At 44.4% G+C, this 71323-nt stretch overlaps 3 protein-coding genes and 2 pseudogenes across 3 annotated transcripts; 2 read left to right on the forward strand and 3 right to left on the reverse strand.

Moving 5' to 3' along the window:
• The first annotated feature begins 14649 nt into the window (after positions 1 to 14649).
• On the forward strand, positions 14650 to 19324 carry LOC117976080 (putative golgin subfamily A member 6-like protein 3). The gene is made up of 6 exons (XM_063601992.1): positions 14650 to 14832; positions 16933 to 17052; positions 17668 to 17727; positions 17912 to 17992; positions 18637 to 18724; positions 19107 to 19324. The coding sequence occupies exons 1-6, from the start codon at positions 14650 to 14652 to the stop codon at positions 19322 to 19324; spliced, it is 750 nt and encodes a 249-aa protein (XP_063458062.1).
• A 19-nt stretch (positions 19325 to 19343) lies between these two features.
• LOC134728399 (golgin subfamily A member 2-like) lies at positions 19344 to 22279 on the forward strand. Its single transcript, XM_063602027.1, has 6 exons — positions 19344 to 19460; positions 19722 to 19779; positions 21135 to 21209; positions 21628 to 21716; positions 21972 to 22160; positions 22250 to 22279. The coding sequence occupies exons 1-6, from the start codon at positions 19344 to 19346 to the stop codon at positions 22277 to 22279; spliced, it is 558 nt and encodes a 185-aa protein (XP_063458097.1).
• A 10260-nt stretch (positions 22280 to 32539) lies between these two features.
• LOC129395547 (putative ubiquitin-conjugating enzyme E2Q2-like protein) lies at positions 32540 to 42200 on the reverse strand (annotated as a pseudogene).
• An 8764-nt stretch (positions 42201 to 50964) lies between these two features.
• Positions 50965 to 57248, reverse strand: LOC129395704 (golgin subfamily A member 6-like protein 9). The gene is given in 9 exon segments (XM_055107099.1): positions 50965 to 51097; positions 51307 to 51421; positions 52450 to 52510; positions 52778 to 53354; positions 53721 to 53779; positions 54441 to 54521; positions 54707 to 54766; positions 55386 to 55505; positions 57165 to 57248. Coding segments are annotated over 9 exon segments (1290 nt in total).
• LOC134729846 (uncharacterized) lies at positions 56415 to 57115 on the reverse strand (annotated as a pseudogene).
• Positions 57249 to 71323: the final 14075 nt, after the last annotated feature.

Below are 71323 nucleotides of genomic sequence, written 5' to 3' on the forward strand. Positions count from 1 at the left end.
TATGTTCCTGGATGAGCAGATTTCATGTTATAAATATGTTAGTTATCACCATGTCTTCATATTAATTTGTAAATGTAATTTCTGCTGGGCACCATGGCTCATACCTGTAATCCCAAAAGTTTGGAAAGCTGAGGCAGGTAGATGACAATTAGCTGGGTGTCTGTGGCACACACTTGTAGTTCCAAATACTTATGAGGCTGAGGTGGGGGATCACTTGAGCCTGGGAGGCAGAGGTTGCAGTGAGCCAAGATCATGCCTCTGAACTCCAGCCTAGGTGACAGAGTGAGACCCTGTCTCAAAAAAAAAAAAAAAGCAGAAAAAAAGTGTGTATGTGTGTATATATGTATGTATATACATTTCACATTTTATATATATATTTATATATAAATTGTATATATACATTTCGTATTATATATATACTTATATATAAATTGTATATATACATTTTACTTTATATATAGTGTATATATATACATATACACAAATTTCAGTACAAATTCCAGCAGATTTATTTTTGACACTTGACAAAAACGACTCTAAAGTTAGTTTAGAAGAATAAATAATAAAAATTAATAAAGTATAGACTCTTTCAACCAGATATTAAATAAAATATTGTGAACTAGCCCTGCGCCAGACAGATAAAGGCAATGGAAGTTTAGAGCCAGAGTCATGCAAATGAGAATTTAGTGTAAGGAAAAGGTGGTATTTTAACTTAATACTGAAAAGAGAGATTATTCTGTAAATGGTTTTAGGATAACTATTTGAGGAAGTTTGAGTCTTAACTCCAATTTTTGTCAAAATAAGTTACAGTTGGTTTAAACACATCTATTCTTAAAATTTAGAACAGAAGGATATTGGTTTGAAGATATTTTAAGAGTTAAGGCTGAGGCTGGGCACAGTGGTTCATGCCTGTAATCCCAGCACTTTGCGAGGCCAAGGTGGGAGGATTGCTTGAGCCCAGGAGTTTGAGATCAGTCTGGGCAACATAGCAAGACTCTTTCTCTCTCTCTCTCTCTCAATATAGATATACATGTAAATATACATATACAAATAGAAAATAAAAGAGTTAAGCTTTATATGGAGAGCCATGAAGATAAGAGGTAAAAATTAAAGGCTTGATGGACACATGTTTACATCTCCAGTAAGGGGGTTGATGGAAAGAATGATAGACATAGCTCCATTACTGCTACCTCCTTTTAGGAAGTTGCATCTGAACATCTAAAGATATCAGTTTTATAATAGCAGAAATGAGTTATTTTTCAGTGTCTAAAACATCACATGACATACATACATACATGCATACATACATAAGTATGTTCATAAAGTTAAATGAAGTAGGATATAAAATTGGGCCTAGTGTTTAAAAAAGTAAATATATTTACATGAAGGAGAAAACAACTCACCTCCTACTCTTACAGCCTCTGCCAGTTTATCATAGCCTAGTTTCTTGGGAGAATAAGCTACATGTCTTCACCTTTTTTCACTGAGCTCATTATGATCTGGATTCTGCCTTCATCATTGCGCTAAAATTTATCTCCTAGTTGCCAAATCCAGTGGCTCCCCTCTTAGTCCCCAAATGGACCCCTCTGCAGTATTTTGATACTGTTGATTGTTCCTTTGTTGAAACATTCCTCCATTCTTAATGTCCACCAATAAAGAGTTGGTTAAATAAAAATTATAGTGTACAGTTTTATAATAGAATATTCTGTTGTTCTGTTGTGGACCAAAAAATGCGGCCAGTCTTTCCATAAGAGCATGTGCAAACTTCTAAGATATATTAGGTAAAAAAGTAAGGCATAAAATATTGTGTATAATCTGACCCCTTTAGCATACAGTGTAAAAACATCTATGTCTGTACTTGTTTATACTTACTTTTTCCTCCCCTGGTGGATACAGGAAACTGTGAATAGTACAACACAATTAAAAAAAAAACTGTGTGTCTTCTGCACCAGGACCTGTGATAATTGGGTATAAAAGACAAAAAAGGCATGTCCCTGTCCTCTGGGAAGGGACATGATAATCGAATGAGACTTCTATCGGATTCTTTTCTCCTGTTTTGATCTTATCACCCTGCTTTGGTCTCCTCCGATCTCTTCTTCCTTGTCCTACTTCTTTCTTCTCTTCTCATTCTGTGCTTTCTCTGAGTAATCTTTGGCTCCCATTACTTAAGTCATGGCCTGTGTTGCAGGGATTCCTAAATTTGTATTCATCTCCGGAGTTTCAAACCCATATAACTGTCTGTATATCATATATGTTAGGGAATCTCACTTGGAGTGACATGGGTGTTCAAAATGATGATATTTAAATTTTCATGTATCCACCTCCTAGCACTCTATCTAGTCACATATGCCTAAACCTGAGAACTGTCTTAGCGTTCTTTTATATACAACTGTTCTCTGACACCCCCAAACTAGTAAATTTCTAAGACCTGTCCTTCTGAATGTCTCTTAATATTTTCCCTGTGATCTCAGTTTCTTCCTCCCATCCCTCAAATGCTTTGTGTGTGTGGGGAGGGGGGGGGAAGAGAGTAAAATTTGGATTTTTGGTGGATCCTAATTTATGGTTCAACCTTCCTATTTCCACTTGCTTCATTGTTCACTTTGGAAAGGCTTATTCTTTGCTTCATTAACCCATTCTAATCCTTTGTCTTCTTTCTTTGTCCTTTGTAAACCTGCTTCTTTCTCTTCATCTCTTTTCTTGGTCAGAGACACCCAGAAAATTGTTCCTGACCAAGTGAAGTGAGTTGCGTTATTAGATCCCATTTGAGTCACCTTATACATTGAAAAACATTTTAAACAATGAAAACCACACTTGTGCACATAGTTTACCTTGCTTACTTCTTTAAAGTAAATATGCTTACAACACAATTTGGACTTAAACGTGGACATTTACAGTTATTCTTTGCAGTTTCCTAGTGAATTATTATTTTTTAGACAGACACTTAAGAGCCTACTAAATATTAAGTGTTTTACAGGTTTCATTTAATCTTTACTATTCTGGGAAAGTTTTCATTTCTTTGTTTTACAGATGAGTAGACTCAAACTCAGGGAATTAGATATGATATCCAAGGTCATCTAGATTTCCAGGCTCTGTCTGCTGGATCACATTTGCTTTTGTACTTTTAACTGACTATGACAGGAACATATAATTTTATAATCCATCTGTAAGAACACTGCCTGTGCGTGGTTTTCTTTTTCTTTTTCTTTTCTTTTTTTTTTTTTTTTTTGGTGGCCTCATTAATGTTCTATTGTTTGAAGTTTTAAGTTTCTAAGAAAACAAGATAGCAATGAGAAATTGGACAATGTCTGGAACTTCCTTCCTCTGCCTTTATTGTTGTCATTCTGCTAGGTATCAGTTATGTGATTATACCCCAAGCCATAGTAACTTTCTTAAGCTAGAAGCTCCTGAAAATATTTAGGTTTTTTTAAATCTGTAAGCTGCACTTGAGCAGTGACAAAATTTTTATTTCCTACTGGATTGATTACAGTAGTCATAACATTATTGATGTCTTCTAAGGGCTCTTTAACATAATGCTTATTTACTGAAATGTGTTTTGTAGCTTCATCAGCAATTGAAGTGGTTGATATGTGGACTCTGCAGATTATATAACCTTCCTAAGCACCTGGATGTTGGCATGCCAGATCAACCACTACCCATGGGTCAGGTAGAGTAAAAATTCTCTAGTGTTCAAGAGCTGAAATAAATAGTCTCAAACAAAAGTCAAACCAGGATGACTTTTTTAAATTATTCAATTTATTTAGAAGTTAGCTTTTCTGTTCCTGTTGAATTGTTTTGTTTGTCCTGTTTTAGATACTAAAAATAACCTTTTCATTCTTTGGAGCTGCTGGTATTTAGTATGACAGGCAAACAATTGCCCTTTTCCCTAACACCAGCTTTTTATTGTGAATATTCCTGGTGTCCATAAATGTTCTTGCTTCTTTCATTGTTTGTCTTTGCTCATTGAATTACCTTCACCTAGAAATGTCATCTCCTTAAGTCTGTCTATGCTTCTTAAGGACTCACCCAAATGTTATCTGCTGCAAGCAACAGAAATCTCCACTAGCTCACCACTACCCCTAACTTCTTCCTGGATTTACCTATTTAGGCATCAGCTATTGACTTTTTAGTATAATATATGAGAATTTATCTCTTATACTACCCACTTTGCCTTCCTCAGATATTATCTTTAGTGATATAAGTAATCACTAATTATCATTAGGACTTCGTGAAGCCAAGTTTTCTAGAATATTTAGGATAGGATATTTCTTTCTTTGGTGCTACTTTTTGTTTTGCAGTGTCTTCCTCATAATAGTAATTTTTAATTAAAAAAATTCTGTTGTAGCCCTTTCTGTGAGATCTCCTTCTCTTCCAAAGCCTTTGGCTCCTCTGTGCCCATTTTGGCAGGTTGTTCTTCAGGTTGGCTGTGCACATGTCATCTTCAGGTTTTTCTCATCTGCTCACCTAGAGTACATCCATTGTTTCTTGGATCCCATGTCATCTTTCTTGGTTTTTCTCTTTGTCATTTTACCTGACTGTGTCCTCAAGTAAAACCCTGAGAAAGCATAGAGTGATATATTTTCTGACCTCTAGCTTCTGAGAAAATATAATCCAGTGTTTGGGTTTTGGAGCCAGTATGAGATAGATTTGAATCTTAGTTCTACTACTTATTAGCTCTATGCCCTTGGGCTGATTCCATAATTACTCTATGCATCAATTTTCCATTTGCAAAATGGGGGAACTGGTAATAGTATTAGTACCTATGTTTCTAGGGATCTGTGAGGATTAAATGAGTTGGTACATGTAAACCATTTAGAACAGTGCCTGGTGCTTAGCCCATCCCCATCACTATACACTTTTGTCATAGTCTACCCTCACACTTGATTGATAGTTTGGTTGATTATGTATTTCTAGGTTGAGGATAATTTTACCTTAGAATTTCAAAGTCTGTGCTATCGTCTTCTAACCAGTCATGGTGGTGAAGCCTCATGTCATCCTGAGTTTCACTCATTTATGCATGACTTTCTCTCTGGAAGCTTTTAGGAGTTTGTCTTTTCCTTGGTGGCTGAAATGGCACAACATTGTACTTAGTGTGTGTCTTTTTTCATTCACTGTGCTGGGTATACCGAATGGATAGGCCTATGGATCGGCTCTTTCAAAGTTGTAATCTTGAATCTTGTCATATTTTTGTTAACTTTCTCTTTTCCACTTTATTTGTTCATTCTGAAGTGTCTGTTAATTGGATTTTAGTCCTCTTGTCCTGAGACTTGCATCTCACATTATTTCTAATTTTTTAAAAAATGTTAAGTTCTGGAATATTTTCCTTATATTTTGACTTTTAGGAAATTTTATTTGGACAGTCAACGTTAAGTTTTGTTTTGGTTATTGTTGCTTAACCAATTTTCCCAAAACTTAATGGAATAAAACTACACATTTGTCTACCTGTCACTACTGTATGGGTTAACTGAGGATAGCCGGACAGTTTTTCTGCTGGTATCGTTTGGCATCTCTCACTGTGCGGTTAGATGGTGTCAGGGACTGGTCATCTGGATGCTCAGCTGCAGTGGAATGTCTGAGATGGCTTCTTCACCCACAGGTCACCTGCTTTGGTGTTTCTTCATGTGGCCTTCCTCTCTGGCCTCATCATATGTCTTCTTTTTCCCCAAGAGTTAGTCAGTACTTATTTTGGCTACTAGAAGCACAGATGTGGAGCTTCCAGGTGTTCTTAAGGCTTAGACCTGGAACAGGTCCAGCGTCATTTCTACCAAATTCTGTAAGTTAAAGTGAATCTTGGGGCCAACCTAGATTCACTGTGGGATGGGACTGTCCAAGGACGTGATGCCGGGAGGTGTGGCTCACTGGGGACCAACTCCCAAGATGAACCCTGAGTTCTAAGAACTTTTTCTTTTCTGATTATTCCTTATTCATATCCTATTTTTGTTTTATTCATGTAATATATTCACAAGTGTCTTTATGAAGTGATTTGGGTACTCTTTTGTCTTCTCCCTAGCATCTCTTTGTTCTTTAATAAATTTTTTTCTTAGTTTATTTTGGTCTTATTTTTCTTTTTAAAACCTTTCCTTAAATATCTATTCTATGTTGCTTATCATTTGTAGTGTTTTTTTTTTTTTTGAGACAGAGTTTCGCACTTGTTACCCAGGATGGAGTGCAATGGTGTGATCTCGGCTCACCACAACCTCTGGGTTCAAGTGATACTCCTCCCTCAGCCTCCTGAGTAGCTGCGATTACAGGCATGTGCCACCATGCCCGGCTAATTTTTGTATTTTTAGTACAGACAGGGTTTCTCCATGTTAGTCAGGCTGGTTTTGAATTCCTGACCTCAGGTGATCTGCCCACCTTGGCCTCCTAAAGTGCTGGGATTAAAGGCATGAGCCACCATGCCCAGCCTGTATGTTTTTTTTTTAATTCCCTTTTTTGTTCATTCATATTTGAGAGAGGTACTAAAAGACTGGGAGTCTGGATGTGGTGGCTCACACCTACAATCTCAGTGCTTTGGGAGACTGACGTGGGAGGATCACTTGAGCCCAGGAGCTTAAGACTAGTTTGGGCAACATAGTGAGATCCCACCTTCACAAAAAATAAATTAAAAAAATAGCCAGGTGTGCTGACACCAACCCATAGTCCCAGCTACTTGGGAGGCTGAGGTAAGAGGATCACTTGAGCCCAGGATGTTGAGGCTGAAGTGGGCTGTGATCATCCTGCTGCTTCCTGCATTCCAGCCTGGGTGAAAGAGCAAGACCCTGTCTCAAAAACATAAATAAATAAATATATAAAAAAATAAATAAAAATAAAAAATTGGGAGTTCTTCATGGCCAAGACTTGCCAACTGATAGCTTTTAGGGGGAATGTCTGCTGATTCCTAATTGTCATCCTCTACCCCCCTATCTTATCTCCCAGTGCAATCATAAATGATGGCTGGAACTACTCCATTTCTCTGGAGGTGAAATCTACATTCTCTTCTCTGAGGTAGATATGTTTGCTTGGGTTCTGCTTAAGGAGATGGGGGAGAGCAGTGTATTTCAGGGCCTGGAAAATGTGTTCTCTATATAGGCTTTTGGTTGATCTCTGTTTTCAGTCTTGCCTATCAGTCCCACTCTCGGGGGTACCTGGTGTCGGAGTCTAGAACCTTTCCAGGTTGCTGTGGGACAAATTAACTTCCTTGTTATCGGTATCCCCCTGACCTCCACTTTGCTTTGCTTTGCTCCATTAATTAACCATTTTCCATTTACTGTCATTTTCTAATGGAGGTGAATTCTCTTCTGTGGGTAACCCCATTTCTTTTTTTTGTAATTATGTGTTTATATATCATTTATTCTTCACTGTATTTCTAGTGGAGCCTCAGGACAAAGAGCAGATGGTGGAAATATGTGTTCAGTGTTCAGTTTTTTTCTGTAAGACATCTGCAACTTGTGTTTTTCACTGAATATCACGTGGACTTAATGCATATAGAGCTACCTTGTTTTTCATGATTGTGCCTACAATTCTATGGAGAAATATAATTTGTGAATTACCTGATGAAATTTTCCTAATTTTGAATCATCCTTGCATTCCTATAATAAACACTGTTAGAATGGCTATGGTAATATTTTATTTTTGCATTTTTATTTCTATATTAAATAAGATTATAGTTTTGTTTGTTTCCTTTCAGTTTCGTATTTCATTTCAGTATCAACGGTGTGCAGGGCTAACTAGGGAAGCTTTACATCTTTTTTCTAAGACCTAGGATGTAGATCTAGTTTACACAGTAGTTTTCAACTGCAGGAATATTTTGCCTCCCATGGGACATTTGGAAATATCTGGAGACATTTCTGTGGTCACAACTGGTCACGGTCAGGAGGTCTTATTGGCATTCCGTGGGTAGAGGGGATGTTACTAAATGTCCCACAACACACCAGGAGAACCCTCACAAAGAATTGTCTGGCCCAAGGTATCAATATTGCTGAGGCTGACAAACCCTGGTTTAAATAAATGTCCAATTTGGAGGATGAGTCTTTGTCTTTTTCCTTTTTCTGTGTGTATTGGTCTCCAGATTTTCCATTTCTTCAGTTAGTTTTCGTAACTGTAGATTCCTAAAAGAAATGAACACTTCTCCCATACTTCTAAGGTGTTGTAAAGATGTGTAAAGTTTTCACTTTTTGCAACATATTCACATGTGGCTATATGCCCTTTTCTCTTCAAAGGTTTCTTTATCTCAATCAATTATCAGAGGTGTGACTGTTTTATTATCTTAGTCTTTTGAAAGAATCCTCCCTTAGTTTTATTTTTTAAATTTAGTGAGTTTGTTTGTCACATTTTCCTTATGTCTTAATGATTTCCCCTTTTTGTTTATTTTGCTTTTTCTAGTTTAGTGGATCAATGTAATTTAAATTGCCTTTTAAACAAACCTGTAATGGTATACATTTCCTTTGGGTGCTGTTTGACTTTAGTGCACAGGTTTTTTTTTATTTATTTTTTATTATACTTTAAGTTTTAGGGTACATATGCACAACGTGCAGGTTTGTTACATATGTATAGGTGTGTAATTTTGATGTGCTGCACCCATTAACTCTTCATTTAAAATTAGGTATATCTCCTAATGCTATCCCTCTCCACTCCTCCCACCCCACAACAGGCCCCAGTGTATGATGTTCCCCTTCCTGTGTCCATGTGTTCTCATTGTTCAATTCCCACCTATGAGTGAGAACATGTGGTGTTTGGTTTTTTGTCCTTGTGATAGTTTGCTGAGAATGATGCTTTCTAACTTCATCCATGTCCCTACAAAGGACATGAACTCATCATTTTTTATGGCTGCATAGTATTCCATGGTGTGTATGTGCCACATTTTCTTAATCCACTCTATCATTTTTGGACATTTGAGTTGGCTCCAAGTCTTTGCTATCATGAATAGCGCCGCAATAAACATACGTGTGCATGTGTCTTTATAGCAGCATGTTTTATAATCCTTTAGGTATATACCCAGTAATGGGATTGCTGGGTCAAATGGTATTTCTAGTTCTAGATCACTGAGGAATCACCACACTGACTTCCACAATGGTTGAACTAGTTTACAGCCCCATCAACAATGTAAAAGCATTCCTATTTCTCCAAATCCTCTCCAGCACCTGTTGTTTCCTGACTTTTTAATGATTGCCATTCTAACTGGTGTGAGATGGTATTTCATTGTGGTTTTGATTTGCATTTCTCTGATGGCCAGTGATGACGAGCATTTTTTCATGTGTCTTTTGGCTGTATAAATGTCTTGTTTTGAGAAGTGTCTGTTCAAATCCTTTGCCCACTTGTTGATGGGGTTGTTTGTTTGTTTCTTATAAATTTGTTTGAGTTCTTTGTAGATTCTGGATATTAGCCCTTTGTCAGATGAGTAGATTGCAAAAATTTTCTCCCATTCTGTAGGTTGCCTGTTCACTCTGATGGTATTTTGTTTTGCTGTGCAGAAGCTCTTTAGTTTAATTAGATCCCATTTGTCAATTTTGGCTTTTGTTACCATTGCTTTTGTTGTTTTAGACATGAAGCCCTTGCCCATGCCTATGCCCTGAATGGTATTGCCTAGGTTTTCTTCTAGGGTTTTTATGGTTTTAGGTCTAACATTTAAGTCTTTAATCCAACTTGAATTAATTTTTGTCTAAGGTATAAGGAAGGGATCCAGTTTCAGCTTTCTACATATGGCTAGCCAGTTTTCCCAGCACCATTTATTAAATAGGGAATCCTTTCCCCATTTATTGTTTTTGTCAAGTTTGTCAAAGATCAGATAGTTGTAGATGAGTGGCATTATTTCTGAGGGCTTCATTCTGTTCCATTGGTCTATATCTCTGTTTTGGTACCAGTACCATGCTGTTTTGGTTACTGTAGCCTTGTAGTATAGTTTGAAGTCCCATAGCGTGATGCCTCCAGCTTTGTTCTTTTGGCTTAGGATTGACTTGGCGATGTGGGCTCTTTTTTGGTTCTGTATGAACTTTAAAGTAGTTTTTTCCAATTCTGTGGAGAAAGTCATTGGTAGCTTTATGGGGATGGCATTGAATCTATAAATTACCTTGGGCAGTATGGCCATTTTCACGATATTGATTCTTCTTACCCATGAGCATGGAATGTTCTTCCATTTGTTTGTATCCTCTTTTACTTCATTGAGCAGTGGTTTGTAGTTCTCCTTGAAGAGGTCCTTCACATCCCTTGTAAGTTGGATTCCTAGGTATTTTATTCTCTTTGAAGCAATTGTGAATGGGAGTTCACTCATGATTTGGCTCTCTGTCTTTTATTGGTGTATAAGAATGCTTGTGTTTTTTGCACATTGGTTTTGTATCCGGAGACTTTGCTGAAGTTGCCTATCAGCTTAAGGAGATTTTGGGCTGAGATGATGGGATTTTATTTTATTTTATTTTATTTTATTTTATTATTATACTTTATGTTTAGGGTACATGTGCACAATGTGCAGGTTAGTTACATATGCATACATGTGCCATGCTGGTGTGCTGCACCCATTAACTCGTCATTTAGCATTAGGTATAGCTGCTAAAGCTATCCCTCCCCCGTAACCCCACCCCACAACAGTTCCCGGAGCATAATGTTACCCTTCCTGTGACCATGTGTTCTCATTGTTCAATTCGCACCCATAAGTGAGAATATGTGGTGTTTGGTTTTTAGTTTTTGTGATAGTTTACTGAGAATGATGACTTCCAATTTCATCCATGTCCCTACAAAGGACATGAACTCATCATTTCTTATGGCTGCATAGTATTCCATGGTGTATATGTGCCACATTTTCTTAATCCAGTCTATCATTGTTGGACATTTGGGTTGGTTCCAAGTCTTTGCTATTGTGAATAGTGCCGCAATAAACATACGTGTGCATGTGTCTTTATAGCAGCATGATTTATAGGCCTTTGAGTATATACCCAGTAATGGGATGGCTGGATCAAATGGTATTTCTAATTCTAGATCCCTGAGGAATCGCCACACTGACTTCCACAAGGGTTGAACTAGTTGACAGTCCCACCAACAGTGTAAAAGTGTTCCTATTTCTCCACATCCTCTCCAGCACCTGTTCTTTCCTGACTTTTTAATGATTGCCATTCTAACTGGTGTGAGATGGTATCTCATTGTGGTTTTGATTTCATGTCTCTGATGGCCAGTGATGATGAGCATTTTTTCATGTGTTTTTTGGCTGCATAAATGTCTTCTTTTGAGAAGTGTCTATTGATGTCCTTTGCCCACTTTTTGATGGGGTTGTTTGTTTTCTTCTTGTAAACTAGTTTGAATTCTTATACATACATTTTAATGGGCTTGAGCAAATATTATTGGACTGAATTCATAGAAGTAGAATTTCTGGAGGAAAATAATTTTTAGGGTTTTTAATAGAAATTTTCAAATCATTCTCCAGGAAAAGTGACTCAGGTTATACTCCCACCAACAAGGACAGAGCTCCAGGTTCCCCTTTCCATTTGTCATCTTTCCTGACTTTATACAGAACATCTCATTGTTTTCATGACATTTATTTGATTTCTTGTGCTTTTGAATCTTTGTATATGCCATTGGCCATTTTTATTCCTATGAGAAGTGCCAGTTTCTCCATTGCCCATTTCAGTTGAAAATCATTTTTTTTTTTCTCAGTAATTTTAAAGATTTCTTTATAGGCTAAGGATACAAGCCTTTTATCTGTCATTGAGGTGACAAAACTTTCACCCAGTAAGTAATTTGTCATTTCATTTTTTCTTCTTTCTTTTATTTTTCCTTTCCTTTCCCTTTCTTTCTCTTTTTCTTTTCCTTGTTTCTTTCTTCTTCTTCCTTCCTTACTTTCCTTTTCTTTCTTGCTTTCCATTCTTCCTTTCTTTTCTTTTCTCTCCATCCCTCTCTTTCTCTTTCTTTCTTTCCTCTTTCTTTCTTTTTCTTTCTTTCCCTCTCTTCCTTCCTTTCCTTTCTTTCTCTTTCTTTGTTCCCTCCCTCCTTCCTTCCTTTTTTTCTCTTTCTTTCACTAGCCAAGCTCCAATGTCACATTTCACTTAATTTTTATCCTGCCAAATTTGAAGCCTCTTAACTTAGTGATTTTAGTGTAAAACAGGAGCAGGAGAAAATGTAATTATCTAAGTCTCGCTCTGTCACCCAGGCTGGAGTGCAGTGCCATAATCATAGCTACTGCAGCCTCCAAATCTTGGCCTCAAGCAATTTCCCACCTCAGCCTTCCAGGTAGCTAGGACTACAGCTGTGTGCCACCACACCTAGCTAATGTTTAAAAATTTTTGTGGAGATGTGAATTTGCTATGCTGCCCAGGCTAGTCTTGAACTCCTGACTTCAAGTAATCCTCCCACCTCGGCTTGCCAAAGTGCTGGTATTGCAGGCGTGAGCTCCTACTCCTGGCCAAGAGTTTAGTTTTGTTTGGTAGTGGTGTTCTTGGTATCTTTCCATATTTGAGGCTTTGGGCTAGTGCTGAAGTATTACACTCACCATCCGAGGTCTACAGGACTTTTGGTTTATATTGAACTGATGGAACTGTTTAGTTCGGCATCTTTGCAGGTATACAGAATGTGCCTTCCAGGAATCTGCTTTATATCCATTGAAAGCAAGAAATAATACAGTAAAACTTTGCCTGGCTAGAGGCTTTGAAAGAATGGCATATTCTGGTTTAATTCTATTAACTTGGAAGTATGAAGGTTAAAAAAATTCAAAACATAAATTTCCTGTTGAATACAATTTGAAAATATGGCCAATGATTCCACTTTTCTTCTCTAGTAAGGTTGGACATTCGGATCTACTTGGTGTTTTATTATAGAACTGCTGGTGTGCTTGAGTCTTACATTGTGAAGATACTTTTTTAAAACTTGAGATGCAAGAGGATGAAAATGGTTTTGTAGGAGATCAGGCTGGATGAGAACGGACACTTGTAAACATACTTTTTAGACTAAATCTCTGATTGCCGCTTGTTTTCTTATGGAACTCATAAAAGTAAAACACATTGGATGGAGGGTGGGAGTAGGAAGGAAATTCTCATCTTTTAATTGCATGTCATTGTTTCATAACAAGGCAGAACATATGGCAACCCTGGCTTTGGACCTACAGAAGTAAACACATTTTACTAACTGCTGTATGCCAGAGGTTCTTGAACACCTGGAGGGATTACTGCAGCACAGATTGCTGAACCCTACTCCAGAGTTTCTGATTCACCAGGTCCAGGGTGGGGTCTGAGAATTTGCACTTACAAAAAGGTCTCAGGTGCTGCTGGTGCTGCTAGTCCATAGACTACATTTTGAGAACCACTCTTGTCTATTAAGTGTAAATTGTAGAACTCTAGAAAAAAGCTTAGTTTGGTCTGGGATAAGAAGCACACAGGTTTGGAGAAAATCATGAAAGATTCAACCCTTGATCACAGCCTAGTGTGGATTTCAAGTAACAAGCAATACACAGTGACATAACACAATTCTTGGTTTTCATGATTGCAAGTCATAGCCAGGTATCAAGTGAGAAATTCAGTTTCATTTGCAAGGCTTAGAGAGGCCAGGTCATTCTAGAAAAATGGGCCTTGTATTTGTTTTAAACCAGTAAAGAGCTTTAATTGCTTATTAAATTGAAAGCTTTGTGTTCTTACTTATTTTGTATTTTATTTTATTTTATTTCTTTTGAGATGGAGTCTTGCTCTGTCACCCAGGCTGGAGTGCAGTGGCATGAGCTTGGCTCGCTGCAACCTCCATTTCCTGGGTTCAAGTGATTCTCCTGCCTCAGCCTCCCAAATATCTGGGATTACAGGCACCCACCACCACGCCTGGCTAGCTTTTGTATTTTTAGTAGAGATAGGGTTTCTTTGTATTGGCCAGGCTGGTCTCGAACTGCTGATCTCAGGCAATCCACCCACCTCGGCCTCCCAAAGTGATGGCATTACAGGCATGAGCCACCCCACCTGGCCCAAAAACTTTGTGTTTTTAAAGATATTAGACATGTTTCTTGTTCTAAAAAAAATCTTAACAATAATGTAGGAGGATAAGACAAACATTTTTCCAAAAAAGAGAAATCACTGTGATTATTTTATCCTCCTGGAATGTTGGATACTATAGTCCGCTTCATTAATCATCAAGCATGCTATGGATTTTCCATTTTTATATGATCTACATCTCAAAAGGTAAAATGTACCAGGTCATGGCCCCCAACACAGCCACAGATCCCCTGTGATGACAAGACCGGTGCCAGAGTCCATACCACTCCTGAGGCATACCAGACTGGGCCCCCCAACCCCAGCACCTCTGGGCTCCCCCCACCAAAGTCTTCTCAGTCAGCCCCACCCCTTCAGCAAACTGCTCAGTCCTTGCCCTTGCCAATCACCACAGGGTGACTTTGGGAGGGTGACTCCTGGGGCTCCTTGCTCCATACTTGGCCCTCACCTTCTGCTGCCCCAAGCCCAACCTCCCTGGGCTCTTTGGGCTTGTGTCTCCCAGGACCTGGGTCCCCCAGCCCCAGGCCCTGCCCTCGCCAGTCATCCCTGGGTGACTTTGGGCTGGTGACTCCTGGGGCTCCCTACTGCAGACTCTGCCCTCCCCTCCTGCTGTCCCAAGCTCGACCTCCCTGGGCTTCTTGGGCTGGTGTCTCCGAGGACCTGGGTCAAAACCCTGTATTTCCCTCCCCCATCATGGAGCGGCAACTCTGGCATCGCACTGATGTCCCCTCCCCTGGGAGGAGTGGAATGCAGTGATGTCACAGTGCCCCTAGGAACTGTCATTACTGCTGCAAGACCGGCCTTTGATCTTACAACCCAGTCTCCTAAGTTTTCTCACCCCATTTCTGGTTCCTCTGGTTGCAGCACAAATTTCCAGCTGGAAGGGGAGTGGAGACTATGGGATGTATGAGCAAGAAGTTTCAGGCTGCCTTACTCCCTTAACAATGTCTAATTGACAGTGGGAAAAGCTTACACTTCCCCTGTGAACTCAAAATGTTGACAGTATCTCTGGGTGGCAATGGGAGAATGGGTTTGGTTTGGTTATCTCCCAGGCTTCTACTTTCCAGAGAGACTTTGACATTTTTTTCTGAGTTCTCCACAGTTCTGGGACCAGACTGTCCTTCAGTCAGTGGTCTCTGAGTGAGATTTGCCCATCTTCTGTGGAATAGATCTTGGGAAACTGAACTTGACAGCTTGAATCTTCTCATATCATCTCAACCTGGGGTACTTTGAGTGCAACAGGATAAATGTGGGACATCTTTCTGAAGCATCATTTTCCCTTGATTCTCTTGAGAAAAAATATTAATGTTCTTTTTTTTAAATTTTATTATTATTATACTTTAAGTTTTAGGGTACATGTGCGCAATGTGCAGGTTAGTTACATATGTATACATGTGCCATGCTGGTGTGCTGCACTCATTAAGTCGTCATTTAGCATTAGGTATATCTCCTAGTGCTATCCCTCCACCCTCCCCCCACCTCACAACAGTCCCCAGTGTGTGATGTTCCCCTTCCTGTGTCCATGTGTTCTCATCATTCAATTCCCACCTATGAGTGAGAATATACAGTGTTTGGTTTTTTGTTCTTGCAATAGTTTACTGAGAATAATGATTTCCAATTTCATCCATGTCCCTACAAAGGACATGAACTCATCATTTTTTATGGCTGCATAGTATTCCGTGGTGTATATGTGCCACATATTCTCAATCCAGTCTATCATTGTTGGACGTTGGGTTGGTTCTCAGTCTTTGCTATTGTGAATTGTGCTGAAGTAAACATACTTCTGCATGTGTCTTTATAGCAGCATGATTTATAATCCTTTGCATATATACCCAGTAATGGGATGGCTGGGTCAAATGGTATTTCTAGTTCTAGATCCCTGAGGAATCGCCACACTGACATCCACAATGGTTGAACTAGTTTACAGTCCCACCAACAGTGTAAAAGTGTTCTCATTTCTCCACATCCTCTCCAGCACCTGTTGTTTCCTGACTTTTTAATGATTGCCATTCTAACTGGTGTGAGATGGTATTTCATTGTGGTTTTGATTTGCATTTCTCTGATGGCCAGTGATGGTGAGCATTTTTTCATGTGTTTTTTGGCAGCATAAATGTCTTCTTTTGAGAAGTGTCTATTCATGTCCTTCACCCATTTTTTTGATGGGGTTGTTTTTTTCTTGTAAATTTGTTTGAGTTCATTGTAGACTCTGGATATTAGCCCTTTGTCAGATGAGTAGGTTGCAAAAATTTTCTCCCATTTTGTAGGTTGCCTGTTCACTCTGATGGTAGTTTCTTTTGCTGTGCTGAAGCTCTTTCATTTAATTAGATCCCATTTGTCAATTTTGGCTTTTGTTGCCATTGCTTTTGCCTCATTTGAGAGAGAAGTCTGATATACGCTTGGAAACCTATGTGTCTATCATCCCCAAGAACATTAATGTTTATTGAGAGTTTAATAAACATTAATGTCCTTAGGGATGATAGACACATAGGTTTCCAAGCATATACCAGACTTCGCTCTGAAATGAGGCTTGGGTTGTCCTCTTTCTGATAAATTCCCGGATTTAATAGAAAAGCTGCCTTCTGCCATGAGGACACATTGATATGAAAGTGTGAGAGGTACTGGTGCGCTTCTTCACGCTAGCAGGCCTGTGAGGATGTATGACTCTAAACCACATGGCCTACAGTTCCTGCCTGCTTCATGTTTACTTTTCTACCTCTGCCCCTGGTTTTGGTCCCTGGCAGCTGCTGATTCATGGCAAAACCCCAGAGCTTGGAGTCAGAGGACTGAGTTTAAGTTCCAGTATTGCCTTTTTCTTTCCTTCTTTTTTTTTCTATCCATGATATCAATCCCTCTCAGTCACTAAATGATTGTGACAACACCTTGTACAGTTGTTGGTGGCATTAAACCAGATGGTATATAAGAGTATTTTGTCAAAACTGTAAAGGAGGATGTGGCTATAGGGGCTGATTGTTCTCATGAGTGTTGCTGCTCTTCTTTCCCACAGTTAAAAGAATATTGGCAGAGGAAGAGCCCTGGCATTCCAGCAGGAGCTAACAGGAAAAAGAAATTCAATGGCAGTAGCCCTGACACAGCCACTTCTGGTGGTTACCACTCACCTGGGGATGTGAGTCTTGGCTGGCCAGGGTCCTGGGGACAGGGGACCTAAGGGGCAATAGAGGGTAATTTTTAAGATTGTAGGTGGACTATTTGGTACTGGTTAAGAATTCTGGGTTTGAATCCTGCCTCTCCGTCTGCTAAGGATTGATTAGGGATTGATTAGCACATGATTTAGGGCAAGTTGCTTGAGGTCTTTGGGTCTCTCTTTTAACATCTGCATAATAGAGGTGGTATTTTTCACTTCCATTTGTGAAGTTTAAATGAGATTTGTTATTGTTGCTTATATATGAATCCTTAGTACATGGCCTGCTGCAAACACCCAGGACACCCAGGAAATGGTCGTTGTTTGATTTTCCTCATTCCCAGTCTCAAGGGGAAGCCAGGTAATGAGAAGAGACACTTGCCATCAGGCTGTCCCTTTAGGAGTCACTGAAAGGGCCCCAGGGTGGGATGGTGGGGAGATAAGAACCATGAGAGAAGTTGGCACAAACGAGTTATGGGACAAAGGTCCAAGATAGGCAGAAAAGAAGCTTTTGCCAGTTGATGGGGAATAAAGGAAGTCAGAGGGCTTAGACAGTGAGGGGGGACAGAACATCTCCATGTGCACTCTCGTCCCTTGCAGTCAGCAACAGGTATCTACGGGGAGGGCCATGCATCATCTGCTACCCTGGAGGATCTGGAGGTAAGAGGCCCTGGGCTGAGGTGCAGTGACCCTGCAGGCCAGCCCTCCAACCTCCTCCCACAGCAGGGGCTTGTTGCCCCTCTGCCAGCTGAGACAACCCACACCCCCCACCAGCCCTAATGATTGTTCTCTCTACCCCTCCCCACAATCTTCCTCCAACTCCTCCTCTCTGCATGCACCTCAGAGCCAGTACCAAGAACTAGCAGTAGCCCTGGATTCAAGCTCTGCAATAATCAGTCAACTCAGTGAAAACATCAATTCACTGGTAAGAGTCCAGTGGGGTCCCTTGATTCCAGCCTGTGAATCCTGGACTCCAGTTTCCCCTTGGGGCCCTGAAGAAAGGGGCTAGGAGCTCCTGATGCCAAGGGCAAATGGGGAGCTGGGGCACCCAGGTCTCACCTGGAGGGACCCCAGAGCACAGAACATGCAGCATGGCTCTTATGCACTGCCCTTTTTGCTGACTCTCTCTTCTCCAGACACCCCTGCTCTAGTTGTTGCCACACATGCCCTGGGGTTGTCATCTCTCAGGGAAGCACTAGCCTGACTGGTTGTCAGAGGCCCGTATTTCTGCCCTGCCTCAGTCCCTAATTTGCTTTTTGGGTCTGGACAAGCCATCGCTCCTCCTTAGGCTCGTGTTTCTGGAGGAGGTAGAGAGTATCAAAAGTCACTGTTAGCTCTGAGATTTAAAGGCCCCTAGAATGGAAACCTCAGGGCCAAGGGCTCCTGTCTGTCCTTTGCTGTCTTATATCTCTGCTATGAAGAACTGTACGTGCTCAGTAAATGTTTGTTGAATGAATGCACCTTTCTCAATCACAAGGTGGCAGAAGGGGGGTGAGACTTTCTCAAACTCTGTCTCTAGAGGTTCAGCAGCCCCTCTCCTGGGCCCTTTCCCCTCTGTGCTTTGGGCAGGTTCACACATTGAAAGAGGGGAAGCAGCATGGGATACATTGGGTACAGAAGCTTGGGAGGAACTTTTTCAAACTCAAAAACCAGATGGGTAAGATGGGACTGGCATGACCTAGGAGCAGGATTGGCATCAGAGGGCTGTGAGGGTGACTTAGAATGCCCCAGGGAGGAGGGTGGATTGAAGGGCTTTGAGGCAGAGGGAAAGAGGTCTGTGCCAGGAGATGGCAAGTCTTGTCATCTCCATGAGCCTCAGTGTCCGCATCAGTAAAGAGGGAGGAGTGCCCATTGTCAGCCACCCACAGTGCTCTCTATCTGAAAGTGACTTGGAAGATTGGCTGCCATCCGGGTGTGAGGAGTCATTAGCAGTGAGGCCAAGTTTGGGAAGCCTGAGAGGAGGAGCTGTCCACCAAAGGGAGGATTTTTTTTTTTTTTTTGAGAATCCAGAGGCCCTTGTTGTCTGCTTCCTTTCTCAGCTGAACCCCTGGCCTCAGAGCCCCCAGCACGGCCCTCTGAGGTGGAGCAGCTACAAGATGAGACCAACCACCTAAAGAAGGAGCTGGAGAGTGTGGGAAGACAGCTCCAGGCCGAGGTGGAAAACAATCAGATGTTGAGTCTCCTGAACAGGAGACAGGAGGAGAGGCTGCAGGAACAGGAGAGGCTGCTGGACAAGGGGGAGGAGCTGCTGGAATAGGAGAGGCTTCAGGAGCAAGATGAGAGGCTGTGGCAGCAGGAGACTCTGCGGGAGCTGGAGAGGATGCTGGAGCTGGAGTGGGAAGCCCTCTACAAGCAGCGGGCCAAGCGCCACAGCAGCTTCGAGGAGCTGGTGTGTTGCCCCACCTGGGGAGGCTGCCCTCTTCCCTAGCCCTCAAGGCCTTTGTTTCCCCACCTGTAAAATGGGGCATTGTAGCCTTCACATGAAATGGTACTTCTAAAGGCACCTGTGAGCCAGAGCCCTGCTCTGATGGCTGTGGGAGAGGGGATGATTTTTCTAACCTGCCTCCACCCTTCCTGGTGCCATGGGAGGCAGACACCAAGTTCTGGGGTCTCCAGTTTTAGTGGGTGGCCACTGATTGCTTCTCTCTGTCCAGAATAATGAGAACAAGAGTGCACTGCAGTTGGAGCGGCAAGTAAAGGAGCTGAAGCTTCGTGAGCTGAAAGAGACGGTAACCTCTGACCCATCCAATAATGGCTGGGAGGCAGTCACCAGCCTCTGGGAAGGGGATGTGCCAGGCCAGAGGCAGCTGCAGCCTGAGGGCAGGTGACCCCAGCACCCTCCAGGGCAGTCCTATGACTGTTTCTGCTTCCGGCCCTGTGACGTTTAGAGGTGGGTAGCCCTGGGCTCCTCCCAGGTCTGGACATCATCATCCCAGCTAGAGGCATGGAGCCCTCCAATCACAGAGGAAGAGACAGTGGTATAAGAGGCTCCTTGGTGGGGTGTGGTGGCTCACGCCTGTAATCCCAGCACTTTGGGAGGCTGAGGTGGGACAATCACTTGAGGTCAGGAATTTGAGATCAGCGTGGCCAACATGGCAAAACCTCATCTCTACTAAAATTAAAAAATAATAATAATAATTAGTCGGGCCTGGTGGTGCATGCCTGTAATCCCAGCTACTCAGGAGGCTGAGACACAAGAATCACTTGAGCCCGGGAGGTGAAGGTTGCAGTGAGCTGAGATTTCACCACTGCATTCTAGCCTGAGACACAGAGTGACACTGTCTCAAAACAAAACAAAACAGAAAAACAAGACTCCTTAGATTGAAAGTGGATTGCGGCCTCGGTTCCACTGGTCATAATTCAACTACTTTGCATCTCTAAGTCTCTGTTTAACTTCAAAAGGAAGTTAGCCTTTTCCTTGTGGAGGTGCTGAGGATTAAATGAGATGATACCTGGAAACATTAGGTATGTGGCACACTTAGCAGATGGTGGTTGGCTCCCCCTGCTTTTCCACCAGTCTGTTGCCTACAGTTTAAATGCTGGGAAAAAGGACATGAGATTTGAGGCTGTGGAAGGAGGCATGGGGTTCTAGGCAAAGGAGGCAGTCTCGTAGGCCTGGAGCAAGGGGCCAGGGGACTGAGCAGGCCACAGAGCCCCACAGTGTCCTTGCTACCCTATTAATGGGCCAGGAATCTGGAAGCCAGCCACCACATGCCCTCATGCCCAGGGTCTTCCTGCACATGAAGCTGAAGAGCCAAGAGGCTCAGAGTCCATAGCAGCAGCAAGACCAGTACCTGTGTCACCTGCAGCAGTTCGTGGTCGCTTAGTAGCAGGTGGCTGCTTATCAGCAGCTGGCCTCTGAGAAGGAGGCGCTGCACAGGCAGTTACTGCTGCAGACCTGGCTCATGGACCAGCTGCAGCAGGAGGAAGCTCAGGGCAAAGCAGTGGCTAAGATGGCCCGCCAAAAGTTGCAGGAGACCCAGGGGAGGGAGTTGTTGAGGACAGGGCTCCAAGAAGGACAACCTGGCAACCTCTGTACCTTCTCACCCTCTTTCCTGGCCCCTTAGGAGAACCTGGAAGCTACGAGCCAGCAGAAACAGCAGCTAAAGCCCAGTTGAGCCTCATGGTTCTCCCTGGGGAAGGTATGGGAGACCACTCAGAGGAAGAGGAGAGAGCCCCAGGAGGAAAGGGGGACTGTTAGCAGCGTAGGATTGAGGAGTTGGAAGAGACCTTTAAGACAGCTGGTCATTAGCCAACCGGGTGTCCATACTAAGTTCGGTATCAGTATGGTGACCTCCTGGGAACGGGGCTATCGGGTTGCCTAAGGATGGGAGAACTGGCCCAGGTCAGAAAGGGAGCAGGTCAGAATTCCTGCACCAGTCGGTAGTGGGACTGTGCCTGGGCAATATAGCAAGATTTTGGTTCTTAAAAATAAAGAACAGCGCATTCCCTCTGGGGAGGGGCTGGCTCAAGGTTACACAGTGAGTGTGGGGGCAGAGGTGGGCCCACTGTACCTCCCTTGTTGGGTTGTCTGAAGACCCCTCTGGCCACCCCCCACAGGATATGGAGGAGGACATCTGGACAATGAGGAGCAGGCACCTCGGCCCATGCTGAACATCCCAGGGGACCCGGAGAGCCGGGAGGCCATGGTGAGCCTGACTTTCCCTGCCCCTACTTTGCCACCTTCCTCTGTAGTCCCTCCAAAACCCCCTTATGTTCTTGGTTTCCCTGCCTTCTGACTTCTGTGGGCTTTCTCTCCTTCAGGGAGCCAGTGGTCAGACACCATTTCACCTGTGACCAACAGGTGCACTCTGTGAGGCCCGAAAGGAAGGGGCTGTGCTCCATCTCCCTGCCCTGGTTGTTATGTGTATACCCCTACAAAAATACTCACCTCTTGTCTTCAGGTGGCATTTTTCAACTCCGCTGGAGCCAGTGCCCAGGAGGAGCAAAGCGTGTGCTGCCAGCCCCTGGCTCACCCAGTGGCCTCGTCCCAGAAAAAGCCAGAGGCAGCGGCCCCAGCCCCAGAGACTGGGGGTGAATCAGTGTGTGGGGACACCCACTGGGCCCTGCAGGAGGCCATGGAGAAGCTGCAGGTGAGTAGTCCTGGCATGGGCCAACAAGGGTGGGGTCGGGACAAGGCAGGTGACTCCTGACATATGACCCCATTATTTTGGCTCCACAGCAACTTTATGGAAGGAGAAGGTGGACCTGAAGGAGCCGGTGGAGAAACTAGAGCTTCAATTCGTCCACCTCTCAGGACAGACAGACACCATGAGTAAACGAGAGGCCAGGGCATGGCAGGGGGAGCTGCAGGGCCATCCGAGGGGCCCCAGCATCTGAGCCGTGTCCTCCTGCAGGAAAGTACATCAGCCAGGGGGCAGTGCCAAAGACGCAGCACTGGGAGAGGAGGACATCGTCAGGCTGGCCCAGGACCAGGAGGAGATGAAGGTAGGGTGTGCAACATCTCTGTGGGGGTGGGAGTGAATGTGGGTGCTGGCACCGGCATGGCAGCTAACACCCCTTCCTCCAGGTGAACCTGCTGGAGCTGCAGGGGCAGGTGTTGCAGCTTGTGGGCGACCACAACGAGCGGCATGGCAAATTCTGACCATTGTCCAGAACATTGCTGATAAGCCCGATCTAGGAGCCCCAATCGCCCAGGAGCTTGGGTGTGCTGACAAGCAGGGTGGTGAGTAGAGCCCTCAGGCGGGGTAGGCAGGCAGGAACCGGGGAGGCTCGCACTGTGCTCAGATTCCCACTCCCCTCCCTCTATCTGAAGATCTTTGTGAGGTGAGCCTCACTGATAGCATGGAGGCTGCACCAGGAGAGGACAGGGAGGGTGCTGTCACAGCACCCAGGCAGTCCACCCACAGTTCAGACCAATGCTCAACCTCCTCAGGGTTCCCTCCTCTCTGGTCACCATCTTCCAACCCACTGGCCCAGGGCCACCTCTTGCTTGGGGAGCCCCACCCAACAGCCACCAAAAGCCTGACAGAAGGAACACTGCTTGAACCAAAATGGTGAAGCTATAAGGGATGGCTGGCTGGAGTGAGTACCAGAGGCCCCTCTGGGCCATCTGAAAGCCCAGGGTCTTCTGAGGAACCCTGGGGAAGGCAGGAAGGGCAGGTAGCTTGATGCCATTGGCCATAGACTTCTAAGTCTAACAGGGGAGCCTCAACTGGTTGGTGGAGGGCTGAAGGTTGCATAGGTGAGGCTGGGCCCCTCCTGCTGGGAAAAGCAGAAGAGGAAGACTCCGTGGCAGGAAAGGGAAGTGAGCTCTTTAGGCGGAGCTCAGCTGGGCCAGCATGCACTGTGGTCCCCTTGGCTGAATAGCACAGGTGACCCCTAGAAGCAACAGGCCAAGGTGTGTGAGCCTGCTGACCAGCAGTAGTGCTTCAGCAGGGGCCAGGGACCCTGCCTTCAGTCGCATGCTAGCAGCTATCATGGTACCTGGGAAGGAGGGAAGGGGGCTGTGTGTCCTTCCATGGCCTATGAAGTGTGTTGTGGGATGACCGTGTGTATAGGACTCTCAGGCTTTTATCCTAGATCACCACTGGATTGCTGACAGATAGAGGACGTGGGACCCTGACTACCACCCCTAATCTGCAGTGGATTTGGCTCTTGGCACTCCCAGGCTGGCAGCTGGATCCCTGCCCTGGCAGCATGACTCAGACTGCACGACAGGTACAGCGTGCCCAGTATGATGTTCCCAGGTCTCTGGCCGCCTGAGTCCAGCCCCCCACACAACCCCCTCCAAGCTCCCAGCCCCTACACCATAAACCATGAGCTCTGTGCCCTCTCTGATGGTTCCATGTCTGCCAGGTTGGGCATGGAGCCCCCAGGCTCAGCCATGGAGACCTTGAGCAGTGGCACTGAGTCCCATGGCTCACAAGGAGGGAAGTGAGACAGCCAGCAGCACAAGGACAGAAAAAGGAAAAAGCAAGTCTGCAGCTCCAGAAGGAAGGGGCAGGCCTGGGGGTGGGGGACACACAAGCACATGCCGGAGTGTGCACACACATGCTGTGAGGCCCCATGGCCTGCATGCACACTCTAACACATGCCCACAAACAACACGTATACGCCACCTTCCCCACCACCTCCCAGTGCCCAGCACCCTCACCGGCTGGCATGTGCCGCATGGATCTGGGGCATGCAGCCACTTGGCACACTGAAGCATGTGCATAGGCAGAGTCACAACACAGATGCTTACCCACACAGAGGCATTTGCACCAGCTCCCTGCACACTCATGCCTGGTGTGCTCAGAGGACCACCCATGCTGCTCAGGGAGACAGGGCTTGCTCACTAATGTCCAGCTGTCATTTCTCCACCTAAGAGCCTTCCATGGCTCCCTACTGCCTACAGCATTGAATCCCAACAAGTCATACTCTTTGGACTTTGAAGGTTCTCCACCCTGTGCCCCACCTTCCCCACAGAGCTCTTCCTCATTCTGTCTCTGTTCCCTGCTTTGGCCAGTGGCTATCCTCAATGTGACCCACACTACACCTCTGCCCACACTGCAGCTCTTTACCCAGTTACCCTCCAGTTCCTCACAACATATGCCTATCTCAGTCATGCCCCGGACTGCATTGAAGCCAGGCTGCCTTGAAGAAACTCTCCCAGACTGCCCTTTTCCCCAAGGCAGGGTCATGATTTGCCAAAGGTTTCGTGTGTGTTAGCAAGACTGGAGTCAGAGCAGGCATCAAACTTTACATCCCATATGTCACACCTCACCATAGACCTGGGTGCCAAATAGCCTGAAGAGTCTGAACTCATGTTGGCAGTTAGCAAAGTGCTCCTACAGCCACATCTGCAGTTAACATAGTATCCCTATGGCCACTGTCTCCCTTGATCCCCACAGCCATCCTAGGAGAAAGGCAGAACGTCATCATTTCATAGAAGGGATGCTGAGGCTCTGGGAGGGAAAGGGACTTGCTTAAAGCCACAGGGTGAAGCAGCATCTCTGGACTCCCAGTCCAGTGATCTTGCCCAATACTATGCTGCTTGCCTCTACCCATCTAACTTGGTCATCAGCACGTCATAGGGCAAGCCCCAGTCCCTGCTTCATTTTTGTGTATGGGCGCTGGACCTACAGCCCCACTGTCCAGCCATTTGGAAACAAAAACAGATGCTATTGTTCTTCCTTAGAGAACATGGCCAGTGGAAACAGGGCACACTGGAAATCAGAGTGAATGTTCTTGAAAGAGGGTCATGGGTCAACCAGGCCAAGCCAAAGGATACGGTAGAACCATTTTCCTTAGAAATCTTTGAGAGTGAAGTAGTCTTCAGCCACTCTCATCCCTGCCCTTGCAGCTACCACTACCCCATTAGTTTAGACAGGGTTAGGGATAGAGGGGGAGGGGTCTGGGTGTGGAGAAAAAATCAGATTGCCTGTGGCCCCCAGGCTCCTTCCCCAGCTGCTTCTGTCCTAGCTGAGGCCTGGGTGCCATTCTTACACTCTCACAGTCGTGTGCTTGCACCCACACACATCACACACCTTGCTGGCCACACAGTCACAGCCTGGCCTCTACTCCTGTGGTCCAGTGGCAGGACACCCCCTGGGATGGCTCAAAGGAGTCAGGACTTGGAAGTGGGGACATCCAGGTAGCTGAAGGAAATCCACACACCCAGACTCTCAGACCTGAGGTAGGCTCGCCAGGGGCTGGGATAGGAGTTGGACGGAATGGAGGATGGAGGACAGTGAGAAGAAGAAAGGAAGAGAAATGCAAAGTGTGGCAGCTGCCAAGAGTGAAAATAGATGGAAGTACCATGCACGTACTGGACAGAAGGGGGCAGGTGGGACAAGCCCCACAGCCCCCTCAAAAACGACCACTTCCAGGAGTCAGTGCTCCCTGGGGGGCAGGCTCCGCCAGCCCTTGGCCACACATGGCTCCAGCACCCATGGTCCCAGTGCCTTGGATGGAGGTGGCCAGGTCTGATGCTCTGGAATCCAGTCCCATTTCCATCCCGGCCACGCCCGTCCAGCAGCCTCTTTGGCCGCATTCAGCCCCTACTCACCTGGAGACCCCGGGTGGGGCATGAGTGCACCTAGCGGGGTAGGGGCCGAAGGGATCAGGGGAAGCCTCTAGCCTGGAGGGTACAGGGCACGCTTCCCCATGGGTGGACTTGGCAAGAGGAAGCCCAAGAGCTGGGTCTGCCACCCAGGCCGGGCTAGGGACATGCCATCTCTTTATTCATCCTCCAAACACTCACCAAAGGAAACTCTGGGCCAGGCCTGGATGGGCTCTGGGGACCCTGATGTGAATCAGATGTGGTCCTTGCCCACAATGAACTGACATATAGCAAGATGCTCTTCTAGAAACCCAACCTGTATTTTTAAATTCTCCTCCTCTTTCCTTGAGAGAGAAGCACCAGAAATATTGTCTTGGAATCTAGATTTCACCCCGGGAATAATGGGTAACTGAGAATCCCTTGATCAGCCCCCCTAAGTTTGGCAAAGTTTCTTGAGGTCACTGAAGGAAGCCAGGCTAACTGTTCAGAGATAGGGAACCCAGGCAGATGCTCTGTGTTCTGAAAAAAAAAGCTCCCTGTCCTGTGGTGGAGGAACATCTCAAGGAGAGATGAAGGACATAGTTCTGTCACCATGACATTGACACAAGAAATGGCTCTGGTGTGGTGCTCCCAGATGCTAGAATAGGTGATGGCAGAGTATGGGAACTGCAGAACCAGAACACTAAGAACCATGATCTTGGAGTCCTGGTATGGTGCATCTCTGTAGGGATGTGGCACCACTGTACCCACAGAGCTCAACCGCCATCAGCGCCAGACTGTACCACATAGGTGTTCAACAGTGACACTTGTGGCAGTGAGCAGCAATGACAGCAGCCGACTGACCAAGCCCTAGTCCTCTTCCCACTGGGGTGTGGAAGGAGATGGCTGCCCCAAATTTGTTAATTTTTTTTCTTTCTAAAATAGATATGAGGTCTCATTGTGTGGCTCAGGCCAGTCTTGAACTCCTAGGCTCAAGTGATCTTCCCACCTTGGTCTCCCAAAGTGGTGGGATTATAGGCATGAGCCACTGCACCCAGCCTGCCCCAAATTTGCACTAAGACCCTGGGTTCTTAAACTCTTTATGGGATTGGGGAAGACTCAAGAAGGAGCCACAAGACTCCTTGATAATAAAGCTTGTGGTGTCTTGGAGGATGAAATGGAAAAATGAAGCTGAGGCAGTACTGGTGCTGTTACTGTCATGGACAGACAGTGGTGCTGCAGAGAAATTGGTGCAGTGCCACCGGGATGCACAGGGGTCATGGGGGCCCAGGAGGGGGCCTTGCCCAGGAGGAGGGGATGCCCACACTGAAACTTCAAGGAGAGGCTAGAGTTAGGCAGGTGCAGGGAATGGGTGGGGCACACACCTGGCAGGAGGAGTGTGATGACCAAAGGCCTGGCAGCAAGTGACCATAAGATGGCCAGGAACTGAAAGCAGTTCAGTGCAGTCAGAGCACAAAGGCCAGTGAGGGCTTGTGGTGGGAAACATGGTTGGAGGGAGCTGGTGAGCAGAGCCAGTTCATGAAGGATTTACCATTTCTGAGCTGCTGCTGCCCATCCCACAGTGGAGAACTTGAGACCCCAAGAAAGGTGACTTACACAAGGTCACACAGCCAGCTGGGGTTCACTCAAAGCTAGACAAGGAATCTCGCACTCACTCACCTGCAGGTGTCTAGAGTAGAGCTGCAGCAAGAGGTGGTCAGCTGGGCCTGCTGCCAGGAGAAGGAGGGTTTCGGGTTGGGACATGGAGAACCGCAGCTGCAGGTCTATGTCAGTCAGAGCCATGGCCACAGTCACCTCCAGGTGGTTCTCACCAAAGAACGAAGCTGTGTGAGAGAGGGAGCTGTGGTCAAGGCTCAGATTCTTGCCTGGAGGAGGTGAGGTGCTGCAGGGAGGGATGGGTGGGTTGCAGAAAGGGGTCCGTGCTGGTGCACCCTCATGGTTCTGCTATATGATGCTGCCTCTGAGCACTGCCCAGATCCCCACATTTCCTTGGTCCTGGCACCAGAAGGCACAGCCTCACCTTGTGTCCAGCCCAGACCTTGACTTTGCAGGAGGTCAGACCCAGAAATTCGCAGCAACTCAGGTCTCCTCCTTGGAGGTTCCTGGAGCCAGAGGCCTCTGCCAGCTCTGACTTGCATCCCCTGGGCCCCAGGGGAGTCTCCCTCCCAGGTCTGGCTCCCCGACCTGGCTGAAAGGGAAACATCACTGGTCTGATCACCTGGCTTGGTGGTCACAGCCCTGAGGAATGGAGTTTCTGGAGAATCACCCCCAGGCCAGATTGATCCCTGCTCAGATTCCTTCTCCTAAGTGCCCTTGTGCTTGGGCTCCTGTGCAGCACCTGCCGTGCCATGCCTCACCTCCATGCATTGGCTGGGGCCACGGCTGGGATCTGGGGGTGATGTCAGTGTGGCCCACCTATCCCCACTTCTCCCTCAGGCCATTCTTCCAGCTGCCATTGAGGGTGGGGGCTGGAGCTTATTGGCCTGAGTTTGCCAAGGAGTAAAGGCTCTGAGGCCAGATGGGGACCATATGCAGTGTCAAACCAAAGTGGGCCCACACTTCCTCCATTACCCCTGCTGTTGCTTCCTGCTAGAGAGCTATTCACAGTCCCCACTGGGCAGTCAGATCCGGCCCCATTGTTTCCACCTTGGCCAAGGAACCAGGGATGAGAACAGCTGAGCTCCCAACTTCCCCAGGCCGCCACTCAGTGTGAGGCTGAAGACAGGGCCTAGGAGGGGCTGAGGGTCTGCTGGGCAGGCCAAAGAGGGCCTCCCCAGGCAGAAGGCCATGTCTGGGCTTGCCTGGGGTTAGTGGTTCTTATGCAAGGCCCGTTCTGTCCCACACTGGGACTCCTCCTCTTTTGAGTTGCTGCTTCCTCCAGGCAGTTTCCCCAAATTAGCCTCCCTGACTTCCAACCCACTGCCATAATTTCTGGTCTATGCCTTTTGTGGTGACAAGAGCCAGATATAACTTTGACTTTGCCTGCAGATGTCCAGGGCTGGGGGGCAGACAAACACAGGTTAAAAACCGTGATTCATCCCTGTTGGGTTTCCCTCAAACCCCAAGAACAAGCACAGGCTGATGGCCTTGATGGGGTGATCCAGCACCGATCTCACATGCACTGGTCCCTAGCCAGCCTGAGCCAGCTGCCATCTGCTCGAGGAAGTAGCTTCAGCCATTGGAGGAGTTGGAGGTTTCTATGCCTTAAGGGCAGCCAGCCCCACCTGGAGGGATATCAAGGAAAGATCCTGTAAGAGCCCCTCAGGTTGAGTTAAATCCCCTCTAGTTATCCCCTCCTCCTGCCAGCACTGCTGGCAACACCAGCACCTTGGCTGGGAAGCTAAGGGAATCAAGCAAGCCTCGCAGACCATCTGCTTGGGGGTGGCCCAGCAGTCTCAGCAGGCACAGCACTGCTTGGTGCCAGCAAGAGACAGACCAGGGAACTGCAGGTGGTGGCCTACTGGTGTGCCTTATCTGCAAAGACATTGATTCCTAAGAGCAAAACACAGCAGACTAAAGTGAGGGAGGCCATAGCACAAGGGGTGGGGACACATGGCCCTGCAGGATGGAGCCACCACAGTCACCAGCTGGAACGGCTCACAGCAGTGGCCAGGAGCCAACTGTTGAATTTTCAGGAATTTTGAGAGCCATGTGATACTGCCCACAGTGGGAATATTTATACCAGGAAAAGAGGGAAATACTGAAAATCAGGGTTCCCTCTCCCCAAGAAAGCCCATTGCTAAACATTTACCTACCCAGCACCCACAGGGAAGGGGGCACATCTCCCTGTGCCTACCCACCTGTGTTAGTCAGGGTTCCCTAGAGGGACAGAACTAATAGGAGATATAGACAGATATAGATATAAATATAGATATATGGATATATAAAGGGGAGTTTATCAAGTATTAACTTACACAATCACAAGGTCCCACAATAGGCTGTCTGCAAGTTTGAGGTGCAAGGAGAGACAATTTGAGTCTCAAAACTGAAGAACTTGGAGTCCGATGCTAGAGGGCAGCAAGTGTCCAGCGTGGGAGAAAGACGTAGGCTGGGAGGCTAGGCCAGTCTTGCCTTTTCACATTTTTCTGCCTGCTTTATATTCACTAGCAACTGATTAGAAAGATGGTGCCCACCAGTATTAAGGGTGGGTCTGCCTTCCCCAGCCCACTGGCTCAAATGTTAATCTCCTTTTACAACGCCCTCACAGACACACCCAGGAGATCAATACTTTGCAGCCTTCAACCGAATCAAGTTGACACTCAGTATTAACCATCACACCACCCTTGCACTAAAGGTATACATACACCCACTAAGGCATGGTCAACATCAGGGATCTGGGCCAGACAGGAACTGAAGTAGATGGTTGACCCTAACCACTGAACCACCTGCCTGCGGCCCCCTCCCAGCAGAAGAGAGTAGAGGCTGTTTGGCCAGAGTGGAATGGTGGCAGGAAGCAGAGGTACTTTCTGGAGCGCTGGGGTCTGAATCAGTCCATTGAGGCTAGGCCCTCCTGCTTCCTGTAGGGCTGAGCGGGAGAAGCTCACAGAGGCTGCCTTTTGCTGCTGGAGCGCATAGCCAGGGAGGTCCCCACCCCAACAGAGGCCTCTGAGGCCTTGCTGGCCAGGGCTTTGGAAACTCTGACAGCACTGCTTCCCTCATTTCCTGATCTCCTTTTTCTGCCCCTCGTACACTCTCTGAGGGGCTTCAGTTGCAGGAACCCAGAATCTCTGTCTTGGAGGTGGTGGGGCGGAGGGTGGGGGGCAGTTGAAGAGGGGCTTTGAATGGAGAGGGTCTGCACAATAAAGATGTAATAAGCTAGGAGTCAATCCAGAGGACTTCCTGGAGGAGGTGATGGTGGTGTAGAGTCACAGAGAGGGAGGAATAGGCAGTCTCAGAGGACAGCAGCAAGGCCAAGTGAGAGACTGGCAGAGGTAACAGGTCCCCGTTGGGTGGGGTGAAGAGGTTTCTGCTCCCTCACCCTGCAGAGCCTCTGGCTTATCACAGGATAAGAGCCAGTTAAGCTCCAGAGGCTTTCCAGGAAAAGTGTCTCTTGGAAAGGGTGTGACCTTTTCATCGGTCCTGACAGCACCCTAGAAATGGCTTGGTCTTCTCCCTCCCCTGAGCTCCACAGAGAACACAGCCAGCAGAGGACACATTCCCTGTCATCCAGAAATGGGTTTGATTCTCAGCCAAGGGACAGCAGGACTGGTAGAGACTGTCAGGCCACACAGCTGCCTACACAGCACCCCCATGCTTGGTGAGGGGTGGGAGAGATGGTGGGGGCTGGCTGTCTACAGGCCGGGCATGACAGGGAGGCTCACTGGAAGTGGCGCACTTTGGTGGGGCAATGTCAGGGGAGAGCTTCCTCTTGTTGGGCCACAAGACTCCACAAGGACAGCACGGTGACTGATTCCCAGTGCTAGAGGCAAGGCAATCGGCCACGTGTAGGTGTATGTGTGTGTGTGTGTGTGTCTATATACACACACATATATGTGTATATATATATGAGGGTGTGTGTGTGTGTGTATATATAATTTATTTATTTAGATGGAGTCTTGCTCTGTTGCCCAGGCTGGAGTGCAGTGGCGCAATCTCGACTCACTGAAACCTCTGCCACCTGAGTTCAAGCAATTCTCCTGCCTCAGCCTGCCGAGTAGCTGGGACTACAGTCACCTGCCACCACATTTGGCTAATTTTTGTATTTTTAGTAGAGATGAGGTTTCACCATATTGGCCAGGCTGGTCTCAAACTCCTGACCTTGTGATCTGCCTGCCTCGGCCTCCCAAAGTGCTGGGATTACAGGTGTGAGCCACAGCACCCAGCTATTTACAGATATTTATAGAATATGACCTCAACTATTTAAACATATCTGTAAGGGTATAAGTACTTTGATAACAAAGAAGCAATACATACTGATAGAAACTAGCTATAATGTTAACAGTGGTTATATTAGAGAAATTATGTGAGATTTTTATTTTTTTTATATTTTACTAATCTTCTCAATAATGGTTGCTTATAAGTTTTATAATCAAGAAAAAAGGTTTCTAAAGTTTTTGCAAAATGGAAAGTTATGCTTCTTTATATACTAAAGACAAAAACAAAACTTCCTATTTGAATACCTTTGACTTTTACTGCAGACTTACAGACCCTTGAAAGAAAAGGCAATTCCCTCCCACTAGTTCTGGTTCATTCTCCCCATCTCTCCCTTCACTTCCACCTTGGTCTTCTTTCTACTTCCCACCTTGGCTAGTGGTCTCCACCCAAAATGCTTGCTTGGCTTAATGGTTAGAATCCAGGGAAAAAGAGATCCCGAATTGCTAATCTAAACTAAGATTATACATGTGGGAAATAATAAAGAGAAACCAGGTAGTAAATAAGATTTGGAGGACTTAAAATACCCAGACTTTAATTCCTCTAAGATTATAGTTTTTAATCATGGTTTTATATTATATTATCACTTAACATTTAATTTCTAAATATAATGTTCATGAGAAAAAGAGAAAATAGCTTGGTTTCTTTCCTCACCGAACTGCTGTTGTCCTTAGTATCTTCTAGACGTTCCATAACTGATGTCAGATTTGGCTCATCAGAGTCCACAGACCATATCGGTGAAGAAGATGAATAGGATTCCTGTTTAACCCAGAGACACCTATGTTAAATGTTTACATACAGACTAACCCAAATATGCAATTAAATCACACCACTAAATGGCAAGATGACCATGGATTGAAACAAAATGTATGGGGGAAAAGGCAACACATTAAAACCCATGTGAGGAGCTGGACTTCTGAGACAGCCATTCTCCTTGCATAGCACTGACTGCTGCTACAGCTCATAGAAGTCAACAATTTTCTTCAAGAATGGTAGGCAGCCTCTAAATGGCCCTGATCACCCTCACCTCCTGCCATTCACACCCTTGTAAAATTCCACTCCTGGACCTAGTGACTCACTTCTAACAAAGAGAATACAGCAAAAGTAACATCACTTCTGAGGTGAGGCTACGAAGAGACTACGATGCCTGCCTTGGTCACCCTTCTCCTGCTCTTTCCATTGCTCCCTCTGATGGAAGCCAGTTGCCATGTGATGAGGTGCCCTATGGAGAGGCCCACATGACAAGGTATTGTAAAAGGCCTCTGACCAATAGCCATCTAGAAACAGAGGCCCAGTCCAGCAGCCTCTGAGATGAATCCTGCCAACCTGAGCTTGGAGACAGATTCTCTCCCTATCCTGCCTTGAGATGATCACAGCCGCCACCAGCATCTTCACTGCCTGGTGAGAGGCCAAGCCAGTGAACCCAAGGTAAACTGGACAGAATCCTGACCCACAGAAACTGAGATAATGTTTGTTATTTTAAGCTGCTAAATTTGTTACAGAGCAATAGATAACTAACTCAAACACCATAAAATTCTAATATTTTATTCTATCACACAAACCAAGTAATACCAAGTAAATGCCATTAGTATACATATATTTTTGTAACACAATTACATGTGATTTTTTTAAAAAGCTAATGAACTATGCATTATGTGCTTTCACCAACTAACAGACATTCCCACTGTTACTTTGTACTGTTCTCTATTATAAATTGGGGAAAAACCATTATTCTTATATATTAGCTTCAGAATAACTAGGTTCAAGTCACAGAAAACAATTTTGCACAAACAACTTTAGGCAACACTGCTTTGAAAACTGTAATCTGAATTAAAGCTGAAGCCACAGAAACCAAATATTTACTGAAGGTTCCTTTTTAAGAAAAACAAGATGGGCCGGGCATGGTGGCTCGCGCCTCTAATCTCAGCACTTTGGGAGGCCGAGGTGGGCGCATCACGAGGACAGGAGATTGAGACCGTCCTGGCTAACACAGAGAAACCCCATCTCTACTAAAAAAATACAAAAAAAAAATTAGCTAGGCGCACTGGCGGATGCCTTTAGTCCCAGCTACTCAGGAGGCTGAGGCAGGGGAATCACTTGAACCTGGGAGGCAGAGGTTTCAGTGGGCTGAGATGTCCACTGCACTCCAGGCTGGCGATAGAGCAAGACTCCATCTCAAAAAACAAAAAAAACAAACAAAAAAGAAAAAGAAAAAACAAGTTGTATTGATGGAGGACATCATTAACAGTATATCTCTTCAATAATGGTTTATTTTACTATTCTCATTCTTCTCATTCCTCTCTTACTGTGTTCCAAATCTCTTTACAGGCTAAAAGAAGCTCTTCAGAATTACTTCTATTCTTTTTTTTCTTTCTTTTTTTCTTTTTTTTTTTTTTTTTGAGACCGAATTTTGCTCTTGTTGCCCAGGCTGGAGTGCAGTGGCACGATCTCAGCTCATCACAACCTCCACCTCCCGGGTTCAAGCAATTCTCCTGACTCAGCATTCCTGAGTAGCTGGGATTACAGGCAGGCATGTGCCATCATGCCCCACTAATTTTGTATTTTTAGTAGAGACAGGGTTTCTCCATGTTGGTCAGGCTGGTCTCGAACCCCTAATCTCAGATGATCCGCCCACCTCAGCCTCCCAAAGTGTTGGGATTACAGGTATGAGCCACCGCACCCAGCCAATCCTATTCTTAAAGAACACCACTTACTGAGTATTGCATTTTCTTCTACAAATTCTTCAGCATACACTGAGAATACACCATATGGACTATTTTTACGCTTTTAATTTTGTGTTTTTTTTCTTTTGGCTAAGGAAATTGCAGTTAGATTTAGGACTTCATTCTGTTAGGTTAGTATTTGTCTAGTAAACTTCAGCATAAGCAAAATAAAATATGTGTTGTTGCTCTGGACTGAAACCCCTCAAAACCATATTTTAAAAATTACAAAAAAAAATTAACTGAAATCAAGTTTTTAAAAACCTTGTAGATGAAAAGATATGATATCTAGTACATCTAAGTACCTTTTTCAATGGTTCCCAAAGTGTGGCCCTCAGACCCCCAAGTCCAAACTATTTTGACAGGAATACTAACATGGTGACATTTGCTGTAAGTATGCAAATACAATGGTGGGTAAAAATGTTGGTACTTTAGCACAAACAAAGGCAGTAACACCAAACTACTAGTAGTCATGGTATTCTTCACTATGCACAGGAAAGGTTTAAAAAGGAAGGGCAGGTGGGGCATGGTTGCCTACGTCTGTAATCCCAGTGCTTTGGGAGGCTGAGGTAGACGGTTCACCTAAGGTCAGGAGTTTGAGACCAGCTTGGCCAACATGGTGAAACCGCATCTCTACTAAAAATACAAAAATTAGCTCGGTGTGGTGGTGCATGCCTGTATTCCCAAATACTTAGGAGGCTGAGGCAGGAGAATCACTTGAACCTGGGAGGCAGAGGTTGCCTTGAGCTGAAATTGCACCTATGTAACTCCAGACTGGGCAACAGAGCAAAACTCCGTCTCCAGAAATAAAAATAAAAAGGAAGGGCAACAAAAGGTCAGTTTCATTTAAGAATGTCTATGCTAAGTTTGGGAATTTTGGCTCATGTCTATAATTCCAGCACTTTGGAAGGCCCAGGCAGGGGGATCATTTGAGCCTGGGAGTTCAAGACCTGCATGGGCAACCTGGTGAAACCTCATCTCTACAAAAAATACAAAAATTAGTTGAACACAGTGGCTGCATGCCTGTAGTCCCAGCGTCTTGGAAGGCTGAGGCAGGAGGATTGGCTGAACCAAGAAAGTTGAGGCTGCAGTGAACTGTGATCACGCTACTGCACTCCAGCCTCGGTGACAGAACAAGTCCCTATCTCAAAAATTAAAAAGAAAAAAGAATGTCTATGATGAATCAGTGAATATTTTACTATATCTAAATCATTGAATATATCTTTTTAATATTTCAAGTGATGAAATGGGAAGTATACATGAGCATTCCTACAGGCTGCCTGAGAAAAAAAATTTGAGTGACTAAGTCATGAAGTGAATTAACCACTTTAACGGAATACCATTTTTACTTGAAAGGCTGACTGACAAAAAATGTTGTTTTAACTTGCATTTCTGGCAGATATTTTTTCAAAAAATGAGATTCTGTCATTTCAAGGAAAACAACAGACAGGCTATAATAAAATTCAATAACAAAATTACTAATAAAATTCAAGCTTTTGAAGAAAAAATTAGAATTTTAGAAAACTTATGTCCACCATCACTTTCCAAAAGTATTCTGATTTGATTGATGGTGGTATTGATGAATGTATTTTGATACTGTACAATCAAATGTATCAATATGTAGAAGATCTTAGTGAACCACTATTTTATAAGTGACCAATGCACAATGTTGTAATATCATGCAAGGGTGGAAGATCCAAAGTTCAAGAAAAACCAAGATTTGATGGAGTATCAAAAAAGAAGCCTAGGCAACATGGCAAAACCCCGTCTCTACAAAAAATACAAAAAGTTAGCCAAGTGTGGTGGTACACACCTGTAGTCCCAGCTACTCTGGAGGCTGAGGTGGGAGGATCACCTGAGTCCCCGGAGACTGAGGCTGCAGTGAGCTGTGATCACACCACTACCTTCCAGCCTGGGCAACAGGGCAAGACCTCATCTCAAAAAATATATATATATCCACAATGATCTAAAATGGTTATCTGTATGAGATTGGCCTTTGTTCACATTTTTTCAAGAAAATATCACACAATAAATTGAATGCAGAAGCAAACTGACATATCAATTTGCTAATGACATGTCAAACATCATGCAAATGACATATCAAACATCAAAAAAAATTTGCAAAAGATGTAAGATTGTACTACTTTGGGTTTAGAAATTTTCTTTTCATAAAAGCATTTATAACAATATGTGGTGAGCTTTTAAAGAATATTTTAAATATTTCTGATTTAATTTCTAGTGATAAATACCAATAGATATACCCGACATAAACCAAAGCTCCTTGGGCCCTCAATGTATTTTTAAGAGTGTAAAGGAATACTGACCCAAAAACTTGGAGAACTGCTGCCTTCCCCTCCACTTTCTTCCTTCCCTAGAATCTCTTCCTTGGAAGAAACATCCCTTTGCCATTCTATATTAACTTACATAGTTCCACTGAGGCAAGTTTTGCTACCTCCCTCCCATCTTTCCACCTCTCTCTCAACACAAAGCCTGACCAAAGGATTCTACCAGCCCACCCCATGTCCAGTGATTAGCTGTCAGGTGGGCTAAGCCAAACAAATCTGGGTTTTCCCTGAGACTAGACCTCTCTTTCTGGGAGAGATGGAATCACAGAGACAAGGTTGGCCACCTTGGGGTAGTGAGAATTCATCCTGCCTAAACAGGGAGAATTCAAACAAGTTTCTAGAAAGCCAAACTACTTTCTAGAAAGTCAAAGATAATTATATTTTTTGCCATGACTGTAAGAATGCCCATTTCATTGCACACTTTCTAACATTTTTACCAATCTGATAAATAAAAGCTGGTACTGAGATGAAAAAAAAGGCTGGGCACAGTGGCCCACACCTGTATTCCCAACACTTTGGGAGGCTGAAGTGGGCAAATCACCTGAGGTCAGGAGTTCAAGACCAGCCTGGCCAACATGGTGAAACTCCATCTCTACTAAAAATACAAAAATTAGCCAGGCATGGTGGCATGCACCTATAATCTCAGCTACTCGGGAGGCTGAGGCAGGAGAATTGCTTGAACCCAGGAGGTGGAGGTTGCAATGAGATCACGCCATTGCACTCCAGCCTGGGCAACAAGAACAAGACTTCAACTCAAAAAAAAAAAAAAAAAGAAAAAAAGTTCCCATAAAATATAATTTCTTCCATCTCTGGAAACAAATTCAGCAATGAGAACTGAAAGTCACCACGTGGAAGGTTTCAAGGATTTAGGTCTACCTACTCATGTCTAAAGCATTAGTTAAGTTACAAAAAAATACGCACACACAAGCGCACGCACACACACACATACCCGTATGTATTCAGTACCAGAAAACATGACTGACTACATGGTACAGTCATCCAACAGAAAGCACACAATAACTGAAGGCAATGTAGAGGAGTAAGTTATAACATGGATCTACAATACTGTGGAGTGAAAAAGCAGATTACAAACAAATATCTGATTTTTAAGGGAGAGGAAACATATACAAGCAGAGGAGAAAAGAGCAGATGACTGGAAAGATACAAATTTCTGACAGTGGCACCTGCTGAGTGGTATAATTACATAGGTAATATTTTCTAGTTTTGCCTAAAAGTTTTCTAAATTTCTTAAAATAAGAAGGTTTTATTGTCCATATTACAAAATATCCATCACCCCAGGAAATTTAACCTTCGGCACAAACTCTACAACATGTTCAAAGTTTGTTCAGTTTAATATTTAAGAGACAATCTATTTTGAAGGACATTTAAAATGACCAATATTAAAACCTATGCATTAATATTTTTCAATCACATGTTTTAAATTTTGTAATTTTGATAAGTTTTAGATCCATCTTGAAAATAGAAATTTTCTGTTTGTCTTTAAAATATTACCTACAATATTTTTTAAATATTGTTTTTTAACAGTTAATGGTGCTCAAAAGTGCAATATAAATTCAGGCAGTGTTCCTTACATAGAATGTGTAAGTGCTTCTAATACTGCTCTTTTTCACCAGTTATGAAAACACAGAACAATTATCTAAGCATCTAATTATTCAGGTCCTTTGTTTCTCCTCCATTCTGTTAGTTTTATACTAATTTCAAGGCCTGTGAGGATAAAGTTGTCTGTGACAGCTACCACAAAGGTTACTATAAGCAGACAAATTTCCAGCAAGTTTATCACCACTACCATCCCACCATAAAACTGTCTCAAGCAAGGGCAACACAATTGAAGGTTAGTCAAGACAACCTCTTTACCTGTCACTGCTTAAGAAAAGGATTTTTGGTCTTATTTAGAAATAACTTTATCTATTTTTCTCCATAATTCCACTGAGACCAATGTGTGCCTCTATCTCAAGCACCAGCAAGCAAAACTGCCTGCCAGTATGTTCAGTTTTTGTATCTTTCCAAATGTAGGGCACAGCTATCTTTTGATATCATAATTTTTTGAAAACTGATGCACAAACTTCTTCTTGAAAGTTCAGCCAGGTGCGGTAGCTCACACCTGTAATCTCAGCACTTTGGGAGGCTGAGGCAGGCAGATCACGAGGTCAGGAATTCAAGACCAGCCTGGCCAACATGGTGAAACCTGTCTCTACTAAAGCTACAAAAATTAGCCAGGTGCGGTGGCAGGTGCCTGTAATCCCAGCTACTCAGGAGGCTGAGGCAGGAGAATTGCTTGAATCTGGGAAGCAGAGGTTCCAGTGAGCCAAGATTGCACCACTGTACTCTGGCCTGGGTGATACAGTGAGACTCCATCTCAAAATAAAAAATAAAAAAAAAGAATTTCAGATATACAGCAGTTGTAATTCTTCTGAAGGCTGCTTATGGGACACATTACTTTCATACTTTGCTGTTCAATAAATGTGGGGTGGAGAATAAAGTAAATTGAAAGAATTACCATATAAAATAAAATTCTAAGTCCTCTGACAACAAAAGAAACTTAAAACACACACACACACACACACACACACACACACACACACACACACACACACACACAGAGCTTTCCCTGCTAATCATTTTACAACAACCAAGTAGCTCACCTAGAGCCCACAAAATCAGAGTAAAAATTCTAACACTCAGTAAAATAAAAATGCACATATATCCCTGTCATCTAAAAAAAAATGCTTAAGTATTCAAAGACAGACAGCAATTGTAGCTACTGAGAACATCATTGTAAGCAAACTGAGGCAGAGAAAACAAACGTGCTGATGAGGATTTGAAACACCTAAGCTGCAGAAACCCATTGGATGGTTTCCTAGGTTCCGAGTTGGCATTATCTTTCAGAACGATCTTCTAGAAGAGGTCACATAACAGTGTTACAAAGGATCTGGAGAAAGGGACCCTGGCTTCATCACTCTGGCTCTCCACCCATGCTTTACATTTTCACTTCGTACACTCTCTTTCATAGGAAGTCAATTTACAGGCTTCCATCAAGTCCTTAGAGACCTTTTTGTACTATCCATGACAAGTTCTTGATGTTATGTCTGCACTTTTGACAAATTCTTAGCAGTTAACTTACAAGGCAGTTAAGATTTTTTTTCAAGCACAATATAGCTAGAATAGGCTCATACATCCAATAAAACAAATATTTACCAAGGATTTATTGAGTGGAAGATAAAAAGCACAAAGTATAATTATAAAACCTTCTCCCCTGCCACCATAAAATTTTTTTTAAAGCCTTACAGAATACAGCATAACATAACCAAAGCAAAAATAGTGAGGACTAAAGAGGGGAGGAAGGGGAAATATCAGCATGAATTAAATATGACCCAGAAGAGCCTTGATGGTCAGACACGTAAAGACAAATTGGGTAGGGTTATGGGGTGGCTGTCAGGGGCACATTCTACAGGGGAAAAACAGCTGATACAGAAGCCTGAAAGGAAAAGCGGGCAGAGCACTTGGACAGGACTCTTACCTGCTGCATCCAGGGTACAATGCGCCTTTCCAGAACACAGCAGCGACCCGGGATAGAGGGATCGCTCAAACAGCACCAGAGGCTGCATTCCAACTTTTCCTCCATCAACGAGTCCGTTTTCATTGTTAGTTTCTCCTTAAACACGATTGGCTGAACATGCGGGAACAAGGAAAACCTGACTGAAGAACGAGGCATTTAAGCTTAAGGGCCTTGGATCCGGGCGCGGTGGCTCAGGCCTGTAATCCCAGAACTCTGGGCGGCAGAGATGGGTCATTTGAGGTCAGGAGTTCGAGACCAGCCTGGCCAACATGATGAAACCCCGTCTCTACTAAACAACACAAAAGTTAGCCAGGCGTGGTGGCGGGCGCCCGTAATCCCAGCTACTCGGGAGGCTGAGGCAGGAGAATCGCTTGAACACACGGACTGTCAAGAGATGGAGGCTGCAGTATGCCGAGATCGCCCCACTGCACTCCAGCCTGGGCGACAGAGTGAGACTCCATCTCAAGAAGCTCCTGCCACCATGCCTGGCTAATTTTTGTATTTTTAGTAGAGACGGGGTTTTACCATGTTGGCCAGGCTGGTCTAGAACTCCTGACCTCAGGAGATCCAGCTGCCTCAGTCTCCCATAGTGCTGGGATTACAGGAATGAGCACTGCGCCCGGCCAAAAAACCGAAAATCTTAAAGGCCTTTCCCCTTCCCTCACTGGGCTCAAACAACAGCTGGAGCCACCCTGCCAAGCCCCGTCACGGTCCAGGGGAGCATAGCTGACTGAGGGCGATCATGGGCCCCAAAAGGGCTGCGGGCGACGCGGGCTCCCACCTCAGGGCGCAGCGACTGGGGCCAGAGGTGCCGGCAGCCCCCAAGCCAGCCCCGCGGCAAGGAGCCAGAGAGACGCTCCCTCCCCCTCCTCCCACGCAAGCTTCACGCAGCGGGGCGGGCCAGTCGCGGGAGAAAGGGGCGCGCTTGCCCCGCCTGGGGAACCGGGGCCTCTCCCGGGCAGGCTCCCCTTTGTCCCGGGACTCTGGGCGCCTCCTCTCCGCCCTTGCCCTGCCCGTGAGGCCGCCACTGGGCGCCTCAGCGTGATGTTGCAGTGGAGCATGAGCTGCGGCAGCGGCTCCTGGTTCTTGTGGAAGATAGAGGCCAACAACTTCAGCTTGGCCTTGAACCCTCACAGGGACATTTTACTCTCACCTCTGGCAGGTGGGGCGCGGAAGGTGAGCCCGTCGGGAGCCGCTGTCACGGCCGCAACCACCCGCGGGACCTCTCGGCGGCACTCTCCCAGCTCCGCCTCTCCCTGCTGCCTCAACTTTAGTCAGAGTAGGGCTGGAAAATGGCAAGGGGCACCAAGGCCTCTGCGGGGAGCTGTGTGGCGGCCTGGGCGGCTGCTCCCCTTCTAACAGACTCCACCGAGAGGAGGCGCTGCTCCTGTCAAGCCGCAGCTTAAAAGGGCAACAGCACCACAGCCCCCGCTACCGCCTGGGAAAGGGCTGCCCCACCCCGCTCCCGTCCCTCTCGCCCCTCACACCCGTCACCCCTCACCCCTCAAACCGCGCGCCCCCTGCGCACCTGTTTCGGCGGCTGCAGGAGTCCAGAGCATGCGCGCGCTTCCGGCTGCCCCCTCCTCGCCTTGACCCAGCACTGTTGGACCCATCTGGTCCGTTCTTCACACTCGCGGACTGGAGGCTCCGGGCAGCACAACCACCAACCCGTGTGTGTGTTGGGGTGGGGGTGGAGGCAGAAAACCACCAACTCGTGTGTGTGTGTGTGTGTGTGTGTGTGTGTGTGTGTGTGTCCCAAGGGAACAGCACTGCTGAGTTCAGGCTATCAGCTCATGGACTGTCAGCAAAATACAGTCACAAGAAGGCTATGTGCTGTTTTGTCTCTTGCAGTGACGTCATGTTGCTCATGTTTTATGTTTTTCAGAGTTCATTAGTTTCTGTTTGCTCTCAGTTAATATCCAGCTCAATAGATTGTGTAAGTAGAATACCCCCAAACTGAAAGTCACCTACATAAAATATAGTGAAAAATATGTCACCCACTTAAAACTATAGTTGAAAATATGTACTCATTAGTTTTGTGTAGCCAACACTGGATAATGGGTAAGGGCAAAGGATCCCAGGGCTAGACTGCCTGGGTTCAAGTTCTGATTTCCTGCTGGCTGTGAAATACTTGAGGGCATTCAGCCTCTGTTCCTTTTCTTTCTTTTTTTTTTTTTTTTTTTTTTTTTTTGTTTAGCTTAATCCCAAATGTGATAGTAAGTCTCAGTTTCTTGATCTGAAAAACAGAAATTATTCAATGACAGTCTATGTGAAAACTTTAAAGTTTTCAAAGCCACTATCTAACTTAGGAAAGTCCTCAGCTTTAGGGGTTAAAGTTTTTAAAACCACGCCTGGTTCAGGAAAGCCCTCAGCTGTAGCCATTATTAGCTATTATTATTATTGTGCTGGCTACACATGCATTAATGAGGCAGGAAAATGCTCAAGGATAACAACCAAGTATCCAGATTATCTCATCAGACCGAGACAGATGCATATGAGTGCATGATCATGTTTTAGCTCAGAGCCATTTGTCTAAAAGGCTCTTGAACCCAGGAGTATCAACTTTGCTTTGCAGTGGAGCCATCGCTTTTGTTAATCAATGAAATTGACATAACACTCTTTTTTTTTTTCCTTTTTAGCACCAACCATGTGCCTAGAGCTAACTGTGTTAAGAACAGCATGCTTCAAGTGGCTGGAGTGAGCAATTCAACTTGTGGAGGAATGAGAAGTGATAGTGTTGAGACAAGCAACATAAAACCCGAGGGTAAGGTAGAAATCACTGAAAGTCAAGCAAAGGAACTGGCGTCCAGTAATGAGTCAGGCTTTGCCAGCCTCTAGCCCTACAGATGGCTCTTTGCAGAGGAAAAAATTAAGCCAGGCCCAAGGGCACAGATCCTAAGGGAATGCTGGCAGCTCTAGGCTATGAGAGTCCAGAGAGGCTGCTTCACCCTGGGGCTTTAGGCAAGTCCCTTTCCCTCCCAGAGCCTCAGCATCCCTTCTAGCAAATGACGTTCTGCCTTTCTCCTAGGATGGCTGTGGGGATCAAGGGAGACAGTGGCCATAGGGATACTATGTTAACTGCAGATGTGGCTGTAGGAGCACTTTGCTAAATTCCAATGTGAGTTCAGACTCTTCAGGCTATTTGGCACCCAGATCTATGGTGAGGAGTGATATATGGGATGTAAAGTTTGATGCCTGCTCTGACTCCAGTCTTGCTGACACACACGAAACCTTTGGCAAATCATGACCCTGCCTTGGGGAAAAGGGCAGTCTGGGAGAGCTTCTCAAGGCAGCCTGGCTTCAATGCAGTCTGGGGCATGACTGAGATAGGGATATGTGGCGAGCAACTGGAGGGTAACTGAGTAAAGAGCTGCAGTGTGGGCAGAGGTGTAGTGTGGGTCACATTGAGGATAGCCACTGGCCAAAGCAGGGAACAGAGACAGAATGAGGAAGAGCTCTGTGGGGAGGGTGGGACACAGGGTGGAGAACCTTCAAAGTCCAAAATGTATGACTTGTTGGGATTCAATGCTGTAGGCAGTAGGGAGCCATGGAAGGCTCTTAGGTGGAGAAATGACAGCTGGACATTAGTGAGCAAGCCCTGTCTCCCTGAGCAGCATGGGTGGTCCTCTGAGCACGCCAGGCACGAGTGTGCAGGGAGCTGGTGCAAATGCCTCTGTGTGTGGGTAAGCATCTGTGTTGTGACTCTGCCCACGCATGTGCTTCCATATGCCGAGTGGCTGCATGCCCCAGATCCATGCAGCACGTGCCGGCCGGTGAGGGTGCTGGGCACCGGGAGGTGGCGGGGAGGGCGACGTATGCGTGTTGTTTGTGGGCATGTGTGTTAGCGTGTGCATGTGGGCCGTGGGGCCTCACAGCATGTGTGTGCACACTCCGGTGTGTGCGTGTGTGTGTCCCCCACCCCCAGGCCTGCCCCACCCATGCATGTGACCTGCCATGTGATTTGAAGCTGTCTTTCAGAATCACTACCAGTGGCCCCTGAGGAGCGTCAGCCATGGTAGGTACATGTCTCGCTGCCTGCTGCATGAATGGTCTGCCTGCCCCGCTGCCCCAGCTCCACACAGGGGGCATACCTGGAGCCTGAGAGCCAGGCTCCCTGCCCCTCCCTTCTGGAGCTGCAGACTTGCTCTTTCCTCTTTCTGTCCTTGTGCTGCTGGCTGTCACACTTTGCTCCCTGTGAGCCACGGGACTCAGTGCCACTGCTCAAGGTCTCCATGGCTGAGCCTGGGGGCTCTTACAACAGGCTTCATGCCCAAGGTGGGAGATGTGCAACCATCAGAGAGGGCACAGAGCTCATGGTTTATGGTGTGGAGGCTGGGAGCTTGGAGGGGTTTGTGTGTGGGGCTGGACTCAGGCGGCCAGAGGCCTGGGAACATCATCCTGGGCACGCCGTACCTGTCATGCAGTCTGAGTCATGCTGCCAGGGCAGGTATCCAGCTGCCAGCCTGGGAGTGCCGAGAGCCAAATCCACTGCAGACTAGGGGTGGTAGTCAGGGTCCCACATCCTCTATCTGTCAGCAATCCAGTGGTGATCTAGGATAAAAGCCTGAGAGTCCTATACACGCGGTCATCCCACAACACACTTCATAGGCCATGGAAGGACACACAGCCCCCTTCCCTCCCTCCCAGGTACCATGATAGCTGCTAGCGTGCGACTGAAGGCAGGGTCCCTGGCCCCTGCTGAAGCACTACTGCTGGCCAGCAGGCTCACGCACATTGGCCTGTTGCTTCTAGGGGCCGCCAGTGCTATTCAGCAAAGGGGACCACAGTGCATGCTGGCTCAGCTGAGCTCCACCTAGAGAGCTCACTTCCCTTTCCTGCAACGGAGTCTCCCTCCTCTGCTTTTCCCAGCAGGAAGGGCCCAGACACACCTATGTAACCTGCAGCCCCCCGCCAACCAGTTGAGGCTCCCGTTAGACTTAGAAGTCTATAGCCAATGGCATCCAACTACCTGCCCTCCCTGGCTTCCCCAGGTTCCCTCAGAGGACCCTGGGCTTTCTGATGGCCCAGAGGAGCCTCTGGCATTCACTCCAGCCAGCCATCCCTTATAGCTCCACCATTTTGGTTCAATCAGTGTTCCTTCTCTATCAGGTCTGGTGGCTGTTGGATGGGGCTCTCCAAGCAAGAGGTGGCCCTGGGCCAGTGGGTTGGAAGACATGGGGACCACAGAAGAGGGAAGCCCGAGGGGGCTGGCATTGGTCTGAACTGTGGGTGGATGGATGGATTGCCTGGGTGCCATGAGAGAGGCTAGCATGTGTGGGGTGGGGAGGGCCGCCACAGTCCCCAGGCACTACCGATGAAGCTCTGGCTTCTCCATCTTCCTCCCCTTTCCTTTCCAGCCCCTCTTTTCCAGGAACCTTGCCATGCCCACAGCTACGCCCTCCCCTCCCCGGCCCTCCCACAGCTTCTGCAGCGCACCTATACTCTGCACTTGCCTCACCAGCTCTGGCTTTTCTCTAACCCATTTTCTCTCTGCTTTCTCTCCAACTGCCAGCTGATCGGGTCAGGCAAGTCCATCCCATCCTGAGAGCCCCAGGCCCCACTTTGACCTCTAAACATATTCCTCCTCTTCTCAGAGACCTCCCTTTCCAAGCCTGCCTGGGTGGGTGTCCTGTGACTTGACAGTGGCTCCCCTAGCCCCAAAGCCAGCCACCTTCATCTGTGACTTAGTCTGTTGTAGTGGTGAGCTGACATGTCCAGGTGTGACCGTTGCTGAAAACTTGTGCCCCCTCTGTGGTATGCCCCTGCCCTGTTCTATAAATAGCTATAAATTCTCTCTCTCACACACACACACACACATATATACATATATATACGTGGCCAACTGCCTCACCTCTAGCACTGGGAATCAGTCCCCGTGCTGTGCTTGTGGAGTCTTGTAGACCAGCAAGAGGAAGCTGTCTCCTGACATCGCCCCTCCAACGTGCACCACCTCCAGTGAGCTTCTGGGACATGCGCTGCCTGTGGACAGCCAGCCCCCGCCATCCCTCCCGCCCTTCTGGCCAAGCATGGCGGTGCTGTGCAGGCAGCTGTGTGGCCTGACAGTCTCTACCAGTCCTGCTGTCCCTCGGCTGAGAAACCCATTTCTGGATGACAGAGAATGTGTCCTCTGCTGGCTGTGTTCTCTATGGAGCTCAGGGGATGGAAAAGGCCAAGCCATTTTTAGGGTGTTGTTGGGAGCAGTGAAAAGGTCACACCCTTTTCAAGGGACACTATTCCTAGAAACTCCCTGGAGCTTAGCTGGCTCTTATCCTGTGAAGCCGGCTCTGGCCACTAGGGCACAGGGCCCTGAACTCAGCCTGGAGGGAGCCTGCAGGGCAGCCAGCACTCTGGAGGGACAGACAGGCCACCTGGTGCAGACAGGAACGGGAGGCAGGGGGACAGAACGGAAGACACCTGGGGTGCATGGAAGTCAGTGCCCTTGGGTGCTGGTATCTGTCTTCCTAGCCACAGCTAGATCAGGCTTCTCAACCTGTTGGCTGTCAGGGCCAGACTGTACTCCATAGGCGCCATGGCAGTCCCTGTGAAATCCACCAGGTGTCACCAGGCAGCATACAGGTAACAGGCCTGGAAGATTCCCCACAGCCCAGCTGGACATGCTGAGACACTCTGGGGCTCCTCGTTCAGTGGGACAAACTGCAGGACCCAGTCAGGGAAACGGGAACATAACTGGCTGAGCAGTATGGCTAAATCCATTTATTCCAAAATCAAAAGCAAAACAACAACAACAACAACAACAACAAATGAAAAACAGGAGTCCCATCACCAGGGAGCCATGACCCCATCACTGCCTCCTTCCTCGCTCCTATGCTAGCAATAAATAAGTTTCCCAGCCATGAATAATTATAAGAACCTCTTCCTCATATGCCAGCTGCAACCTCTGCTAGGTACGATACAGAATGTTACACAGCTACAGTATGTACACGGGGGAAGGGGGGCCACCCCCAGCAGCCTGTGCCCTCACCTCATCTACAGTTAACTCCACTGTCCCACCTCAACTGCCTCTCTGAGTAAGAAGATGGGAGCCCCCTGAGGGAAAAGTTGCTTTGGTGAGAGTAAGGAGGCCATCAGACCTCCTCCAAACAAACCAACTCCTCCAACCTCTGGCTCTTAAATAACAAACATCATCCTCCAGAAATGTAAGGACTCAGGCTTGGTCAAGGTAGTAAAGGGTCTCTTTGTCTCCCTCCATTAGACCAGGGTCTTGTCTTGCTACCCTAATGGTAAAGGGGTGAAAGGGAAGGGGTTGTAGGGACATGGTGGGGGTGAAGAATCCAGACCCACTTCTCCAGGCGTATGCTGACAGGGGCCTACTTTTATTTACTTTTATTTTTATCCCATGATTTTTTTTAAGTCCTGTAACTTCTTTTTCAGACTGTTTTGAAAAAAATGTTCATAAAACTTTTTTTACTTTTTTTCCACAATTTTTTTTTGCCACAACTTGTCCACAGTATTTTTTATCCCGTAACTTTTACATCCCACAACTTTTTTTAATTCCTGTCACTTTTTTAGTTTGTGTTCTTTTAATAAACACACTTACATAGTTACAATTTTGTAAGAATAAAAACCGATTATCTGATGCCAAACATGCCCAGAATTTGCAGAGTCTGAATACCCAATACTATAGTTTTCAAGACACACAAAATTTTTAGGCAAAACAGCACCTTGAAACAATTTAATAATGTATTACATTATAGTAGCATCACAAAAGCAGTCAATAATGCCACATTAGACAAAAATCAGTATTTCCATTATGCATTCTGTGTATAAGAATTCATAAATCAGTAAAAGTCATTCTAAGAAAACTTGGCAAATACAGCTTTGGACTGGAATTGGCATTTCTTTGTCTACTTTCCTTCCCCTGGATTCTTTGTTTTAAACAACAGTATTCATATTCTAAAATGTTTTAAATTATTTTAAGACATTAATATAGCAGTTACATTTTTGAATAGTTATTTGAAAGTGACTGTAAGATAAAGTTTTAGAGAATCTATTATGGATAGGTTTGGCTTACATTTTCACATTTTCTAAAAATCAGCTTTGGTTTTAGAACTGATTGTTTTTCATTTCAGGAAAACCTACCAGGTTTAATCAATTACTTTAAAAATAATTATCATATTTTGCAGTCTTTAAATAGGTGTTTTGATTCTTTACTCCCTACAGAAATTCAAATTTATTCAGTTGAAGTCACATTTTAAAATTCTATGTTCCTGCTGAGCTCTAACCTTCTAATGTTGCCTTCTAAGCAAATTAAAAGCTGCCTTATACAGAATGAGGTAGAGAACAAATACTTGGCTGAATGAGGTACTGCAAAAGACTGCATGCACTTTGAAGAAAGACTTGAGTTATTGTCATAGGATTTCCGTTCTCTTTAGCTTTTTCTTAAACATATGACAAAACACCTACACAAAGAGTGGTATTTGAATTAATATAGTATATTTATTTTTCAGACTGACATTCAGCTTAAATATGCCAGCATGTGATTTAATCCAGAGGTACCTGATGAACACATTATTGTCAGATTGGTTACAGTTGCTAAACGCTATCTGAAGGTCATTCCTAGTCATTTATATGTGTCAGGGTAAAAGTGAAGCGATTTGAACTATAAAAATACCTTTGAAATAATTTATCAATGTATTAGATAAGCTCAGTTTCAGAATGATAAACAAAAACTGTTAGACCAAATAACGTGGCTAATTAACAGTGGTACGATTTCTAGCCCAAGGGTATAAAATGGAGTTAAAGTAAGTGTCTTTAAACTGAACTCAAAGGATGCAAAAGCGGCAAGTTCAGAAAAGGCAAGAACAGGACCTTTAGTCCATTTTAAGCCATAAATATGACACAAAATATGCCTCTAACTGAAACTGAGAGGTATAAAAACATATTTCACTCTTCATAAAGAACTTTGTGAGGAAATATAACTCTGTGATTGTATAGACACTTTCCTCATGACACTTTGACATTCACAAACAGTACATTGTGCTGCAGTTTGTAAACATTTTAAGTTGCATAAACTGCTCCTTGATTTTCAAATGTAGTATAATACTGTCTACTAAAACTCCTTTTTGTTTCAACTAAGTACTCTCACATATATTAGTTTATAATAATGTTTGTTATTATTTTTAAAGTGTTCTCCATATGTCAGATGGTTGAACACTAGCTATTAGCCAGAGAGGTCTAGATGGTAAAATCCATTTTCTAGCCTCAAATAAGCTATATGAACATAGAGGAATGCCAGGTGTCACACAGCTTTCCTTCACTCAAATTCATTCTTGACTAGAGCCTGTATGCCTGTTCCAGGGACATTTAAACTCTTAAAGGATTTCTTCTGATCTTTACTAAATACATTAAGGAGAATGCCAACCAGTGCCCTTTTGTGTACTGGGACATGTAGTCATGTGATTAAAACAGGGAACATGAACTCTGACTTTAAAATGTATTGTAGATATAAATGCTCTCAGCTAGAAAAGGTTTTCCACATCCACAGTCATGATGGGAGCCTTTCATTCCTCAGAAATAATCCCTTTTCAGGTTGTCAAAAAAGAGTACAACTGCCACAGCTCATGAGGCAGTATCTTCATGAGCCCAGAGCACATACAAATCCTAAGGGAACAACCATAGCACAGTGCTCATTCTTGGCACCGGAACAAATGAAACATATTCTATCCTGCACACAACTGCCACAGCAGGCCACTTTCCTCTTCTGGGAGATTTAAAAACCTCCCCAAAATGTTATTACTCCCATCCCCAATACACAGAAAAAGGGGGAAAGGCTGTTTCCAGTGCTTCACCTTTAAACAACTGTAAATAGTACTCACAGTGGCATATTACAAAGTAATAGACCGTGCACTTGAGGGCAAACCACATATTGAGCTAATGAAGAGCTCACTGTGATTAGGATTTGATCAAACATAACAGCAGAACATAAGGAAATTTTATCTGAATTCCGTAATGAATATACATGCTGTACTAACATTAAAAAAGCATGGCAGCCTATCCCAAACCAGCAAGAAAAGTTGTGTGCACATAGTGGGTCTTTGGGTGTTTGAACTCCCACCACATAAGGGCAAACTTGATATGCATGCTAACGTCCTATAATTATCAAATTTTAAAAAATGCTAAAGGATGCCAGAGTGAACATGAGGGAAAGACCCACTCTCATTTAACTTTTTACAAATAAATTTAAACTATAAATTAGAAACACAAATAAATTTAAACTATAAATTAGAAACAAATAAATTTAAACTATAAATTAGAAACACAAATAAATGTAAGTTGCTCTAACTTTCAAATGAAGTAAATGAATTGTGTGGGAGATTAACCCCTTAACTTTTTTTTTTTTAATTTCTTGACCAGCTCTTAGATGATGGTGATGTTTATCTCCCTGTTCTCGGCAGCCCAAAAAGAATGGCATGCAGCATCTCCTGCTCCTCCTGCTGCCTCTCCTGTACCAACAGCTTCTCCACCCAAGCCTGGGTGCTCCTGGGGAGTCCTGCATTAGAGGAAGCAGCTGCTGGATCTGCTGTGCAGTGGGGTTGTCATGGAGAGAACCCTCCCTGTCCTCTCCTGGTGCAGCCTCCATGCTATCAGTGAGGCTTACCTCACTAAGATCTTCAGAGAGAGGGAGGGGGGTGGGAATCTGAGCACAGTGCCAGCCTCCCTTGCTCCTGCCTGCCCACCCAGCCTGAGGGCTCTACTCACTACCCTGCTTGTCCGCACACCCAAGCTCCTGTGGGATTGGGGCTCCTAGAGCGGTACACAGGTACTGGTCTTGCTGCTGCTGCAGACTTGGAGCCTCTTGGCTCTTCAGCTCCACCTGCCGGAAAACCCTGGGCATGAGGGCATGTGGTGGCTGGCTTCCAGATTCCTGGCCCATTAATAGGGTAGCGAGGGCACCGTGGGGCTCTGTGGCCTGCACAGGCCGTGGACCCTTGCTCCAGCCCTAAGAGACTGCCTCCCTTGCCTAGAACCCCATGCCTCCTTCCCCAGCCTCAAATCTCACATCCTTTTTCCCAACATTTAAACTGTAGACCACAGACTGGTGGAAAAGCAGGGGGAGCCAACCATCATCTGCTAAGTGTGCTACATGCCTAATGTTTCCACCTATTATCTCATTTAATCCTCAGCACCTCTGCAAGGAAAAGGCTAACTTCCTTTTGAAGTTAAAGAAACAGAGACTTAGAGATGCAAAGTAGTTGAATTATGACGAGTGGAACCAAGGCCGGAATCCAGTTTGAATCTAAGGAGTCTTGTTTTTCTGTTTTGTTTTGTTTTTAGACAGTGTCACTCTGTGTCCCAGGCTGGAGTGCAGTGGTGCGATCTCAGCTCACTGCAACCTTCACCTCCCGGGCTCAAGTGATTCTCGTGTCTCAGTCTCCCGAGTAGCTGGGATTACAGGCATGCACCACCAGGCCCGACTAATTTTTTTTTTTTTTAATTTTAGTAGAGATGAGGTTTCGCCATGTTGGCCACGCTGGTCTCAAACTCCTGACCTCAAGTGATTGTCCTGCCTCAGCCTCCCAAAGTGCTGGGATTACAGGCGTGAGCCACCACACCCCACAAAAGGAGCCTCTTATACCACTGTCTCTTCCTCTGTGATTGGAGGGCTCCATGCCTCTAGCTGGGATGATGATGTCCAGACCTGGGAGGAGCCCAGGGCTACCCACCTCTAAACGTCACAGGGCCGGAAGCAGAAACAGTCACAGGACTGCCCTGGAGGGTGCTGGGGTCACCTGCCCTCAGGCTGCAGCTGCCTTTGGCCTGGCACATCCCCTCCCCAGAGGCTGGTGCCTGCCTCCCACATCTTCTTGGAGGGGTCGGAGATTACCGTCTCTTTCAGCTCACCCGGCTTCTTCAGCTCCTTTACTTGTTCCTCCAACTGCAGTGCGCTCTTGTTCTCGTTGTTCTGGACAGAGAGAAACAATCAGTGGTCACCCACTAAAACTGGAGACCCCACAACTTAGTGTCTGCCTCCCATGGCACCGGGAAAGATGGAGGCAGTTTAGAAAAATCATCCCCTCTCTCCCACAGCCATCAGAGCAGAGCTCCAGCTCACAGGTGCCTTTAGAAGTACCATTTCATGTGAAGGCTACAATGCCCCATTTTACAGGTGGGGAAACAAAGGCCTTGAGGGCTAGGGAAGAGGGCAGCCTCCCCAGGTGGGGCAATGCACCAGCTCCTTGAAGCCGCTGTGTGACTCCGCCCTCTGCTCATAGAGGGCTTCCCAACCCAGCTCCAGCATCCTCTCCAGCACCGGCACCCTCTCCAGCTCCCGCAGAGTCTCCTGCTGCCACAGTCTCTCATCCTGCTCCCGAAGCCTCTCCTGTTCCAGCAGCTCCTCCACCTTGTCCAGCAGCCTCTCCCTCTCCAGCAGCCTCTCCTGCTCCTCCTGCCACCTCTCCTGTTCTAACAGCTTCGCCACCTCTTCCAGCAGCCTCTCCTACCCTGGCAGCTTTTCCTGTTCACACAGCCTCTCCTCCTGTTCATGTAGCCTCTCCTCCTGTTCACGTAGCCTCTCCTCCTGTTCACGTAGCCTCTCCTCCTGTTCACGTAGCCTCTCCTCCTGTCTCCTGTTCAGGAGACTCAACATCTGATTGTTTTCCACCTCAGCCTGGAGCTGTCTTCCCACACTCTCCAGCTCCTTCCTTAGGTGGTTGGTCTCATCTTGTAGCTGCTCCACCTTAGAGGGCCCTGCTGGGGGCTCTGGGGCCAGGGGTTCAGCTGAGAAAGGAAGCAGACAATAAGAGCCTCTGGATTCTCAAAAAAAAAAAATCCTCCTTTTGGTGGACAGCTCCTCCTCTCAGGCTTCCCAAACTTGGCCTCACTGCTAATGACTCCTCACACCCGGATGGCAGCCAATCTTCCAAGTCACTTTCAGATAGAGAGCACTGTGGGTGGCTGACAATGGGCATTCCTCCCTCTTTACTGATGCGGACACTGAGGCTCATGGAGATGACAAGACTTGCCATCTCCTGGCACAGACCTCTTTCCCTCTGCCTCAAAGCCCTTCCATCCACCCGCCTCCCTGGGGCATTCTAAGTCACCCCCACAGCCCTCTGATGCCAGTCCTGCTCCCAGGTCATGCCAGCCCCATCTTACCCATCTGGTTTTGGTACCCCCCAAGCTTCTGTACCCGATGTATCTCATGCTTCTTCTCCTCCTTCAATGTGCGAACCTGCCCTAAGCACAGTGGGGAGAGGGCCCTGGAGAGAGGGGCTGCTGAACCTGTAGAGACAGAGTTTGAGAAAGTCCCACCTCCCTTCTGCCAGCTTGTGATTTAGAAAGGTGCATTCATTCAACATTTACTGAGCATGTACAGGCCAGGAACAGATCTTCATAGCAGAGATATAAGACAGCAAAGGACAGACAGGAGCCCTTGGCCCTGAGGTTTCCATTCTAAGGGCCTTTAAATCTCTGACTTTCAGAGCTAACAGTGACCTTTGATACTCTCTACCTCCTCCAGAAACACGAGCCTAAGGAGGAGAGATGGCTTGTCCAGACTCAAAAAGCAAATTAGGGACTGAGGCAGGGCAGAAATACGGGCCCCTGACAACCAGTCAGGCTAGTGCTTCCCTGAGAGGTGACAAACCCAGGGCATGTGTGGCAACAACTAGAGTATGGGTGTCTGGAGAAGGGAGAGTCAGCAAAGAGGGCAGTGCAGAAGAGCCATGCTGCATGTTCTGTGCTCTGGGGTCCCTCCAGGTGAGACCTGGGTGCCCCAGTTCCCCATTTGCCCTTGGCATCAGGAGCTCCTAGCCCCTTTCTTCAGGGCCCCAAGAGGAAACTGGAGTCCAGGATTGACCGGCTGGAATCAGGGGACCCCACTGGACTCTTACCAGTGAATTGATGTTTTCACTGAGTTGACTGATTATTGCGGAGCTTGAATCCAGGGCTACTGCTAGTTCTTGGTACTGGCTCTGAGGTGCATGCAGAGAGGAGGAGTTGGAGGAAGATTGTGGGGAGGGGTAGAGAAAACAATCATTAGGGCTGGTGGGGATGTGTAGGCTGTCTCAGCTGGCAGAGGGGCAACAAGCCCCTGCTGTGGGAGGAGGTTGGAGGGCTGGCCTGCAGGGTCACTGCACCTCAGCCCAGGGCCTCTTACCTCCAGATCCTCCAGGGTAGCAGATGATGCACGGCCCTCCCTGTAGATACCTGTTGCTGACTGCAAGAGATGAGAGTGCACATGGAGATGTTCTGTCCCCCCTCACTGTCTAAGCCCTCTGACTTCCTTTATTCCCCATCAACTGGCAAAAGCTTCTTTTCTGCCTATCTTGGACCTTTGTCCCATAACTCGTTTGTGCCAACTTCTCTCATGGTTCTTATCTCCCCACCATCCCACCCTGGGGCCCTTTCAGTGACTCCTAAAGGGACAGCCTGATGGCAAGTGTCTCTTCTCATTACCTGGCTTCCTCTTGAGACTGAGGATGAGGAAAATCAAACAGCAATGACCATTTTCTGGGTGTCCTGGGTGTTTGCAGCAGGCCATATACTAAGGATTCCCATAAAAGCAACAATAACAAATCTGATTTAAATTTCACAAATGGAAGTCAAAAAATACCACCTCTATTATACAGATGTGAAAAGAGAGGCCCAAAGACCTCAAGCAACTTACCCTAAATCATATGCTAATCAATCCCTAATCAATCCTTAGCAGATGGAGAGGCAGGATTCAAACCCAGAATTCTTAACCAGTACCCAACAGTCCATCCACAACCTTAAAAATTACCCTCTACTGCCCCTTAGGCCCCCTGTCCCCAGGAGCCTGGCCAGCCAAGACTCACATCCCCAGGTGAGTGGTAACCACCAGAAGTGGCTGTGTCAGGGCTACTGCCATTGGTTTTCTTTTTCCTGTTAGCTCCTTTTGGAATGCCAGGGCTCTTCCTCTGCCAATATTCTTTTAACTGTGGGAAAAAAGAGCAGTAACACTTATGAGAATGATCAGCCCCTACAGCCACATCCTCCTTTACAGTTTTGACAAAATTCTCTTATATACCATCTGGTTTAATGCCACCAACAATTGGACAAGGTGTTGTCACAGTCATTTAGTGATTGAGAGGGATTGATATCATGGATAGAAAAAAAAAAGAAAGATCAAAAAAGGCAATACTGGAACTTAAACTCAGTCCTCTGACTCCAAGCTCTGGGGTTTTGCCATGAATCAGCAGCTTCCAGGGACCAAAACCAGGGGCAGAGGTAGAAAAGTAAACATGAAGCAGGCAGGAACTGTAGGCCATGTGGTTTAGAGTCATACATCCTCACAGGCCTGCTAGCGTGAAGAAGCGCACCAGTACCTCTCACACTTTCATATCAATGTGTCCTCATGGCAGAAGGCAGCTTTTCTATTAAATCTGGGAATTTATCAGAAAGAGGACAACCCAAGCCTCATTTCAGAGCGAAGTCTGGTATACGCTTGGAAACCTATGTGTCTGTCATCCCTTAGTACATTAATGTTTTTTCTCAAGAGAATCAAGGGAAAATGATGCTTCAGAAAGATGTCCCACATTTATCCTGTGGCACTCAAAGTACCCCAGGTTGAGATGATATGAGGAAGATTCAAGCTGTCAAGTTCAGTTTCCCAAGATCTATTCCACAGAAGATGAGCAAATCTCACTTCAGAGACCACTGTCTGAAGGTCAGTCTGGTCCCAGAACCATGGAGAACTCAGAAAATATGTTAAAGTCTCTCTGGAAGGTATAAGCCTGGGAGAAAACCAAACCAAACCCATTCTCCCATTGCCGCCCAGAGATACTGTCAATGTTTTGAGCTCACAGGGGAAGTGTAGGCTTTTCACACTGTGAATTAGACATTGTTCAGGGAGTAAAGCAGCCTGAAACTTCTTGCTCATAAGTCCCATAGTCCCCACTCCCCTTCCAGCTGGAAATTTGTGCTGCAACCAGAGGAACCAGAAATGGGGTGAGAAAACTTAGGGGACTGCGTTGTAAGATCAAAGGCCGGTCTTGCAGCAGTAATGACAGTTCCTCGTGGGACTGTGACATCACTACATTCCATTTCTCCCAGGGGAGGGGACCACATTGGCTTGATGCCCAAGTCGCCACTCCATGATAGGGGAGGGAAACACAGGGTTTTGACCCAGGTCCTCAGAGATGCCAGTCCAAGAAGCCCAGGGAGGTCGAGCTTGGGGCAGCAAGAGCGGAGGTCAGAGTCTGCAGTAGGGAGCCCCAGGAGTCACCAAAGTCACCCAGGGATGACTGGCCAGGGCGGCGCCTGGGGCTGGGGGACCCAGGTCCTGGGAGACACAAGCCCAAAGAGCCCAGGGAGGTTGGGCTTGGGGTGGCAGGAGGTGAGGTCCGAGTATGGAGCAGGGAGCCCCAGGAGTCACCCTCCCAAAGTCACCCTGTGGTGATTGGCAAGGGCAATGACTGAGTGGCTTGCTGAAGGGGTGGGGCTGACTGACAAGACTTTGGTTGGGGGAGCCCAGAGGCACTGGTGTTGGGGGGCCTAGTCTGGTATGCCTCAGGAGTGGTACGGACTCTGCCACCGGTCTTGTCATCGGAGGGGATCTGTGGCTGGGTTGGGGGCCATGACCTGGTGCATTTTACCTTTTTCTTGGCTGCGGCCAATTTCCCCTGTTGTGTTTTTTCTGACATCGTGGGGTGGGGTGGGAGGTGGGGTTGGGGCCACATCAGCAAAATCCCAGTGAGCACTGCTGAATGCCTCCAGTCACCTACAAGGCAGCTGTGTGACTGAGCCACAGGTGGTGTAACCAGGGCACCAATGGAACACAGAATAGGGGCTTGGACTTAATGCTCCAAGCCCATTGGTCAGTGAGAAAGATGAAAGGGAAAGGAGGCATGGCCAGGCAGCAGCATGTCCAGAGGGACCTGTGGCATCATAAGGAAAGCTGGCCATGCAACTGCTGTCCCCGCCCACTAAGAGAGGGGAGGGGCCGCCCAATCTGGGAGAGGGGAGGGGCTGGCTTTTGCTTTAAAAGCTTTAAAACTGTAAAAATAAACTTTAAAAAATATATATGTGTATACTTTATATATGTGTGTCTGTGTGTATCTATGTGTTCCTCCAGAGCTGTCTTCATTATCCAGCTTCTATGCAAAGTCTATGATTTTGGCCTATATTTTTCATCTTCAAATGGAACACAAGAATTACCAGTATTACCTTAACTGAAATATAGATCCTATATAAATGGAAAATCCATAGAATTCTTGATGATTAATGAAGCCGACTATAGTATCCGACATTCCAATAACAGAAAATAATCACAATGATTTCTCTTTTTTGGAAAAATGTTTGTCTTATTCTCCTACATTATTGTTAAGATTTCTTTTAAAAACAAGAAACATGTCTAATATCTTTAAAAACACAAAGCTTTTGGGCTGGGTGCGGTGGCTCACCCCTGTAATGCCATCACTTTGGGAGGCCGAGGTGGGTGGATCGCCTGAGGTCAGGAGTTTGAGACCAGCCTGGCCAACATGAAGAAACCCTGTCTCTACTAAAAATACAAAAACTAGCCAGGTGTGGTGGTGGGTGCCTGTAATCCCAGCTATTTGGGAGGCTGAGGCAGGAGAATCACTTGAACCCAGGAGATGGAGGTTGCAGTGGGCCAAGCTCACGCCACTGCACTCCAGCCTGGGTGACAGAGCAAAACTCCATCTCAAAATAAATAAAATAAAATAAAATAAGATACAAAATAAGTAGGAACACAAAACTTCCAATTTAATAGGCACTTAAAACTCTTTACTGGTTTAAAACAAATACAAGGCCCATTTTTCTAGAATCACCTGGCCTCTCTAAGCCTTGCAAATGAAACTGAATTTCTCACTTGATACCTGGCTATGACTTGCAATCATGAAAACCAAGAATCATGTTATGTCACTGTGTATTGCTTGTTACCTGAAATCCACACTAGGCTGTGATCAAGGGTTGAATCTTTCATGATTTTCTCCATAACCTGTGTGCTTCTTATCCCAGACTGAACTAAGCTTTTTTCTAGAGTTCTACAATTTACATTTAATAGACAAGAGTGGTTCTCAAAATGTAGTCTATGGACTAGCAGCACCAGCAGCACCTGAGACCTTTTTATAAGTGCAAATTCTCAGGCCCCACCCTGGACCTGGTGAATCAGAAACTCTGGAGTAGGGTTCAGCAATCTGTGCTGCAGTAATCCCTCCAGGTGTTCAAGAACCTCTGGCATACAGCAGTTAGTAAAATGTGTTTACTTCTGTAGGTCCAAAGCCAGGGTTGCCATATGTTCTGCCTTGTTATGAAACAATGACATGCAATTAAAAGATGAGAATCTCCTTCCTACTCGCATCCTCCATCCAATGTGTTTTATTTTTATTAGTTCCATAAGAAAAACAAGCAGCAATCAGAGATTTAGTCTAAAAAGTATGCTTACAAGTGTCCGTTCTCATCCAGCCTGATCTCCTACAAAACCATTTACATCCTCTTACATCTCAAGTTTTAAAAAAGTATCTTCACAATGTAAGACTCAAGCACACTAGCAGTTCTATAATAAAACACCGAGTAGATCAGAATGTCCAACCTTACTAGAGAAGAAAAGTGGAATCAATGGCCATATTTTCAAATTGCATTCAACAGGAAATTTAAGTTTTGAATTTTTTTCACCTTCATACTTCCAAAGTAATAGAATTAAACCAGAATACGCCATTCTTTCAAAGCCTCTAGCCAGGCAAAGTTTTACTGTATTATTTCTTGCTTTCAATGGATATAAAGCAGATTCCTGGTAGGCACATTCTGTGTACCTGCAAAGATGCAGAACTAAACAGTTCCATCTGTTCAATATTAAACCAAAAGTCCTGTAGACCGTGGATGGTGAGTGTAATACTTCAGCACTAGCCCAAAACCTCAAATATGAAAAGATACCAAGAACACCACTACCAAACAAAACTAAACTCTCCATCAGGAGCAGTAGCTGACACCTGTAATCCCAGCACTTTGGCAAGCTGAGGTGGGAGGATTACTTGAAGTCAGGAGTTCAAGACTAGCCTGGGCAGCATAGAGAATTCACATCTCCACAAAAATTTTTAAACATTAGCTGGGTGTGGTGGCACACAGCTGTAGTCCTAGCTACTTGGCAGGCTGAGGTGGGAAAATTGCTTGAGGCAAGGAGTTCAAGGCTGCAGTAGCTATGATTATGGCACTGCACTCCAGTCTGGGTGACAGAGCGAGACTTAGATAATTACATTTTCTCCTGCTCCTGTTTACACTAAAATCACGAAGTTAAAAGGCTTTCAAATTTGGCAGGATAAAAATTAAGTGAAATGTGACTTTGGAGCTTGGCTAGTGAAAGAAAGAAAGAAAAAAAAGGAAAGAAGGAGGGAGGGAGGGAACAAAGAGAAAGAAAGGAAAGGAAGAAAGAGAGAGAGGGAAAGAAGAAAGAAAAAGAGAGAGAAAGAAAAAGAGAATAAGAAATAGGAAAGAAAGAGAGGGAGGGAGGGAGGGAAAAGAAAAGAAAGAAAGAATGGAAAGCAAGAAAGAAAAGGAAAGCAAGGAAGGAAGAAGAAGAAGAAAGAACAAAATGAGGAAAAGAAAGAAAAAGATAAAGAAAGAAAGAAAGGGAAAGGAAAGGAAAAAGAAAAGAAGAAAAAATGAAATGACAAATTACTTACTGGGTGAAAGTTTTGTCACCTGAATGACAGATAAAAGGCTTGCATCCTTAGTCTATAAAGAAATATTTAAAATTACTGAGAAAACAAACAAATGATTTTCAACTGAAATGGGTAATGGAGAAACTGGCACATCTCACAAGAATAAAAATGGCCAATGGCATATACAAAGATTCAAAAGCACAAGAAATCAAAGAAATGTCATGAAAACAATGAGATTTTCTGTATAAAGGCAGGAAAGATGACAAATGGAAAGGGGAACCTGGAGCTCTGTCCTTGTTGGTGGGAGTATAACCTGAGTCACTTTTCCTGGAGAATGATTTGAAAATTTCTATTAAAAACCCTAAAAATTATTTTCCTCCAGAAATTCTACTTCTATGAATTCAGTCCAAAAATGTTTTCTCAAGTCCATTAAAATGTATGTATAAGAAAATTCACCTCTGGGGTGGCAGTGATTAACTTAATATACATGCAGCTATTAAAAATGATGATGCCAGGATATATTTAATGCCACACAAATATGCCCAAAATATAGTAAGTGACAAAAGACTACATATTACGATTCTACTTTTTAAAAGGTTTATGTGCATAAAAACGTATAAAAAGCAACAAACCACAATGTTTCGAGTGGCAAATTAAAGATTTTTCTTAATATTTGTCATCCAAATTATTACAAAAAGAATGATTTCCTTTATAATGAGGGAGAATTGTTATTTTCATTTATTTATATTTAAATCTCTTTTCTTTTTCTGATTTTTTTTTCTCCTGTATGTATCCCATGTAGGCTAGAATCCCTGCCTCTTGAGGTAAATCAGCCCATTTTCGGGAAGTGTGCTACAGAAAGCTGCCCCAGCTTCCTTTTAAAAGATGTGGAGACATTTTTTATTTCAAATTGTTTTATCGTTCTCAGATTATTTTGTTTAATATATGAAATTGAGGAAAAGACAAAGGAAAGGCTGACTCCCTACCCTCCTGGGGCTACTCTTCCAATTTTTGCTGCTATTGTTATATATTAATATTCACTGGGTACTAAAAAGATGGGCAGCCCCTTAGATAATTTGTTCTTATCTCTTTCTCATAATCCTACTTCATTCCTTCATTCACTTATTTTTAAAAGGGTCATGTGTACAAACACATGGTTCAGAAAATGTTTAAATATAACTACCTATAAAAGTATGTGGCCAAATCCCATTCACAGTCTTATGCTCCTTCTACAGCCAAACACTTTTAATTGGTTTCTTATATATCATTTCAGAATTTATCTTTGCAAATACACACGTATATTCTTATTCTACTCTTCTCTCTCAACACAAAAAGTAGCATACCATACATACTATACCATTCCTTGTTCCTCTTAAAACACACACAATATATGTGAGTTCTTCTACACGAGTACAGAGGTCTTTGTCATTCTTCTTTACAACCGCACAGTATTCATCGTTTGGATGTACCACAGTTTACTTAACCAGTTCCCTGTTGGTGGACACTGAAGTCGTCCCTATCATACTATTACAAACAATAATGCCAAGCATAACCACCCACACACCAAGTTCATTTCTGAATCTGCCTTTGATGAAGCCTCTATTTGAATCACCACAAGGTCACAAGGCTGAAAAGTTAGCCAATTTTTTAGTTTTCATTATGTGCAGCAGTATGTAGCAAAAGACTCCCTTGGGCAAAGCAAATATGCTCTTTGGGGATTTACTGCATAACAATAAATGGATTAACACCAAGGAGAAATATTTCTATTTAACCATGCACATGTATGTATATAATACATGCATATGCATAGATAGTATACAATAAATCCATTAAAGCATTAAGCATTGTCTCAGTATGGTGGATCTATGGAGTGCTTTGTAGACAGCCCTCCTTGCCTATCAATTCTTCCTAGTTTCAAAACAGTGAATATGTACTATTTTTGCAATATAAAATTTCAATAAATGTTAACTCAAGCCAGATACATTCCTTCAGTCTGTCCTATATTTGTATGGTGCTCCAGAGTGCTCAAATATCATGTCATTTAAAAAAAAATTTTTTTTCAAATATAGAAACAGGCAGGGCTTTGCTGTGTTGACCAGGCTGGTCTTGAACTCCTAGATCCTCCTGGATCCTCCCACTTCCACCTCCCAAAGTGCCGGTATTACAAGTGGGAGCCATCCAGCCCAGCTGGCTTCATTTGAGAAATATTTCCCCAGAACTCCATATATTATGAATAATTCCTTTCTTCTTGTTTAGATACCATCTTAGTCATATCTCTATTACCTCACTTGTCACATGATAATCAGTTGCTCACCCATCCATCTCCCTTGATTGCTCGAGAAGAGTCTGATTTTCAGCACCTTGAACAGTGTGCTGTAATACATACATGCTTCATACGCAGAGAAGGAAATGATATCACTACAGTGTAATTATTCCCAGAATTCAATGCCTGTATTTGTAGATTGTTCCGGATACTCTGCCAACAACCTGAGAATGTTATGTGTTTTCCCTAAAACTTCCATCCATTACTGAGTGTCTACGGTCATATTTAACTCAGTTGCGATGTGACCTCTGGCCAAGCCCATTCATAGTTTGTATTTTAGGTGATTTTTAATTTTAATTTTTGATTTTGATAGTTTCCTTTTTGTTTTTTTAATCTAGCAGTGTTTGGTAACCTTCTACATCTCTATATCCCTGTGTCTTTGCACCTACTGGTCGCTGCTTGGAATAATAGCTCAAGGTTTTATTCACCTGGAAAAAAATTCTACTTACCCTTAAAGAATCAGCTTAAATAAGCCAGGCATGGTGGCTCATGCCTGTAATCCCAGCACTTTGGGAGGCCAAGGTGGGCGGATCACCTCAGATCAGTAGTTTGAGACTAGCCTGGCCAACATGGTGAAACCTCGTCTTTACTAAAAATACAAAAAATAGCTGGGTGTGGTGGTGGATGCCTGTAATCCCAGCTACTCGGGAGACTGAGGCAGAAGAATCACTTGAACCTGGCAAGCAGAGGTTGCAGTGAGCTGAGATCACGCCATTGCACTCCATCTTGGGCGAGAGAGCAAGACTTCATCTCAAAAACAAAAACAAAATCAGCTTAAATGATACTGTCTCTGAGAAGCCTTTATATCTTCCTATTCTTTCAATAAGAGTTGAAAATTCCTCAACTCTTAAAACATTTGTGCCTCTATTATTATGTATCAGGCACTGAACTGAGTGTCTAGGATAGAAAGATGAAACTGTAGACCCTGCCCACATGGAGTTCATGGTCTAGTATGGAAAACAGCCATATGAACAAATAACCACACTGTAGGTCTTCAGAGCTCAAACCCTATCCTAAATACTGCTAAATTAATATTCTGTGAGGTTTTGAAATTACTAGGGCCAGAGACAATACCGCTGTTTGGATGACTTTCCATCCAAGTTAACATTCCGCCCTCATCATCAAAGGTGATATGTGTGTACCTCTTCCTTGCAACCCACCAGGGCCTAACACATCATATACCCACTTTTGAAATTAGGAAACAACCTCAGAAGTCCAAGAGCTTGACCAAAGTAACTCAGCTGTTAGGTAGCCGAACCAGGTCGGTATGATTCTTCTTCAATATCCTCCAAGTTATATGGGCAAGTGGCCTCAAAATCAACAAAAGGCAAGTAGAGGTTGACATGCATCAATGGAGAGAGGCTCAAAAGGAAGAGTTTATACACAAGAATAGAACAGAAATGTTCTAGAAGTATGTCTGGGGATGTGAAGTAGGAGGGGGCACACCAGGTTTCACCTTGGTCAAGTGAATCTATAATTCCAACCTGGGCCTCACCCCTGAGCTCCAGACTTAGCTATCTGTTTTTCTCACTCTAATATAAAATCCATAGGGCAGGACTTAATCTCTAGGTTGTTCATCACAAATTAAAGAAGAGTCTGGTTTATAGTAAGTACTTAATAAATAAATAAACAAACTATCAAAGAAGCTAAAGAAATATTCTACACTCTTGGGGGAAGGGATTACCATGAAATGCCATCTGTCCTTTTTCTTCTTTTCAGTATTTGGGGTGTTCTTCATTGAAAAAGATTAGCTTCTTGAATTAGCTCCCTTCTCTTCCAGATAGGAAGAGAGAGGGAGAGGGAGAGAGAGAGGAATAGAGAGAAGTTTCATATTTTAACTATGGTTCAATTCTAAGCATTCTAAAATTGTATTGAGTTTTTAAACCATGAATTACAAGGGTTTTTAATTTCCAAATTCATGTAGCTTTTTGTTAATCTCTTCATTATTGCCTTCTAACCTTAATTGCTTCATATTTAAATTATAAATTATATGGTGTGGATGGTACCAATTGTTTTTAAATCTTCTGACTTGCTTTATGAATTAATATATAATTAATGTTTCTCCCACAGTCCACATATGCTTAAGAAGAATACACAATGTCTAATTATTGGGTACAAAGGTCTATATTTGTCCATTACACCATGTCCATTCACTGGTTATTCAAATCTACATATGGTCATTCCGTGTAACTTACTTATGGTAAGCAGGGTATGGTGAAATCTCCAAATATGCTGGCAGACTTGTCAATTTCTCCCTGTGGTTTTATCAGTTTTTCTCCTGCATTTTGAGGCTATTTTGACAGGTACATGAAATATGAAAATTGCTACATCCTCCTAATTAACAATCAGCATCAAGTTTCTCACTAACGCTTTCTGTTCCAAAATCCTTTTTTGATACTGAAGCTCCATCACTTGTTTTTGGTTAATGTATACTGCCATATCTTTATCACTCTCTCTCCTTTATAAAAACTTTCAATCTTCTCATATCCTTATATTTTAAATATGATGGATTAAAACAGCTGGATATTATTTTATTAGTTCCACCTAACTGGTAACTTTAGTCCATTTACATTTGTTGTGACTGATTTATGTGGACTTCCTTCTATCGCCTTTAGAACTTCTATTTCTCTCACTTTCTAATATAATTTTAATATCTCCTCCTGGGATTCCACTAAGACATATTTTAGACCTCATTCTGATCTCCCTCCCCCTACAACCCCACCAACTTCTGCCCTATCATCTATCCTCATGTCTCTCTGTGTAACATACTGACTCACTTTTGGGAGATAATTGTCTAACCAATTATTTCTTTCTTCTGATGTCTAATCCATCCATTGAGTTTTTTTATTTCAACAATTACATTTTTTATTTCTTTATTTCGTTTTATTCTGAGATGGAGTCTCACTCTGTCACCCAGGCTGGACTGCAGTGGCATGCACGTGCAGCCCTTGTCTCCTGAGCTCAAGTGATCCTCCCTCCTCAGCCTCCTGACTAGCTAGGATTATAGACATGTGCCCCATACCCAGCTACTTTTTTTTTTTTTTTTTGGTGGTGTTGGGGTATTTTTTACAGAAACGAGTTCTCACCATGTTGCCCAGGCTTGTCTCCCCAACTCCTGGGCTCATACCATCCTCCCACCTCAGCCTCCCAAAGAGTGCTGGGATTACAGGTGTGAGCCACCAGATCCAGCTATATATTTTATTTCTGTAAGTTCTAGTTCATCCATTTTCTTTTCAGGTCCTCCTCATCATTCCTGGTGGTCTTTCTGTTGCTCAATTTAATGAGTCCATCTTTCTTTTATATTAGGTTTCACATGTAACTATTTTCTCACAATTCTAATATTTGAAGTCTGTGTTCTGTATCTGATAATTCCAAAACCTAGTCTTTGGGAAACATATTCATTGTTGCTAACAATTCTCAAATACGTTGTGTTGAGACTACTTGAATGCTGTGATTTGACTGAATTCATATTTGCCTGCTTTTAATCTTTGGGAATCCTACAGGCTTAAGTTAGAGATGTTTCCCTATAAAAAGTATCTGTGTCTGCTTCTGATGAGAGCTGTGGGTACAACTAAAATGAGAGCACTTTACCACCATGCATAATCCTGACATTCTCCTGGATTCCCTTGGAGCATCTCAGCATTACACAAGGTTCTCAAATCTGGCTCCCCACCGTTGCTCATTTATACACAGAAGACTAGACTGCTTAATATAGGTGGTGACTCACTTCTTGCTACCCTGGAGAAAACAAAACGGATCTCTCATCTGAATGTGATCACAGACTAGGAAATTCTGAAGGTGAATAACTAGAGGCTGTGGGCAGCAGGGAAAGATAGATGTCTTTCCTGACCAGAGAAATAGGTCAGAAGCTGCCCTAAAGGCTGTATGCTACAGCATTTCACTATTTAGCTCAACTACCATTCCCTCCATAAGTGTGAGTGGAAGTTTCTTGGAGCACCATATTGCCTTTAAATGAAACCAAATTTTTGCTCAAAAGTCATGGTCATGGAAAACAAAACAAAACAAAAAAACCCCCTCTGGCTTTGGAAGGCTTTCTCAGTAGTGTCCTGGAATTAAAGTTACAGCCTGCATTTCATGTTAACTGGACAGAAAACCAGCCTCCAACATCCTTCTGCCCCATGGCTTGCTCTCAGCTCCTATTGGTTGGGCTTAGGGCAGTCAGACTGTCTGGTTCCAATCCTTGTTCTGCCACCTGTGACCTTGGACAAGTTACCTACTTCCAGTTGCCTCATCCATAAAATGCAGATATTATTAATATCCTCTTTTAAAGTTATTAAGAGGATTGAAAGAGCTAATAAAAAGACTTGGTAAGCATAGGCACAGAGGGAAAGAAAAAAAGGAAAAATAAATAAATAAAAAGACTAGTGTCTAGCACATAAAAGTTCATCAGGAATTATTTCTATAACATGAACTCAATTTTGCAAAACTTCAAAGTACATATAACTTTTACTAGAGTATACATAACAATAATAAATTTACAACTGTAGACATGTTTCTCTACAGTAAATAAACAAAGACTAAACAATCAGATACTAAATCATTAAGTGATTATCAGTTAGTAAATTTAATTTTCTTAAACTTCTATATTTTCTATAGATCATCTTTGTAAGAGAAAAAAACCAAATGAAAATGAAATGAATTCTCTCAAAAAGAATTAAGACAGGAAGAAGGCTCACAAAGTAACATAAAATATATCTTATGGTTTATGTAAAATTCTTAATAAAAGTACCTTCTTTGCTCCAAGCTGCACTCTGGCTTTGCCTTTGTCTCAGGTGCATTTTATTTGTATGATGGCTGATTCTATCGAGTAGGCACTGCTTCAGCTCTACAGGAAGAACAAAACATCTTTAGAACACAGCAGCGTTTCTGGTTCCCACTTGAGAAGGCCTAACCAAATGGCATATAACTTAACAGTAGCAGACCAGTGTTAAAAAGTCTGGAGTCAAAGGGAAAAGGTAAAATTGGAATGTTTCCAGAATCTTACAAAAAAAACAACAAACCAATGTTCTAAGTGCCCAACATGAACAAATTAGAACCTTAAATAAAGGTCACTGTTAATGCCTATCCTAGCATAAATTCAGCACCAAATACAATGTTATTTTACTGGTTTGCCTTTTTCATTCTGTTTTTTTTTTTTTTTTTTTTTTTTTTTTTTTTTAGATGGAGTCTCGCTCTGTCACCCAGGCTGGAGTGCGGTGGCACCATCTCAGCTCACTGCAAGCTCTGCCTCCCGGGTTCACACCATTCTCCTGCCTCAGCCTCCCGAGTACCTGGGACTAAAGTCACCCGCCATCAAGCCCGGCTATTTTTTAGTAGAGACGGGGTTTCACCGTGTTAGCCAGGATGGTCTCGATCTCCTGACCTCATGATCCACCTGCCTCAGCCTCCCAAACTACTGGGATACCTTTTTCATTCTTGAAAGTAGGAGCTATGAAAAAAAAAAAACACACACTAAAATGTCTTTAAGAGAACAGTCTACTTACGATTTAACTTACATAATCAAAACACTCAATTGAGGGTGAAAATTGAGTATAATAATAAAATAATCACCAGTTTTGTGAGAGTTTCCATACATAATGCTCCTCCACCCAATACATACCTTAAAAAGAAAAAAGGAAACATACAAAATTATCTTGAGAAGTATTCCTGCTTAAACAATTTCCATGTGGCATTATTAAGAAAATATGCACACAGTAAAGACAAGAAGAGAACACGTAAGCATGAACATACTTGTTAGGCATATAGGACTATAAGTAATTTAAAAATTCTAATGGTATTGCTCTTACGTAATTGCTCTGAAATTCTAGTCAATTGTTTGAAATGGCAATCAGAACAGAATACTTTGAAATTTTTATGATGTCAAAAACTAAAAACGTGGCCCTAAATATTCCAAAGAATCGGAGCAGAAGAACCCATTTCCTTAAATGGCATTTGAGTGTTCTTTACAATGGAAACTTTCTCTCCCAACCTGTGATGGCCAGGAGTTTTTCCTCTGACAATGGCACCGATCTTACCCTATTCAAAATATGAACATCTGCACGGTTTCATGGTTGAAATTGTTCTTATTCATTCTGTTGTGAGAATCGAATGGTTCACACCATGCGGCTCCTCTCTGGGACTCCTCAAGTCCTTTCTAGGTCTGAAGACTGTTCTCTGAACCAAAGACAACTTCTGGGGATGTACCAAATCTCCCATTAGAAAATTATTTAGATCAAGATGTTTTAACCTTTTAATTCTTTCTCAAACAAAATAATTTCATTTCTCCTTTAATGTTATTTTAAATTTCAAAATACACAGATAGCATGCCTAAAGTAAAATCAAGGGAATGATAGTTTTAGAACAAAAACTGTGGTAATTTTGAAAACACAAAAGCTAAGACCACTGATTAGATCTATGTGGACACCAAGTCCACCACAAATGGTTCTGTCCTCCGGGGCTCTGCCCACACCTTTCCCTTGCTTGAGATTCCTTCTGCTTCCTACCCTTCCAAATGCTGTATTTCCCCCCAGAAGACTTGCCAAGACCACTCTAGCCTGCGCATCTTCCATTCCAGCTAACCAAAGGCATCCTTGCATTGACTAAACCAAATTATTTTGCAGAGAAGGCATCTAAAAACTTCTACTGTAGACCATTCACCTTAATAATTGTTATCATGACATTATTCAATAATAAAATGAGGGAAAGAAGTCCTCTTTAACTCCCTTGCCCTGGAGAATCCAAGCAAGTGTCTTTCCCACTTGCTTTGCTCAAACCCTGGGAGCTTTCAAAGTGAAAGTTTAATGGAAGGAAAAGAAAATCTAAAAGAAAAACTCTCCAAAAAATTAAACTCAGGTAAAGAATCATGGGATTACAAATTTTTATTCTTTGTGTATCTGATTTCTGAAACATTTGAAATCTCTCTCTCACTCCTTAAATCTGCCACTGGGCTAAGAGAGTATTGTATATAATGTGCACTCATTGATTTAACAGAATTAGAACATCCAGGCACTCACTCCGATTTTGGTTCCACAACTGCTCAAAGTCTAGTCATTTAGTTAATGAGTTAACACCACACTTGATCTTCAAATTTTGGAGATGCTGATGATAGACAGGAACTTGTTTTGGGAAAAAGAAGTATATGGTAGACATTGTCACCCACTATCCAACCAACACCACCTTTCCTTTAAAGTACCCCACTCTTCCTTTAAGGTTGCAGAGTCTCAGAAAGTAGGAAGAAAGGAAGATTTTGCATTTTCAGGTCAAAAGACAGTACATTTGTACAACCGCATAATACCTATGCAAATATTTGTTGAAATCTAAACAGAAGACAGAAGTAGTTCTAGTACCTTCACTACATAAGTAAGATAAGTAAACTTTTCCTTAATATATACTTTCAGCAGCACTGACACCTAAAAGTGGTCGACTCTACTACTGTATTAAATGACATTCATTTCATCAATATGTGTTCCAAGTTCTTACTGCTCTTTGTCTCCAAAGGGTTCCTACTGCATATTGAGACAGTTCAAGAATACTAGGGAAAAAAATTCTAATTATTGAAGTAACGGTCATCTAAGGATAATATGCCACATATACAGACACAGTAATATTTTCAACTTAAAAAAATTCAGTTATCAAAGCTGTACAGCAAACACTATCCTAAGCTTTGCCTCTTCAGGCATTTACTTTATAATCACTTCAAAGAAAAGTCAGTCACAAAATGCCACATTTTGTATGATTCTATTTATATGAAATGTCCAGGATAGGCAAATCTACAGAGACAGAAATTAGATCAGAGGTTGCCAGGATGAACGGTGGGGGAGACAAGCACACAGAGCGACTGCTAATGGGTATGGGGTTTCTTTTTGGGGAGAAGAAAAGGTTCTGAAATTAGCTAATGGTAATGGCTGCATAACTCTGAATATACTAAAAACCACTGAACTGTACACTTCAAAGGGTGAGGCTTATCATATAAAAGCTGTACCACAATAGTTTGAAAAATGTTTGGGTATGTCAAGAAATAAACAATAGGATCACAGCTCAAAGATATGGGATATAAAATATATGGAACAAAACTGCTCAATAATCTATCTAGAATCACACAATGCTTAAGCTTTACCCTGACTGAAATTGCAAGCTTGGTGTTTTATTGGTATTTCACATTTTTTACTTCTTCCTAAGTCAGCCAATAATTCCTCCTCCTTACTTAATATTTGACTATGAAGACCAAGCCATTTTGATTCTGCCTCCAATGGGCTTTCACATTTCATTCCTCCTTCCACTGCCATGACTACCACACCAATGTAAGTTCTCCTCACTTCACTCTAAGACAACAGCATGGCCCTCAACTACCGTCACACTCTTCTAGGCTCTGTGAGCACAATGTGTCTCATATTCTCTTCTACTGTCACCAGATTTATTCGAAAACAGTTTCTTTACTCTTACTCCCATTTCTCAACCAGTTACATAGAAAGATGAATATCCAGGGGTAATAGTTTACTTACCTGAAAAAAACAATCTGTCACCAATCCACAGAACTGTTTGAGTACAAAATATTACATCCGCAATATTTCCTACAACTCTTCTACATGAATCCTACCCTCCTTGTGTTATAGCTCAAATTGGTTTCGTATACTCTGAATTCCTTGTTCTCTTTCCTAGATACCTGATTTTGTTTACTCTTCACCTACGTAAATAATTTTCCTGCAACCTCCACCAGCTGACCAAACCCCACTCACATTTCACTGCCCAGCTGAGGTCCCACCTACTTCATGAAGAGCAACTCTTTGCAGCTTTAAACCTCATAAATTAAGTC

This window comes from Pan paniscus, chromosome Y, assembly GCF_029289425.2.
Source record: "Pan paniscus chromosome Y, NHGRI_mPanPan1-v2.0_pri, whole genome shotgun sequence".
Classification (NCBI taxonomy): Eukaryota; Metazoa; Chordata; class Mammalia; order Primates; family Hominidae; genus Pan; species Pan paniscus.

Bases quoted from the DNA above. Each gene is read 5' to 3' on its own strand.
- LOC134728399 (XM_063602027.1), top strand. From the start codon at position 19,344: ATGAGAGGCTGTGGCAGCAGGAGACTCTGCGGGAGCTGGAGAGGATGC. The intron at 19,780-21,134 runs GTGAGCTGAAAG...CTGGCCCCTTAG, and splicing joins AGTAAAGGAGCTGAAGCTTC to GAGAACCTGGAAGCTACGAG. The intron at 21,717-21,971 runs GTGAGCCTGACT...TCTTGTCTTCAG, and splicing joins CGGAGAGCCGGGAGGCCATG to GTGGCATTTTTCAACTCCGC.
- LOC117976080 (XM_063601992.1), top strand. From the start codon at position 14,650: ATGTCCCCTCCCCTGGGAGGAGTGGAATGCAGTGATGTCACAGTGCCC. The intron at 14,833-16,932 runs GTATGAGCAAGA...TCTTTCCCACAG, and splicing joins GGGAGTGGAGACTATGGGAT to TTAAAAGAATATTGGCAGAG. The intron at 17,993-18,636 runs GTAAGAGTCCAG...TGCTTTGGGCAG, and splicing joins GTGAAAACATCAATTCACTG to GTTCACACATTGAAAGAGGG.